Source organism: Hordeum vulgare, chromosome 7H, assembly GCF_904849725.1.
Source record: "Hordeum vulgare subsp. vulgare chromosome 7H, MorexV3_pseudomolecules_assembly, whole genome shotgun sequence".
Lineage (NCBI taxonomy): Eukaryota > Viridiplantae > Streptophyta > Magnoliopsida > Poales > Poaceae > Hordeum > Hordeum vulgare.
In genome coordinates, this window is record NC_058524.1 from 31,574,981 (window position 1) to 31,638,058 (window position 63,078).

The following is a 63,078-nucleotide window of genomic DNA, read 5'->3' on the forward strand; positions in this document are numbered from 1 at the left end:
CATACCTTGCAAAACTGGCAAGAACCCTTTCTTTGAGTTTTCCATATTGAACTTCTTCAATATCTTGTCAAGGTATGTACTTTGCGAAAGACCTATGAGGCGTCTCGATCTATCTCTATAGATCTTGATGCCTAATATGTATGCAGCTTCTCCAAGGTCCTTCATTGAAAAACTCTTGTTCAAATAGGCCTTTATGCTCTCCAACATCTCTATATTATTCCCCATCAATAATATGTCATCCACATATTGTACGAGGAAAGCTACAGAGCTCCCACTCACTTTCTTGTACAGACAGGCTTCTCCGTAAACCTGTATGAACCCAAACGCTTTAATCACCTCATTAAAGCGAATGTTCCAACTCCGAGATGCTTGCACCAGCCCATAGATGGAGCGCTGGAGCTTGCACACTTTGTTAGCACCCTTAGGATCGACAAAACCTTCTGGTTGCATCATATACAACTCTTCCTTAAGTTTCCCGTTAAGGAACGCTGTTTTGACGTCCATTTGCCAAATTTCATAATCATAAAAGGCGGCAATTGCTAACATGATTCGGACTGATTTCAGCTTCGCTACGGGAGAGAAAGTCTCTTCGTAGTCAACTCCTTGAATTTGTCGAAAACCCTTTGCGACAAGTCGAGCTTTATAAACGGTTACATTACCGTTTGCATCAGTCTTCTTCTTGAAGATCCATTTATTTTCTATGGCTCGCCGGTCATCGGGCAAGTCCACCAAAGTCCATACTTTGTTCTCATACATGGATCCTATCTCGGATTTCATGGCCTCAAGCCATTTGTTGGAATCCGGGCCCGCCATCGCTTCTTCATAGTTCGAAGGTTCACCGTTGTCTAACAACATGATTTCCATCACAGGGTTGTCGTACCACTCTGGTGCGGAGCGTACCCTTGTGGACCTTCGCGGTTCAGTAGTAACTTGATCCGAAGCTTCATGATCATCATCATTAACTTCCTCTTCATTCGGTGTAGGCGCCACAGGAACAACTTCCTGCGCTGCGCTACTTTCCTGTTCGAGAGGGGGTGTAATTAACTCATCAAGTTCTACCTTCCTCCCACTTACTTCTTTCGAGAGAAACTCTTTCTCTAGAAAGGATCCGTTCTTGGCAACAAAGGTTTTACCTTCGGATCTAAGATAGAAGGTATACACAATAGTTTCCTTAGGGTATCCTATGAATACGCATTTCTCCGCTTTGGGTTCGAGCTTTTCTGGTTGAAGTTTCTTCACATAAGCATCGCAGCCCCAAACTTTAAGAAACGACAACTTAGGTTTCTTGCCAAACCATAGTTCATACGGTGTCGTCTCAACGGATTTAGACGGTGCCCTATTTAAAGTGAATGCTGCAGTTTCTAATGCGTATCCCCAAAATGATAGCGGTAAGTCGGTGAGAGACATCATAGATCGTACCATATCTAATAAAGTGTGATTACGACGTTCAGACACTCCGTTGCGCTGTGGTGTGCCAGGCGGCATCAGTTGTGAAACGATTCCACACTTCCTTAGGTGTGTGCCAAACTCGTGACTCAAATATTCTCCTCCACGATCAGATCGTAGACATTTAATTTTTCTGTCACGTTGATTCTCAACCTCACTCTGAAATTCCTTGAACCTTTCAAACTTCTCAGATTTGTGCTTCATCAAGTAGATATACCCATACCTACTCAAATCATCGGTGAGAGTGAGAACATAACGATAACCACCGCGAGCTTCAACGTTCATTGGACCACACACATCAGTATATATTATTTCCAATAAGTCGGTTGCTCTCTCCATTATTCCTGAGAATGGAGTCTTAGTCATCTTGCCCATGAGGCACGGTTCGCATGTGTCAAATGATTCAAAGTCAAGAGACTCTAATAGTCCATCAGTATGGAGCTTCTTCATGCGCTTAACGCCGATATGACCAAGGCGGCAGTGCCACAAGTATGTGGGACTATCATTATCAACTTTGCATCTTTTGGTACTCACACTATGAATATGTGTAACATCACGATCGAGATTCATCAAGAATAAACCATTCACCAGCGGAGCATGACCATAAAACATATCACTCATATAAATAGAACAACCATTATTCTCTGACTTAAATGAGTAGCCGTCTCGCATTAAGCAAGACCCTGATACAATGTTCATGCTTAAAGCTGGTACTAAATAACAATTATTAAGGTTTAAAACTAATCCCGATGGTAGATGTAGAGGTAGCGTGCCGACGGTGATCACATCGACCTTTGAACCATTCCCGACGCGCATCGTCACCTCGTCCTTGGCCAGTCTCCGCTTATTCCGCAGTTCCTGCTTTGAGTTGCAAATGTGAGCAACAACACCGGTATCAAATACCCAGGAGCTACTATGAGCGTTGGTAAGGTACACATCAATAACATGTATATCACATATACCTTTAACGTTGCCGGCCTTCTTGTCCGCTAAGTATTTGGGGCAGTTCCGCTTCCAGTGACCCTTTCCCTTGCAATAGAAGCACTCAGTCTTAGGCTTGGGTCCGTTCTTTTTCTTCTTCCCGACATCTGGCTTACCGGGCGCGGCAATAGTTTTGCCATCTTTCTTGAAGTTCTTCTTACCCCTGCCTTTCTTGAAACTAGTGGTCTTGTTGACCATCAACACTTGATGCTCTTTCTTGATTTCTACTTCTACAGACTTGAGCATCGAGTACAACTCGGGAATGGTTTTCTCCATCCCTTGCATGTTGAAGTTAAGCACAAAGCCTTTGTAGCTTGGTGGGAGAGACTGGAGGATTCTGTCAATGATAGCATCATCCGGAAGTTCAACTCCAAGTGAAGTCAGACGATCGTGTAACCCAGACATTTTGAGTATGTGCTCACTGACAGAACTGTTCTCCTCCATCTTACAGCTGAAGAACTTGTCGGAGACTTCATATCTCTCGACACGGGCATGAGCTTGAAAGACTAGCTTCAGCTCCTGGAACATCTCATATGCCCCGTGTTGCTCAAAACGCCTTTGGAGCCCCGTTTCTAAACTGTATAACATGCCACACCTGACTAGAGAGTAGTCATCACTCCGCGCTTGCCAGACGTTCAGAATGTCCTGGGCTGCTGCGGGAGCGGGAGGGTCACCTAGCGGCGCATTAAGGACATAAGCCTTTTTAGCTGCTTCAAGGATGAGCTTCAGGTTACGAACCCAGTCCGCATAGTTGCTACCATCATCTTTCAGCTTATTTTTCTCTAGGAATGCGTTGAAGTTGAGGTTGACGTTGGACATCTACAATATTTATAAAGACAACTTTTAGACTAAGTTCATGACAATTAAGTTCATTTAATCAAATTAAGTATGAACTCCCACTTAAATCAACATCCCTCTAGTCATCTAAGTGATACATGATCCATGTTGACTAGCCCGTGTCCGATCATCACGTGAGACGGACTAGTCACCATGGTGAGCAACTTCATGCTGATCGTATTCAACCATACGACTCATGTTCGACCTTTCGGTCTCTTGTATTCGAGGTCATGTCTGTACATGCTAAGCTTGTCGAGTCAACCTAGGTGTTTCGCGTGTGTAAATCTGGCTTACACCCGTTGTATGCGAACGTTAGAATCTATCACACCCGATCATCACATGGTGCTTCGAGACAACGAACCTTCGCAACGGTGCGCACTTAGGGGAATACATTCTCGAAATTTTAAGAGGGATCATCTTATTATGCTACCGTCGTTTTAAGCAATAAGATGTAAAACATGATAAACATCACAATGCAATCATATAGTGACATGATATGGCCATTATCATCTTTGCTCTTTCGATCTCCATCTTCAGGCATCGCATGATCATCATCGTCACCGGCGTGACACCATGATCTCCATCATCATGATCTCCATCATCGTGTCTCCGTGAAGTCGTCACGCCAACTACTACTATCACTACTACTATGGCTAACCGTTAGCAATGAAGTAAAAGTAGTAAGCACATGGCGTTGCATCTCATACAATAAATTAAGACAACTCCTATGGCTCCTGCCGATTGTCATACTCATCGACATGCAAGTTGTGAAACCTATTACAATAACATGATCATCTCATACATCATACATGCAACATCACAACTTTGGCCATATCACATCACATGTCAAAACCCTGCAAAAACAAGTTAGACGTCCTCTAATTGTTGTTGCAAGTTTTACGTGGCTGATTTGGGTTTCTAGCAAGAACGCCTTCTTACCTACGTGACAGCCACAACGATGATATGCCAAAGCTATTTACCCTTCATAAGGACCCTTTTCATCAAATCCAATCCGACTAGAGTAGGAGAGACAGACACCCGCTAGCCACCTTTATGCACGATGTGCATGTCTGTCGGTGGAACCAGTCTCACGTAAGCGTACGTGTAAGGTCGGTCCGGGCCGCTTCATCCCACAATACCGCCGGAAAAGAATAAGACTAGTAACGGCAAGCAAATTGACAAACCATCGCCCACAACTTTTGTGTTCTACTCATGCATAGAATCTACGCATAGAAAACCTGGCTCTGATACCACTGCTGGGTAACGCAGCATAAATTCAAAATTTTCCTACGCATGTTCAGATCTTCCTATGGAGAGACCAGCAACGAGAGAGGGGTAAGAGCATCTTCGTACCTTTGAAGATTCCTAAGCGGAAGCGTTGCTAGAATGCGGTTGATGGAGTCGTACTCGCGACGATTCCGATCTAGTGTCGAACAACGGCACCTCCGCGTTCAACACACGTGCAGTCCGGTGACGTCTCCCGCACCTTGATCCAGCAAGGAGGAGGGAGATGTTGGGGAAGAAGTCCAGCAACACGACGGCGTGGTGTCGGTGGAGAGACGAGGTCTCCTGGCAGGGCTTCGCCAAGCGCCGGCAGAGAGGAGGAGGGAGAGGAGCAGGGCTGCGCCGAGAGAGAGATGAAACGGTGTCCTCCAAAGGCCAAAAGTGCCCACTATATATAGGGGAAGGGGAGAGGGGGTGCCACCCCTAGGGTTCCCACCCTAGGGGGTGCGGTAGCCCTCCCAGATGGGTGGTGCGGCGGCCAGAGGGGAAGGAGGGGGTGGCGCACCCACTGGTGGGCCTTAGGGCCACCTGGCCTAGGGTTTGCCCCCCCTTTTTCTTTCCCTTGTGCCATGGGCTGAGTGGGGAGGCGCACCAGCCCACCTAGGGGCTGGTTCCCACCCCCACTTGGCCCACCTTACCTCCCGGGGTCGTTGCTCCCCTTCGGTGGTCCCCCGGGGCCACCTCCGGTGGTCCCGGTACGTTATCGGTGATGCCCGAAACACTTCCGGTGTCCGAAACCATCCGTCCTATATATCAATCTTTACCTCCGGACTATTCCGGAGCTCCTCGTGACGTCCGGGATCTCATCCGAGACACCTAACAACTTTCGGTAACCTCGTATAACAATTCCCTATAACCCTAGCGTCATCGAACCTTAAGTGTGTAGACCCTACGGGTTCAGGAGACAGGCAGACATGACCGAGACACCTCTCTGGCCAATAACCATCAGCGGGGTCTGGATACCCATGGTGGCTCCCACTTGATCCACGATGATCTCATCAGATGAACCACAATGTCAAGGATTCAATCAATCCCGTATACGATTCCCTTTGTCTGTCGGTATAGAACTTGCCCGAGATTCGATCGTCGGTATACCTATACCTTGTTCAATCTCGTTACCGGTAAGTCTCTTTACTCGTTCCGTAGCACGTCATCGTGTGACTAACTCCTTAGTAACATTGAGCTCATGATGATGTTCTACCGAGTGGGCCCAGAGATACCTCTCCGTCACACGGAGTGACAAATCCCGATCTCGATTCGTGCCAACCCAACAGACACTTTCGGAGGTACCCGTAGTGCACCTTTATAGTCACCCAGTTACGTTGTGACGTTTGATACACCCAAAGCACTCCTACGGTATCCGGGAGTTGCACAATCTCACGGTCGAAGGAAAAGATACTTGACATTAGAAAAGCATTAGCATAAGAACAATACGATCTAGTGCTAGGCTTAGGATTGGGTCTTGTCCATCACATCATTCTCCCAATGATGTGATCCCGTTATCAATGACATCTAATGTCCATGACCAGGAAACCATGATCATCTATTGACTAACGAGCTAGCCAACTAGAGGCTTACTAGGGACACATTGTGATCTATATATTCACACATGTATTACTGTTTCCTGTTAATACAATTATAGCATGAACAATAGACGATTATCATGAACAAGGAAATATGATAATAACCATTTTATTATTGCCTCTAGGGCATATTTCCAACAGTCCTTGGGTAGGACCTATAGGGCAGGCTTATGACCCTACCCTAGGACTATAACCCCATCAAGCAGTATCCCCGCTTAGTACAAGTGAAGGCTAGCAAAAGACTGGGAAGCGACCTACTAGAGAGCGACAACAGTCATCAAGATGCATTGAGATTAACTAGCATTGAGTGCAAGCATGAGTAGGACATAAATCACCATGAACATGAACATCATAGAGGCTATGTTGATTTTGTTTCAACTACATGCGTGAACATGCGCCAAGTCAAGCCACTTGAATCATTCAAAGGAGGATACCATCCTATCATACTACATCATAGTCATCTCAACATTCATGTTGGCATCCAAGACAACCCATTATAAGCTCCTAGCTAAATAAGCATGGCATCAGCAACTATGATCTCCAAGTTGTCATTGCAAACATGTTTCTCTCACAACAAAGCTGAATCAGGCATGATGAGCTAGTTATAATTACAAAAACAAAATAGATCGAGTTCATACAAGCTTTTCCAAGCTCAGTCACTTCATCATATATCGTCATTATTGCCTTTCACTTGCACGAACGAACGATGTGAACAATAATAAGAGTGCTCGTGCATTGGACTACGATGGAATCTGCAGGCAAACACAAAGGAGAAGACAAAGTAACATGGCTCTTTGAAAGCTAAACAGGTATGCATGCAAGAGCCACTAAACATTATAACCAATATCTTCTGCCTTGACCCAAAGAAAAATAAAACTATCTACACGAGAAAGCTCCCAACAAGCAAAAGAAGAAAAATAAAATCTTTTTGGGTTTTCTCAAACTAGACAGACACACGAAAAGAAAACGAGAAAAAGAAAATAAAATAACATGGACGATACAGTGGCAAAGTGTGGACACCGGCTAACAAAGTGAACGCATAATCAAGAATGTAAAGTCGGTGAGAATACGTACTCCCCCAAGCTTAGGCTTCTGGACTAACTTGGTCTACTCCCAAGGAGGGAAATAACCAGCTCCGGGGTACTCCGGAGTGGACTGAGGATGCCACTGCTTTGTGAGCTCCTCTGGCTCCCACTGATAAACTGGCGTCTGTTACTCGACTGGCGGCTCGGGCACGGGCACCTGTGGTTGGGCTAAACCCCAATATGCGTAGATGTCCGAGGGCATAATAGTGTACCTGCCTGCATGAAGATTGAACAAAGAAGGAGCAGGCAAAGTAATAGCCTCACAAGTACCCTGACTAAATACCTGGTTATAAATCATCCTTCCACCTATATCTCTATCAAGAAAGTCATGGCGAACCATGCTATATTAATCTAGATATCTCTCGGGAAGAAGAATCTCTTCTTCCTCCTCTAGTCTAATGGGTATCTCAAAGTGTCTGGCAAGATGGGTAGCATAGATACCTCCATAGACAACACCTTTAGAACGGTTCAGGTTCAACCGTTGAGCTATTATAGCGCCCAACCTATAAGTTTTATAGTTATAAAGGGCTTCGCGCAAGACCGCAAGATCTGGAGAACTAAGTGACCCAGCTTTCCCACGACCAATCAAACATTTTCACACAAATAGTGAGAAGTACCGAAGCACGGGAAAATGAATGCTAGCGGCTCTAGCACAAGACACTCCTCTCTCCTCTCCTACAACAATTGTACCGATAAAAGCTTCCAAGTCCCGTGGACGAGGTTCATGAATATCCCCAACATAAAGTAATTTGCAAACATTGCAAAATTCCTGGAGTGACATGCGTTGGGGGACATCATAAAGTTTAAACTCAACCATAGGAGGATTCTTCCTCGAATAGAAGTTAAATCTTTCTATGAAGATATTAGTGAGGAGGAGGTATTGCGGACACTTATCTTCAACGAAGGCGGTAAGGCCTGCGTTCTCCACCAAGTGATAAAAGTCCTAATAAATTCCAGCGGAGCGTAAGAACGCATCGCTTGGCCATTCGCACGCGCGAACTTCTGCGACTCGAGGGACCGGATACTTGGCCTTCTTCTCACTCCCATCATCCTTGGGGTCACGGCTTGATGAGCCTCTCAAGAACCTCCTCATCTTTTCCCTTTTCTATCTCTGAAAATTTCTGAAATTTTTAGTGACTCTAAGGAAAAGTGAATAAGGCTCAACGAAACTCGTAGCAACTACTCCAACAAGTGCCTAGAGACCAAAATTACGCATCAAAACTACTTGGGACCAGCTAGAATCAGCATACAAAGCTCAAGAACATGGTCAGCAAGGCAGCAAAAATACACGGAGTATAAGGCACTAGAGCAAAAACTAATTGGACCAATGGAGGAGTCACTTACCAAGGAGTAATTTCCCCAAAACAGTTCGGAGAACGGTGATTTGAGCAAAGAGATCGAAAATCCCAACAAGAGGAGCAAGAACACGGGTTTGAGCTGCGAAACGATTTTTTCTGGAGGAAGGAGAAGCGGATGAGAGCAAGAATGAGTGGAGGGGGTGCATGTGGGCCCCACAAGCCTGGGTGGCGCAGCCAGGGGGTGTCCGCGCCCCTAGGGCTTGTGGCCCACTGGTGTGGGCCCCAGACAGACTCTTTGTCCCAGTATTTTTCAAAAATTCCAGAAAAAATCATACTAGATTTTCACAGTGTTTGGAGAACTTTTATTTTTGGGGTACTTTTCTACCGGACACTAAAACAGAAAATAGGAAAAACTAAACTAAATCTATCATTTTTCTTCTAAGCAACCTAAAGTGAAAGCTTGGAACAGAGGTTTGTGACTCCTTGATTCATCCATCTCATGGTCATTGAAAGAAATCCGTCAATGGGGTTGATCAAATCCCCTCATCAAAACTTTCTCGAATCGTAAAAGAGAACGAAGAATTTTAGAATAGTCACTAGGTCACCTCAATGGGGATGTGTATATCCGCAACAAGCAAATCATACTTCATCTTGACACGAGGGATAGGGCATTCAAAGCTCCCAATAAGAATCGATTAAGTCTTTTCGATAGCATTGATGCAATGTACTCGATATTGTTTCTTCGGAAAGTGCACCGTATGCTCATTACCGTTGACATGAAAAGTGGCATTGCCTTTGTTGCAATCTATAACAGCCCCTGCAGTGTTTAAAAAGGGTCTTCCGAGGATGACAGCCATGACATCGTCCTCGGGAATATCCAAGATAACAAAGTCTGTTAAGATAGTGACATTAGCAACCATAACACACACATCCTCGCAAATGCCGATAGGGAAAGCAGTTGATTTGTCAGCCATTTGCAGAGAGATTTCAGTGGGTGTCAACTTATCTAGTTCAAGTCTACGATAGAGAGAGAGGCATAACACTAACACCGGCTCCAAGGTCGCACAACGCAGTTCTAATGTAGTTGCCTTTAATGGAGCAAGGTATAGTGGGCACACCGGGATCACCTAGTTTCTTAGGAGTTCCACCCTTGAAAGTGTAATTAGCAAGCATGGCAGAAATCTCAACCTCAGGTATCCTCCTCTTATTAGTCACAATATCTTTCATGTACTTAGCATACGGAGACATCTTGAGCATATCCGTCAAACGCATCTGCAGAAAGACAGGTCTGATCATCTCAACGAAGCGCTCAAAATCCTCATCATCATTTTTCTTGGATGGTTTGGGAGAAAATGGCATAGGTTTCTGAACCCATGGTTCCCTTTCTTTACCATGCTTCCTAGCAGCAAAGTCATTCTTATCCTATCTCTTAGTCTTAGGCTGTGGGTTATCAAGATCAACACTAGGATCAATCTCCACATCCTTTTCATTGCTAGGCTGAGCAGCTTCATGAACATCACTATTGATATTATCATTAGGCTCATGTTCATCACCAGATTGTGTTTCAGCATCAGAGATAGAGGCATCGTTTGGACTCTCAGGTGTAGCAGCAACAGGGTTGCTAGTGCTAACTCCTTGAGAATCTTGTTCAATTCTCTTCGGATGACCCTCAGGATACAGAGGTTCCTGGGTCATTCTACCGCCTTTGGTGACGACTCTGACAGAATTGTCATTCAACTCATTGAGCAAGTCATTCTGAGCTTTAAGTACTTGTTCTACCTGAGTAGTAACCATAGAGGCATGTTTACTCAGAAGCTTAAGATCGTTGACGTTTTTGTCCACACAAGCACTTAAATGACTAAGCATACGAGCATTCTTTTCCAATTGTCTGCTAACATAATCATTGTAACTTTGTTGTTTGGCAACAAAGTTATCAAATTCATCCAGGCATAGGCTAGCAGGTTTATCAAAAGGAATATCACTCTCATCAAACCTACGCATAGAATTTACTTCTACTACCTGTATCGGGTTATCGAGACCATGGATCTCTTTGATAGGTGGTAGATTTTTGACATCTTCAGATTTAATGCCTTTCTCTCGCATAGATTTCTTAGCTTCTTGCATATCTTCAGGACTGAGGAATAGAATACCTCTTTTCTTTGGGTTGGCTTAGGAGGTGGTTCGGGAATAGTCCAAGCATTCTCATTGCACAAGATGTTATTCAACAGAATCTCAACTTGTTCTACAGTTCGTTCCCTAAAAACTCTACCGGCACAACTATCTAAGTGGTCTTTGGAAGCATCGGTAAGTCCATTATAGAAGATATCAAGTATCTCATTCTTCTCAAGAGGGTGATCAGGCAAAGCATTCAGTAGCTGGATAAGCCTCCCCCAAGCTTGTGGGAGACTCTCTTCTTCAGCTTGAGCAAAGTTGTATATTTCCTGCAAGGCAGCTTGCTTCTTATGGGCAGGGAAATATTTTTCAGAGAAGTAGTAGACCATATCCTTGGGGCCACGCACACATCCAAGAGAAAGAGAAGTGAACCATGTCTTAGCATCATCCTTTAGCAAGAAAGGAAACAACTTGAGCATATAGTAGTGGCGGATCTTTTCCTCACTAGTGAATAGGGTGGCTATATCGTGCAGTTTGGTAAGATGGGCTACAACCGTTTCAGACTCGTAACCATGAAAAGGATCAGATTCGACCAGAGTGATTAACTCAGGGTCGACAGAGAATTCATAATCCTTATCGGTCACAAAGATAGGCGAAGTAGCAAACTTCGGGTTGTATTTCATCCTAGCGTTCAAAGATTTTTTCTTTCCACTTGCGCAGAAGTTTCTCAACATCATAGCTATCCTTACACGCAAGAAAGTCCTCAGCTATCTCTCCCTGCATAACCTAGCGCGTATCAGGCATAACAGGCAATTCAGGCATAGTAGCGGGTTCTACTTCAATAGTATCAGCAGTTTCAGAAGTATCATCACATCTAGCAGCAACTCTAGAAATATGTGCATCAAGGGCACCTAGTGGCAAAGCAGTATCACGCATAGCATCATCAGGCATAGCAGTTTTCGAGGGTAGAGTATTCAATCCAAAATTTTCGAGGGTAGAGTATTCAATCCAAAAAATTTGGTTCACACAAGGGAAGCGAAAGAATATTCTCAAGTATTAGCAGCTGAATTCGTCAGATTCAACCACACCTGAAAGATTAGTGTGTGCAAGCAAAGTATCAGTAGCAAAGTAGTATGATAGCAACGGTGCCAGAAACAATCTGTTGACAGCAGACTATTCCTAACTGTTGTATCAATGGCGCCAGTAAAAAGCACGTTGACGAGGGACTATTCTTCCCCAGCAATTGCTCCAGAAAATGTCTTGCAACAAGTAGCAGCGAAGTAGCAAAGAATAGCAGTAGCAGCAGCAGCAGAGTAACAGCAGTAGCAACAGTAGTAGCAAAGTGACAACAATAGCAGCAAAGTGGCCCAATCCCTTTTGTAGCAAGGGACAAGCCTAGACAAAGTAACGTAGCGAGGACCAGAAGTAAAAGACTCGTAGGCAGTGGATCGGTGATGGATGAGTATGACGGATGTGATTCATCATGTAACAGCTATAACACGGAGAGATATGTAACTAGCTCCCGTTCGTCAATCTAATGTAGGCATGTATTCCGTATGTAGTCATACGTGCTTAGGGAAAAGAACTTGCATGACATCTATTGTCCATCCCTCCCGTGGAAGCGGGGTCCTAATGGAAACTATGGGATATTAAGATTCTCCTTTTAATAAAGAACCGGACCAACGCATTAACACGTGGTGAATGCATGAACTCCTCATACTATTGTCATCTCCGGGAGTGGTTCCGGCTATTGTCACTCCGGGGTTGCCGGGTCATAACACATAGTAGGTGACTACAACTTGCAAGATAGGATCTAAAACACACATATATTGGCGACAACATAATAGGTTCAGATCTGAAATCATGGCACTCGGGCCCTAGTGACAAGCATTAAGCATAGCCAACTAGTAGCAACATCAATCTAGAACATAGTGGATACTAGGGATCAATCCCCGTCAAAAACTAACTCGATTACATGATAGATCTCATCCAACTCATCACCGTCCAGCAAGCCTACGATGAGATTACTCACGAACGATGACGAGCATCATGGAATTGTCGATGGAGAAAGGTTGATGATGACGACGGCGACGATTTCCCCTCTCCGGAGCCCGAAACGGACTCCAGATCTGCCCTCCAGATGAAGAACAGGATGTGGCGGCGCCTCCATATCGCAAAACGCGATGAAACCTTCTCTCTGATTTTTTTTCCAGGCGAAACGGAAGATATAGAGCTGAGATTGGGGGCAGTGGTGCCACGTGGGCCCCACAAGCCTGCACGGCGCGACCATAGGGGTGGTCGCGGCCTGTGGGCTTGTGGCTCACTGGCACGCCCCCTCTGGTGGATCTTTGCACAGGTATTTTTCTTTTATTCCAGAAAAAATCTCCGTAAATTTTCAGGACATTCCGAGAACTTTTATTTCTGCACAAAAACAACACCATGGCAATTCTGCTGAAAACAGCGTCAGTCCGGGTTAGTTCCATTCAAATCAGGCAAATTAGAGTCCAAAACAAGGGCAAAAGAGTTCGGAAAAGTAGATACGATGGATACGTATCATCCCTCTTCATGTAAACTTACAAAATAAGAGAGAAAAGGCATAAGAATTGTACCGTGAAGTGAAATAACAGCCCAATAAGCGATAAATATCAACATGAAAACATGATGCAAAATGGACGTATCAATGCACAAGTAGTATCTCTACTTAGTGCGGGAGGTTTGGATAATATGAGGTGGAAGCAATCGTCACATGCTAAGGGATCTCTAATCATATAACATTGTTCGGAACCAAGCAAACACACTTCATTATGTTGTCTTCCGTGTCCAACATCTACTTCTAGGCATGTAATAGTTTAGTGAGTGTTCACAATCATAAATGGTGTCAGAGATGATATATTTATATGTGAACCTCTCCTTCTTTATCACTTCCTATTAATTGCAACAATGACCAAGATCTACGTTTGTCTACCCTCAACAAGTTTCAATCAACATTCTTTTTATATGTGAAGCCATCACTTCCCATAAGATCATTACATGATCTTTCATGCTTTTGTTCTTTTCTCACTCTATTGATCATGGCAAGAGGCAAAGCCCTCAACTAAGACACTCTTTATTATAAGGCTCGCGAGCTCGAATACATCGGAGGTGACACAAAGCAAAACTCAAGACTAAAAGACTAAGACTTTTATTCTACTAGAGAAAGATAAAACTGAAAAGGAAAACTAAAACAAAGGTAAAGGCAAAAGATGTGATGGTGATACGATACCGGGGCAACTCCCCCAAGCTTGGCACAAGCCAAGGGGATTGCCCATACCCATTCTCAGTTGTCTTCCTTTGGTGGTGATGGTGGTGGAGTTGTTGCAATCTTTGATTCCAAGAGGGCCATTAATCTTTGATTTATACCTTGGAGATATGTGATATGTTTCTCCAGCAAAACAACTTCACGAGTGACATAAGTATTGCGAGCACGAGTTGTTTCACAAAACCTCAAGAGTTCAATCAAGGATGGAGACAGTATGTGGAGGTAGGGTTGGAGGAAATCCACTTCTTCATCTTCTTCCTTGTTGAGCACAGATTGCACTTCGTCCCACGCCTGATTCTTCTCCTTAGTTTTGCCCTTGGTTTCTTTAGGTAGCCTTTCCTTAGCCTCCATGACCTCAATCCTTTTCAGATCAGCACTTACTTCTCCATAAACTTGAGAGAGATTGTTCTCAGCCACAGATTCCTGAGACGACATCTTGCTCTAAATCTGCGACAGAAAACAGGCTCGAAATGAAAACAGAGGAAATATGTGTGATACGAGGGTCAGACCAAACGGGAGAATATATAATGATTTTTTCCAGACCAGAAGGAGTGCTCCACACAAAAACGGAGTCCAGGAGGCGCACGAGGTGGCCACAAGCCCCGCAGGCGCGACCAGGGGGTGGGCTCGCGCCTGCCAGGCTTGTCACCTTCCTCGCGCACTTTCCGGACTACTTCTAATTTTTGTATTTTTTCAAATATTCCAAAACGGAGAAAAATTGCTACTGGAAAAGTTTTGGAGTCTGATTACTTACCGAAACACATACCTCTTCGTTTTCGGAGTCTGAAACACGCTAATAAATATCCCTTAGGTATTCTTCCGGAGTTATGGTATTGATAATATTGCTTTCAACATTTATGGGAGTACCTGAGATATAATGCTTGATTCTCTGCCCATTTACCACTCTCGGACAATTACCTTCCGTGTTGTTGATCTTGATAGAACCAAAACGATATACTTCCTCAATAACATAGGGACCTTCCCATTTAGAGAGAAGCTTGCCTACAAAGAATCTTAAACGAGAGTTATATAGCAAGACATAATCACCTACATTGAACTCACGCTTTTGTAACCTCTTATCATGCCACCTCTCAACCTTTTCTTTGAACAACTTGGCATTCTCATATGCCTGAGTTCTCCATTCATCAAGCGAGCTAGTGTCAAATAACCTCTTCTCACCGGCAAGTTTGAAATCAAAGTTGAGCTCTTTGATTGCCCAATAAGCTTTATGCTCTATCTCAAGAGGTAAATGACATGCTTTGCCGTACACCATTTTGTATGGAGACATGCCCATGAGATTCTTATAGGCAGTTCTATAAGCCCACAGTGCATCATCGAGCTTCTTAGACCAATTCTTTCTAGACCTGTTGACAGTCTTTTGCATAATTAGTTTAATTTCTCTATTGCTTAGCTCTACTTGACCACTGGACTGAGGGTGATAGGGAGACGCAATTCTATGGTTGACATCGTACTTAGCAAGTGTTTTACGGAAAGAACCATGAATGAAGTGTGAACCACCATCAGCCATTAGATATCTAGGGAAAATAACTTCTTTAAGCATCCTGATAGAGGTGTTGTGATCAGCACTACTAGTGGGGATAACTTCTACCCACTTAGTGACATAATCAACAGCAACTAGGATATGAGTATACCCATTGGATTTTGGAAAAGGTCCCATATAATCAAAACCCCAAACATCAAATGGCTCAATGACAAGTGAATAGTTCATAGGCATTTCCTGACGTTTGCTAATATTACCTATTCTTTGACATTCGTCACAAGACAAGACAAACTTACGGGCATCCTTGAAGAGAGTGGGCCAATAGAAACCTGATTGCAATACCATGTGTGCAGTTCTATCTCCCGCATGGTGTCCTCCGTAGGCCTCGGAGTGACACTTCCGTAGGATCTGTCCCTGTTCATGTTCAGGTACAAAACGTCTAATAACACCATCTACTCCTTCCTTATAAAGGTGAGGATCATCCCAGAAGTAATGTCTCAAGTCAAAGAAGAATTTCTTCTTTTGCTGGTACGTAAAACTAGGTGGTATATATTTGCCAACGATATAGTTTGCATAATCAGCATACCACGGTGCACTACGTGAAGCATTGATGACATTCAGTTGCTCATCGGGAAAGCTATCATCAATAGGTTGTGGGTCATAAAGAATGTTCTCCAACCTAGACAAGTTATCTGCTACGGGGTTATCAGCACCCTTTCTGTCGACAACGTGCAAATCAAACTCTTGTAGCAAGAGAACCCATTTGATAAGTCTAGGTTTAGCATCTTTCTTCTCCGTAAGGTACTTAATAGCAGCATGATCAGTGTGAATAGTGACTTTGGAATCAACTATGTAAGACCTGAACTTTTCACATGCAAACACGACTGCTAAAAATTCATTTTCCGTAGTAGCATAGTTTCTTTGGGCACTGTCTAGAGTTTTACTAGCATAGTGAATAACATTCAACTTCTTATCAACTCTTTGCCCTCGAATAGCACCAACAGCATAATCACTAGCATCACACATGATTTCAAAAGGTAAATTCCAATCAGGTGGTTGAACAATAGGTGCAGTAATCAAATCCCTCTTAAGTATTTCGAAAGCTTCCTCACAGTCATCGTCAAAAACAAAAGGAATATCCTTTTCCAAGAGATTGGTAAGAGGCCTAGAAATCTTAGAGAAGTCTTTAATGAACCTTCTATAGAAACCAGCATGACCAAGGAAACTTCTTATACCTTTGATATCTGTGGGGTATGGCATTTTCTCGATTGGATCAACCTTAGCCTTATCGACTTCAATACCTCTTTCAGATATTTTATGTCCTAATACGATGCCTTCATTAACCATAAAGTGGCACTTCTCCCAATTCAAGACAATATTGGTATCTTTACATCTCTGCAAGACTCGATCAAGGTTGCTGAGGCAATCATCAAAAGAAGACCTGTAGATGGAGAAGTCATCCATGAAAACCTCAACAATCTTTTCACAAAAGTCAGAGAATATAGCCATCATACACCTTTGAAAGGTGGCAGGTGCATTATATAAGCCAAAAGGCATACGTCTATAAGCAAAGGTACCGAAAGGGCAGGTGAAAGTGGTTTTCTCCTGATCAGATTGTGCAACTGGTATTTGGGAGAAACCAGAATAACCGTCTAGAAAGAAGAAGTGTGTGTGTTTAGACACTCTTTCTAGCATTTGGTCGATAAAAGGCAAAGGGTGATGATCTTTCCTAGTGGCTTTATTCAATTTCCTAAAATCGATCACCATCATATAGCCAGTAATAATCCTCTGTGGGATCAATTCATCCTTATCATTAGGGACAACGGTAATGCCTCCCTTCTTAGGGACGCAATGCACCGGACTCACTCAATCGCTATAAGCAACAGGATAGATAATACCTGCTTCCAGGAGCTTTAGTATTTCTTTTCTTACTACCTCTTTCATCTTAGGACTTAATCTCCTTTGATGATCAGCAACTGGTTTGAAATCGGGATCGGTTTTAATCTTGTGCTGGCATAGAGTGGGACTAATGCCCTTAAGATCATTAAGAGTATATCCAATAGCAACACGGTGCTTCCTCAGAGTTCTTAGTAACTTCTTTTCTTCATGCTCTGAGAGGCTAGCACTAATAATGACAGGATATATCTCCTTTTCATCTAGATAAGCATACTTAAGAGTATAAGGCAACTGTTTAAGCTCGAACACGGGATCACCCTTTGGTGGGGGTGGATCCCCAAGCAGTTCAACAGGCAGATTATTCTTAAGAATAGGATATTGTTCTAAGAGAACTCTATCTATCTCATCCCTTTCATCCATATGCGTATCATTTTCATGATCAAGCAAGTATTGCTCTAAGGGATCAGTAGGAGGCACGGCAATAGAAGCTAAGGCAATAGTTTCATCCTTACTGGGCAACTCTTTTTCATGAGGTTGTCTACCAAACTTGGAGAAATTGAACTCGTGTGACACACCTTCAAAGCCAACAGTGACAGTTTGCTTCTCACAATCAATATGAGCATTGACGGTATTGAGAAAATGTCTGCCAAATATGATGGGACAAAAGCTATCTTGTGCGGTAGCAAGAACGAGGAAATCGGTAGGATACTTCGTTTTACCACATAAGACTTCAACATCCCTAACAATTCCCACAGGGCAAATAGTATCTCTATTGGCAAGCTGAATAGTGACATCAATAGGCTCTATCTCAACAGGTGCAATCTCGTCTTTGATTTCATCATATAAGGATTGAGGTATTGCACTAACACTAGCACCCACGTCACATAAACCATGATAACAATGATCTCCTATCTTAACAGAAACAACAGGCGTGCCAACAACATGCCTATGTTTGTCTCTAGCGCGAGGTTTAGCAATTCTAGCAGCATCTTCACAGAAGTGAATATTATGTCCCTCAACATCGTCGGACAGAAGATCTTTGATGATAGCAATGCTAGGTTCAACTCTAATTTGCTCAGGGGGTGTAGGTGTTCTAGTGTAGCCTCTACGCATCATAGTTGAAGCTTTAGAATGATCCTTTATCCTAACAGTGAAAGGTGGTTTCTCAATGTAAGCACTGGGAACAACAGGATCATTATAGGCAATGACTCTCTCTTCAACTGGATTGGGTTTAACTACATTGACTTCTAAGGGAGGATGATATTTAAACCACTTCTCTTTGGGGAGATCAATATGAGCAGCAAAAGATTCACACAGTGAAGCTACTATCTCAGAGTCAAGTCCATACTTAGTGCTAAAGTCACAAAAAGTATTTGTTTCAACAAAGGATTTAACACAATCAAACTTGAAATTCATACCTGACTCCTTACCTTCTTCAAGCTCCCAATCTTCAGAGTTGCGTTTAATTCTCTCCAATAAATTCCATCTGAAGTCAATATCTCTCTTCATAAAATAACCGGTACAAGAAGTGTCAAGCATGGTGCGATCATCATGAGAAAGCCGAGCATAGAAGTTCTGAATGATAATTTCTCTCGAGAGCTCATGATTGGGGCATGAATATAGCATTGATTTAAGCCTCCCCCAAGCTTGAGCGATGCTTTCTCTGTCACGAGGCCAAAACTTATAAATACAATTCCGGTCACGATGTACTAAATGCATAGGATAAAACTTTTGATGAAATTCCAATTTCAATCGATTGTAGTCCCATGACCCAGTATCATCACATAGCCTATACCATGTCAACGCCTTATCCTTCAAAGATAAAGGAAATACCTTCTTCTTGACCTCATCCTCGGGCAAACCTGCAAGATTAAATAAACCACAAACTTCATCTACATAGATTAGACGCAAGTCTGGATGTGATGTTCCATCTCCTGTAAAAGGATTAGCCAGCAGTTTCTCAAGCATACCCGAAGGAAATTCAAAGCAAATATTTTCAGTAGGTGCAGGAGGTTGAGGAGCAACTCTCTGTGCTTCCGTTCGAGGTGAATATACCCCGAACAAGCCCCTCAAAGGATTAGTATCCATAGTGACAAGTGACAATAAATTTCAGCACACTATATGAATGTTTCCTTACCAAGTTCCACTTACCAAAGCCGCTTCACTCCCCGGCAACGGCGCCAGAAAAGAGTCTTGATGACCCACAAGTATAGGGGATCAATCTAGTCCTTTCGATAAGTAAGAGTGTCGAACCCAACGAGGAGCAGAAGGATCTGACAAGTGGTTTTCAGCAAGGTAAAATCTGCAAGCACTGAAATTGTCGGTAACAAGTGATTGTGTGGTGAGATGATTCATAGCAAGCAACAAGTAACAAAAGTAGCAACGGTGCAGCCAAGTGGCCCAATCCCTTTTGTAGCAAGGGACAAGCCTGGACAAAGTCTTATAGGAGGAAAAACGCTCCCGAGGACACACAGGAATTTCTGTCATGCTAGTTTTCATCATGTTCATATGATTCACGTTCATTACTTTGATAGTTTGATATGTGGGTGGACCGGCGCTTGGGTACTGCCCTTACTTGGGCAAGCATCCCACTTATGATTAACCCCTCTCGCAAGCATCCGCAACTACGAAAGAAGAATTAAGACAAAGTCTAACCATAGCATTAAACTAGTGGATCCAAATCGGCCCCTTACGAAGCAACGCATAAACTAGGGTTTAATCTTCTGTCACTCTAGCAACCCATCATCTACTTACTACTTCCCAATGCCTTCCTCTAGGCCCAAATAATGGTGAAGTGTTATGTAGCCGACGTTCACATAACACCACTAGAGGAAAAACAACATACAACACATCAAAATATTGAAGGAATACCAAATTCACATGACTACTATTAGCATGACTTATCCCATGTCCTCAGGAACAAAGGTAACTACTCACAAAGCATAATCATATTCATGACCAGAGAGGTAATGAGTAGCATCAAGGATCTGAACATAAACTCTTTCACCAAGTAATCCAACTAGCATCAACTACAAAGAGTAATCAACACTACTAGCAACCTTACAAGTACCAATCGGAGTCGCAAGACGGAGATTGGTTACAAGAGATGAACTAGGGTTTGGACATGAGATGGTGCTGATGAAGATGTTGATGGTGACGAGTCCCCTCCAATGAGAGGAGTGTTGGTGATGACGATGGCGACGATTTCCCCCTCCGGAAGGGAAGTTTCCCCGGCAGGATCGTCGTGCCGGAGCTCTAGATTGGTTCTTCTCAAGTTCCACCTCGTGGCGGCGGCGAATCCACGAAAAAGCTCCTCCTTGATTTTTTTCCCGAACGAAACCCTTCATATAGCAGAAGAGGGGGCCAGTGGGCCAGCAGGCTGCCCACAAGCCCCCTAAGCGCGGCCAGGGGGTGGCCGCGCCTAGCAGGCTTGTGGCCACCTGCTGGCGCCCCTCTGGTGCTTCTTCGGCCCAGTATTTTTTATAAATCCGGAAAAAAATCCTCGCTGATTTTTACGGCGTTTGGAGTTGCGCAGAATAGGTATCTCAACTTTGCTCATTTTTCAGGCCAGAATTCCAGCTGTCGGCATTCTCCCTCTTCATGTAAACCTTGCAAAATAAGAGAGAAAAGGCATAAGTATTGTACCGTGAAGTGAAATAACAGCCCAAGAAGCGATAAATATCAACATGAAAACATGATGCAAAATGGACGTATCAGTGCTTGTTAATGATTAATGCACTACCAACATTATGATCGATATGTAGTCTCGTGTGGAAGTAGAGAGAGCGATGGTGCACAAGGGAACTTAGCCGGGGATAGAGTTGACACGATTGTTTTACCCAGGTTCATGACCTGGTTGGGAATAAGCCATACATTTTCCTATCTAACTTTATTAGTTGATGATGATAGGATTACAATGGTGTAGAATTGGTATTTTGAGCTAGGTTACGTGGCTCTTCTCACTCAATGAGATGTCCCTCTGGCGAGGCCTTGTCCTTCCTTCATGTAGGTAGGCCAGCGTCGATAATCCAGTAGGTGCCTTTAGCAGGTACGATGCAAGTCATGTGATCTTGTGATTGAGGGCAAATATCTTCCGTAACCATAAGATCTCTAACATAGTGCGCCCGTCCTTATTCCCTTGGAGGGCCTACTCTGGTGTAGTGGGCCACAATACAAAGGGGTCTTATCACGTGAATGGGGTGTGGGCACACCCGCATGGTATCCTATTTCGACTAGGTACTTGGAGTCCCGAAAGTGGTCATGATAGATTCTAAAAAATCACACATGAATAAATAATGGAATTTAGTTAACCTATATTTCATTATCATCTACAGAACGCTCACCAAAGAGAGACTACCATCCCAAATAAACTTGCCACCACCCATCTTGTTTCTACATGATACACACTATTGGTTTGTGGTGTGGACTTTCTACTACAATTTGATTTTTTTAATTGATTTTTTTTTCTAATATTCAGTACTATCTCGAGCTCAGCGGATAATATTTATTTTAAATATTCATTAGTATCTCGAGCTCAATGTACTAGTAAATCAAGATAGCACTGAATATTAGAAAAAAAATAGACTACAACAAATTCTCAGAGCAATATTGTTGGGTCCTCTTGAAGCCATATTGGGTCCTCTTGAAGCTATTTATATTAAATAAATATTCTACAATTATATATACAATATTAAAATATAACAAATCCTATATAAATAACTAGGCAATCTCCGCTAATCTATTTTTTCTTACCATGCAAAGATGCCACCTTAAATATGCAAACCATGCATGAAACAATGCACTATCAAATGAAATACAATAACGCCATTTGTATTTTGAGCTTCATTTATCATATTGTTAAATCGAACATTCATGTTTCATAAAACTAAGCCTCATTAAAATAAACCGCAACAAATTCTTGGAGCAACACGTCGTGTATCATCGACAAGGGGCATGTGTACAAAGACTTTTCGGCTGTCATCGACAAGGCCAAGCCGGCTCCGACAGGGGAGTGACGACACGGGCTCGTCGACTGCGGTATCGGTCGTTCGGTGGTCTCTGACTCTCGATGTAATTTTTATTCTGTTTCAGATGCTTTGTATTTCTGTTGAACTTTAATAAAAGATCTGATCTTTTTTCAAAAAAAGAAAGCACAAAGTTTCCTGGATGGCAGAGTTTTGGTGGAGCCAAGAGAATATCCAACGGCCAATGCTACTCGGGTTCGCTCGTCACCGTCGGATTGCTCCATCCAGTCGTCGATATCCAAAGCTATTCATGCACAACTGTAATTGTGATGACGTAGAGAAGAAATCCTAAGCCATGAAATTTGGAAGAAAACAGTGTTTGAAAATTCAATAAATTTAAATGGGAGTGCTAATTTTCATCCGGATGAAAATTATTGACGTTCATCCGATTTGTCAGCCATTTGATCTGGTTCTGAGATTCGTTGTGAACTGTGCCGACAGGACTCGCATTATCGGGCGCGCTCTCTTCCTCGTGTGATCCGTTCTTTTTTTCTTTTTTTGAATTGTTTTCATTTTGACCCCTATAGCGGCCGGGTTCTCTTCCCCTTCCTCCTCGTTCCTTGTAATTTCTAACACACAACAGAACAGACTCGAGAGAGAGAGAGAAATCCATGGCGATTTGGTGGCTCCCTATCCGCTTGATTAGCTAGGATGGTGGTCAGGCGTCCGGCATTCTCCCTCTAGCGGGTTCACGCCCGTCCGGCTGCCCATCCCCGTCCCCTCCTCCGGCTCCCCCTCTGTCTGCCGCTGTTGTCTGTAGCATCTCGCGACCGCCGCACCAACGTCCGCCCTTCGTTTCTCCCCAACGACACATGTGGTCATCGTGATTCGGTATGTTTGTCTATTTTTGCCTGGATCCTCATGTGTATTGTTAGCTGTGTGTAGAAAATTATGGTCAGATCTATCCATTTTTGTCCGATGCGTGTGGTTCGCGTTCTTGTCTCGCATTGAGTTTCGTACCCGCAGCTAATTTTAGGGTTGTGCACCTATTGTCTTCTTTGATTTATTTGGTTGCTTGTATTCGGCCGATTTTATCTGTTGCTCCATGTTGCCCAGCTGGTCCTTGTTGCAAATCAGTAGCAGAACCAGCCACTCCATCCGCTAAGCCATATTTAGTGGCCTGTAGTAGCAACTTTTAATTATAGGTGTCACTCCCCTGCTGTTGTGATGTACAGTGGGTCAGCAAGTCAAACCTAGAGTTGAGTGTCTTCACGTTTGTTTGGTGCTTGTTGGTTGTAATAGAGTTCAGTGTTAATCCTGATAGATCCCGTGGATCTTAGGCTAGATGTGTTCGGATGGTGTGGTAGATTAATTACCTTATGATGAACTCGATGAGCTCCCTCCAGAGACCGTCGTGAGATGATGACGACGGTGGGGAAGGAGAGAGAGATGCGGTAGCGGCGGCGGTGGACTTCCCATCGCTTCAGTGCATCCCTCTAGATCGGATTAGGGTTGGAGAGTGGGGAACCAGTGGCGGCGGCGAACCTCGTAACATGTGCCATGGTCCCCTCCTCCTCTATATATAGCACTGCGCGACAGGGGCCCACCAGCCTTGCTTGGGCTGGACGCCCCCGATCAGGGCGTGAATCAAGGTCCAATGGGCCGTTGGGCCCATTGGGAAAGAGAACAACCTAACATTCTCCCCCTTGATCTCATCATATACTTTTAACTTTACCCGTTTCGTAACAGATCAATACATAGGGCATGTTTCATCGTCACGGCTCAATTGTCGATGGAATCAGACAGCCACAATGTACCTCTCTATTTTGAGACAGATTCTTTAACCTTGGGCCCTTTATTGTCCGGAAATATTAGACTATACCATAAAACCCATGTCGACTATGTGTTCTCCGAACACACTGGGCGGTAAGCCTTTGATAAGCAGATCTGCAAACACTTGTTTGTTGCTTTTATGCTTCAAGCATTTTTCCAAAATTCCGGACTTTCTCCTTCACAACACGTAACTCTTTGTCATTGTGTTTGGCATCAACACTTGACTCGTTGTGACAGGAGCGAAAGAATTTAAAATGGTTATCATTGTTGTCAACCATTATGAATTCCGGGTATAGGTAGCCATTAACCATTTCGCCTATCCCTCAGCCTCATATAAAGTTATAACATATCATTGCATCACATTGATGACAATCGTTTCACTCATTTGGAGATTTTCCACACAAAACTCCGAGTATGAAAGTTAGCGACAATTGTGGATTTCGCTATACATTTCACAAGTCATGCCTTTGTACTCACAATCTTTTGAGAGCACTTATTTCTTTCATCATGAGGCCGATATCTTTGACTCCATTCCATTGATTTATCTATGGACTGGACATTTGCCAAAACAACCCGGATATATACGTGAACTGTGTCAGGGTAATATCTTGAGCTTCCAACAACTGAAGCATATATCCGTTTACAATCTTTTCTTATTAACTTTTGGAACACCATAGTTTCCACTTCCATTACCCTTGACTATAAGAACAGGCGTAGGTTTTCTCGTATGCATACTTTAGAGATCTTTCTTAGCATGTCCATGCGACATTCCTAATACCCCCTTTTATTCTTTTGAACTTTGAGGACAAGAACTTCTTTTCTCCTCCTGCAGTAGATTGACATCACCACTAGCAAGTAGGACATCATCCACATGCATAGGAATTGGGAAACGAATTTCCCATTCTATAACTTTGCATGAATGCAATTGTCCTCTCATTTTCTTTGCATAAAATCTTTCAATTTAAGTCATGTTTTACGCATTTACATATTTCCTTTGGAGTCACATTTGCCTTGTAGACCCTTCATAAAGTCTATGTTAGTGAAATTCAAATGATGGAATTTCACTAACATAGACTTTATAGTAGTCACAAGCATCTGATTTTCACATTCCTAGAGACCATCAAAATCTCAGGTACTGGCACTTATTTCATATGGGGTAGTCGTTGCTCTGTCATTGCCAAGAGGCAATTAATTCTATAGTCACCCATTTCCAAAAGGCAATAGGTTTTACAGGGACTAGTATCACAAGATCCCTTGTAGAGCTAACAACAGGTGTTGTATAGGTCATACAACATGCTCCCCCAGATTACTCCATCTTCACTGAAGAAATGGCATATCTATAAACTTTCTTCTTTGTGGTACTTTAAGCACCATTGTTGTATTCCTTAGTCTGCTTTCGGAACTATAAAAGATCCGGAGATGCAACTATTTCTTTACTTTAAGGGTATCATAATGACGGTATTCTAATGACTGTCGTACTCCCCTTGACAATCACATTCTTTATTAATGGATCACTTTAGATGCATAATGTGCATCACATCATCTAAAGTACAGAGGATTCATGAAATACACTACAATGTATTTCATGTCTCTATCTCCCCCTCGAAATGCGGCAAGAACTTTTCTGCCACAATTTCGAAACCCATTCATAGTTCTTGTGAAATGAGGAAACTTCGATTATCTATCTCATTCATCTTATCACTTCATGTAAAATGAAGTTATAAGTTAACTAGTATGGGAGTACTTTTTCCTCATTTCATTTCAGAAACTCAACAGAGTTCTTTATAGTTGTCACTTTTGCAAGTCACACTTGCATATCATTCTTGTCTTTAGGTTTGTCTGTTACTTTTATCCTTTCTAAATTTAGTGATTGCATAATGACCGTTACACATAAGGTGTACGGTCAATAGTAGGAAAACTTAATAGCTACTCCATACTTTTCTCCCATAGTGGGACATTAACCGCATATGAGTCATCATAACTTTCTCCTGTCATACAGGATAAGGTCTTTACCAAAATTTCTCCCGCCATACACGAATTGTTGACATAATACAATGTCAACTTTACCCGGTTACGCAGGCATTCTTCCCAGACTTTTCCCGCCATGCGGGTAATTCCCTGTAAGGGACATAAATGCCATAATTGGCTCTTTTGACTACATCAAATCCAGAAATAAATCTGAATTATCTTTGACACACATGTTTGATCCGACGTTGGTCAAATTCAACATGCATGTTGCTTGTTTCATTTCAATCATGTTGACTGGAAAAAGGAGACTTCATCATAGAGAGTACATGAAAGACATTCGTCAATCAAGACTCTCAATGATTTATCTCTTTTCTTTTCTTGAATTAATATCCAAGAGTTCTTTTCTTGTGAAGCCATTCTTTAGAGAGAATTTATTCCCTCAAGTTATGACCTTTCTTTTCCATCTTTCGGGTCACTAGTACCCAAAACATTCGCTTTCATGAGTGAAAGCTTGAATAACTTTTAGTCTGAGAAAACTTAGCCAATAAACAACGGTAATGAGCATAAAAATAACCCTACGTTGGTCTGATTAAAATCATGCACATTAAACCTTTTAAAACTTTCTGGAATATTCTAAATCACCGTGGTGGCAGAATTAGAATAAAACATCATCCTTCTACATTAATTCCATATCACCGTTGGGCAGAAATGGAAATAATGCATATAACTCATAAACAATGTGATGATAGTATTCTTATTAAACAACTTTGCTAAGAAATAATCATCATCATCATTAACCATATGCGTTTCTTTATCTGTGCTCCGAAAATTGATCACTTTGATACAAAATTTATCAGAGATTTAAGCTTTAAACATAGGATGACTCATACAATTATAGTATTGTTATCATCAACGTTGGTCAGAAAATGACAATACCATATTTAACTTTAAAACAATCATCATTCTATTGTCATAGCGGAAACTGTTTGAATCTTATTTCACCCACAAGGAAAAAACTTTGCTAATAACAGTTCTTCCAATTAAATTTTCCCGTTGCTTCCAATTTAATTGGAGGACTAAACCTTTTTACTTTCCAGCGAAAATACGTGAATATAAAATTCATGCACCTTTACAGAAAAATATTCTGTTAAAATTAAAAATTCATGAACTTTATTTTTCTTTTATAAAATCCATGAACTTTTCTTTTTCTGAAAATATTTCTTTTATTTTCAGAACCTTTTATTTTTCTTTGCAGAAAAAACATGTTACTATTACAGAAAAATATTCTGTCATAATTAAAAATTCATGAACTTTATGAACTTTTCTTTTTCTGAAAATCTTTCTTTTATTTTCAGAACCTTTTATCCTTCTTTTCAGAAAAATATTGTCATATTTCTGTTGATTTAAACAGAAAAATAGCAACATTTTTATTTCCTGTTATCTAGACATAATTTCGTAAGAAAAATGTCTAGGAGGGCCTTTTATTTCTTTTCAATAACTTTTCATTTTTCTTTACAGAAAAATGTCTATTACTTGTCAGAAACTTTGAACATTTTTTTTTCTAATCATATTCCCGTGGGAAAAAAAAATTAGAAAAAAACTATTTTAAATTTGCCTAAAATAGACAGAAGTAAAAAAATTCCTTTTATAAAGGAAAATAGCCGGCATGGGCCGGCCTGTGGCCTAATCTGGGCCGGCTCCCTTCGGCCTGGCGCGTGGCGTGAGCCTGGTAGCCTGGCGCGGCCCCCTTCCCCTTTCAGCATGGCAGGCCCAGCCGGCTTAGGTCTTTGCCCTGGACCGTCGGATTAGATCTGACGGCCGGGCGCGTCTTTCGCTGGGATAAAAACTCTCTCCTCACCAGCGAAACCCTAACCACTTTCATTTCTCTCCCAACCCCGCCGCTCTCTTCTCCATGGTTTTTCCACGAGCGCGTCGCGGTAGCAGGGCCTTGCGCCAGCGGCTGCAGCCTCGACAGCCCCTCGGCCCTTTCCGTGCGGCCCCGTGACCCGCACAGCGCGCCGGCGCCTGGCCCCTGTTGGCCCTAGCGGTGGCTTGCTGCCCCATACGCCGGCCGTGGTGACGGAGCCTTACCCTCGCGCGGCGGCCACCACGCCCCGCCGAGGAGGCCGGATCTGGCCGCTGGCAGCGGCAACCGAAAGGTCCCGCGCCGCGTGCGCCTTGCTGCAGCTTCCTTTCCCATTGCACGTGGACGACGGGCCACCGGCGATGGGGCCGAAACCCCCTCCGCCACGCGCGCCAGCCTCTGCATTCCTCCCCCTTTTTCCTTGCTCGACCAGTCCCTTCTCCCCCATCTACTTCTCAGAGAGAGAAAGAGGACCGGCAGAGCAACAAATTGCGGCGCCGTGGTCTCCCCTTTCGCCGGTTGCGCGTTCCCTTGCGGTGAGCGCGCCGCCGTCGAGTGGGTTGGCCATGGTGCCTCTTTTCCTTTTCCTTTCCTTGCAGGGGTGTCCCGCAGCGGCATGATACAGTGGCTCCATCTTCGTTCCTTTGCCGGCGTGCGCGAGCACCTTCAAGGTGAACGCGCCACCGTCAAGGGTGCGGTGGTGGTGCCCTTGGCCCCTGTTGGGGTGTTAGCTTTTCCTTTGCTTTGCTTTCCCCGCTTTTTTTTGTTTGCTTTTTCGGATTCAATCCAACCTTTTCTTTGCCCCCGAAGGGGTAGATTCTTTGCCCCTATAAGGGGTGGTGTTCTTCTTCCCCACACCTCGGCTTGCCGATGCGTGTGGGGATCGAGCGGAACGGGCGCGGCCTTGCGGCGGCGCTACTTTGCCGATGAGGCTGTAGCCATCCTCGGTGCCTTGCCCTTTCTTGGGTTCATATCGGGGAGGGGAATGCTTTCTTATACATATTTAAACCGACAACACATGAAAAAACCTCGTGGCTCTGATACCATTGATAGATCTCGTGGATCTTAGGCTAGATGTGTTCGGATGATGTGATAGATTAATTACCTTGTGATGAACTCGATGAGCTCCCTCCAGAGACCGTCGTGAGGTGATGACGACGGTGGGGAAGGAGAGAGAGATGCGGTAGCGGCGGCGGTGGACTTCCCATCGCTTCAGTGCATCCCTCTAGATCGGATTAGGGTTAGAGAGTGGGGAACCAGTGGCGGCGGCGAACCTCGTAACCCGTGCCATGGTCCCCACCTCCTTTACATATAGCACCGCGCGACAGGGGCCCACCAGCCTTGCTTGGGCTGGACGCCCCCGATCAGGGCGTGAATCAAGGTCCAATGGGCCGTTGGGCCCATTGGGAAAGAGATCAACCTAACAAATCCTGCCTACATCAAGTGCTAGTAGGTGTTAATCCTGAAGGTAGCAAGTATTAAGGCTCAAGCGAACTGATTCTAACAACCTTAGGTTGGATTGGTATGTTTTTTATTTTCAGAGGGAATAATAATTGTGCATGCAGTTTTGTAGTGTTGTATAATTGATGTTCACGGATGCTTCATGTGGTTTTTGCTGTTAGATGCACTGCTCATCTTTTTAGGATTTACACTATGCGAGATTGCTGCATTGGGTTCCCCTCATTGGATTTACACTGTAATCCTTAGTGGATTTACATTGTATTTAGTAGATTCTACACTATAAATTCTTAGTAGTTTTACTGTAAATTTTTTTGGATATTGAAGGGTAATTCTTAGTGGATTTTTAGTTGTAATTCTTAGGAGATTTTTCACTGTAATTCTCAGTGGGGTTCCACTGCAACTTTCCTCTTTTTAGTTGAAATTCCAGTATGATTTACAGTGCAAATCTAGTTCCACTGATATCCTAAGTGTGTTTTATACTGTAGCTGATGAAATGTAGTTCTCAGTTGGTTTCCACTATAATTTTGTGATATTGTAATGCATTTCAGCAGTTATAGCATGACCATCCATTATACTACTTGATCCACTAGCACTGCCATGCTTCTACTAATAATCACAACCACCACCTTGAGAACTAAAGTGTTTATTACACTGTAATTTCAGTGTAGTTTTTATCATAATGTCATCAGTGTGCAACTTACAGTGGTTTCCTCCCAATTTTCTAGTGTTTTTAGTGTAACTTTATAGTGATTTTTTGGGAGCGTAATTCTTAGTGCATTTCTGCAATGTGTCTTAGTGGTTTTTTACGGTGTAATTCTTCGTGTATTCACACTGTAATTCTGAATGTTGAGATGCTTCTCTTATGGTTCCGACGAAGTAGTTATCTGAATTGGTGCAGGAGTGCATGCTGAATAACAAAACCCAAACACAAGGAATCCAACCATTGTCTGTAATGCTTTTGAGGGTGCTTGGAACACTTATCTGTTGTGGAGATTGAGCTTTGTAAGTCAAAGTTCTCTCTTTCTATCTTTTGTTTGTATTCATGCTTTTTCTATTATATTTTTACAGTGTAATTCTTAGTGGATCCACATCGTAATTTTGATAGTGATTTTACTGTGTAATTCTAGTTGGGTTTACAGTGTAATTCTTAGTGGATTCACACTGTAATTTTTATAGTGGTTTTACTATGTAATTCTAGTTGGGTTTACACCGTAACTCTTCGTGGATTTACTGTGTAATTTTATTTGGATTTCCACTGTAATTCTCAGTGTATTAACATAGTATTTTTCTTACTGGTTTTACTGTGTAATTCTGGTTGGGTTTACACTGTAGGTCTTGGTGAAGTCACATAGTAGTTTTGTTAGTGGTTTTACTGTGTAATTTTATTTGGATTTACACTGTAATTCTCAGTGTATTAACATAGTATTTTTCTTACTGGTTTTACTGTGTAATTCTGGTTGGGTTTACACTGTAGGTCTTGGTGAAGTCACATAGTAGTTTTGTTAGTGGTTTTACTGTGTAATTTTATTTGGATTTACACTGTAATTCTCAGTGTATTAACATAGTATTTTTCTTACTGGTTTTACTGTGTAATTCTAGTTGTGTTTACACTGTAAGTCTTGGTGGATTCACACTGTAATTCTTTAGTTGTTTTCCCATGTAAAACCTAGACCGTTGTACTAATTGATAGCTCTTTAGTTATTTTTGTTTCTTCAGTAAATTGGTTTTGGTATGTTTTGCCAAATTTTTTAGTTCCAACACAGATTAATAATTTCAGCAGTTTTTGGCATGCGTATGTGACTCCTATGATGCATAGAAAAGGATTGATTTCGAAGAGCTTGATGTGCTATACCCGGCAGTTCCTAAGCAAGATAATGGGTATTATTTTTTTTTGCTTTTATTATTTTATTTATTTTTATATAGGCCAGATGAAAGCTTCTTTTCTTATTTGTGTTTTCTGTAACTTTTCAGCTATGATTGTGGTGTCTCCACATTAAAGTATATGGAGACATTCACACCAAGAACCCAGATTGCAAACTTTTTATCTAGTGCAGACATTTTAAATCTTATGATCAAATATGCATATGAGATGTTTTACAGCCCCTTGAACAGCTGCGACAAATCTCTTCTCACTAATTTCTTTCTTCATGTATGTTCTTATTTTCCTTCTCATATGCTATATTTCATCTCCTCATTTTTAGTTTTATTTTTTCTTTTACTAATCTGGGTTTCTTTGAATTTTTTTGTAGAGAGGCAATGCCAGCTAATGTTTAGCATGTGCGTAGTCCTAGCTGAACTGTTTTTTTACACTTAATATCTGTGCTCAAAGCAGCTGGCTTTAGGTGTTTTTTTTTTCTGTCTGGACATGCAGTACCTGTTGTCATTTTGATTTCCTACTTTAGGTGTTTTTCTATCCGGGTTGAAAAAGTTGTGGACCCGTTTAAAAACATGACACAGGAAACAGGAAAGGGGACAAGTGTCATGCTTTTATTGAATGCAAATTTTGGATGAATGAAAGCTAATTGCATTTCATCCGGATGTAAAACAGACACTCCCAATTAAAAACAAGTGCCTTCACCCTCACTGCCAATCATGGTTGCCAATCAAGACTTGAGCAGTCCTTATCCACGGCTGCCTGCCAACGCAGCATGCCATCAGAGATCAGACCAGACGAGCACGAGACCCCCCGTGGGGAAAAACGCTCTGGAGATCGCTCGAGCTTCCGTGCGGGAGTGTTCCTCCGTCAGGCGTCAGCGTACAGTACACAGAGAGAGAGAGAGAGAGGCATCACGCGCTCTGACGCAGACTGCTCGCTCCACTCCCCACCGGCCCATCCATCCATCCATCCATCCATCGCCGCCGTCCGCCGGAGATGCTCGGTCGGCTGGCCGCGCGGCGGCCCCGCCCAGGCAGCGCCCGCGCCGCAGCAGCCTACCGCTCCTCGGCCTCGGTCCTGCCCGACGCGCTCGACCGGAGCTCCGACGCCTACGCGCGCAACGCCGCCGCCGTCGGCGGCCTCCTCTCCGACCTGCGGTCCCGCGTCTCCCAGGTTCGTGCGCGCCGCCGGTCTCTCTCTCCCTTCCTTGACCCGACCCCTTCCTCTCCTTGACGAAACGGGAGGCGCTGCAGGTGCTGGGCGGCGGAGGCGCGGGGGCGGTGAAGCGGAACGAAGGGCGGGGCAAGCTGCTCCCCAGGGACCGCATCGACCGCCTGCTCGACCCCGGGGCCTCCTTCCTCGAGCTCTCTCAGGTCACCCATCGTTCTCGGTCACAGTGTCCCCTTCTCTGAAGTAAATTGTACTGTACTAGGGAGTAGTAGTATGTTTATCTGCTTATCCTAGTTATTATCGCTGGTTTCGCAACTGGACTAGGAGCTCATCAAACTTAGCAGCAGTCAATCACTATGTGTCAATCAACCAGTGCCGTATTATACGGCTCATAAATCTTTTTCTGCCAAGATAATAAAGTAGGGAACACATCCACACTTGAAGTTGAAATCGGAATAGTGCATTATTGCCCATGCCTCCTGATTTCCACCTCCTTAGGTTTGTGCTGAAACAACCGCGGAAGCTTTACTAGCTGCCATTTTGATTTCCGAATAAATGGGACTGGATTTTTCACCATGCACCTCGAAAGTGTTAAGTTTCTTAGTTGCCATTTTTATGTGAGGACAATGGGACCGAATTTTTCATCATGCGGCTTTAAAAAGTACATACCCGTTTCGCTAATTTTTAGATTTTTTTTTCTCAAACACGCAGCTCTAGTTTTTTGTATGCTTCCTGATTTTCTAAATACCTTCCTAATTTAGTTGAGTAGCATGGATTTGACGTATGCACTAGTATACCAGAAAAGACACTGGATGCAAGTCTCAGACTCTCAATAAGATATGTGATTCCGTGACACAATTCATGGGAACACCATTGTTTTCCAACCCATATCGGTATCCTGCAGCCAACTTTCCCTTACTATTCAGAAATGCCAATATCTGGTAGGATGGCTCAGTAGAAGCAAATGTTTTCATATTTGTCCATCTTGTTGTGGACTATGAGCTGCTGATGGTACTTTTCACAATAAAGCTTGCAGGATCTGATGTTTATGAGGAAGCATTACCATCAGCTGGAATAATTACTGGCATAGGACCTGTTCATGGACGACTATGTATGTTTGTGGCCAATGACCCAACTACAAAGGGGGGTACATACTATCCTATCACTGTCAAAAAGCATCTGCGGGCGCAGGAAATAGCTTCTGAATGTAAATTGCCGTGCATATATCTTGTTGACAGTGGAGGTGCTAATCTCCCAAAGCAGGCAGAAGTTTTTCCTGACCGTGATAATTTTGGTCGAATATTCTACAATCAGGCTAAGATGTCTGCAGATGGTATTCCTCAGATTGCAGTAGTTTTAGGTTCTTGTACTGCTGGCGGGGCTTATATTCCTGCAATGGCTGATGAAAGTATAATAGTCAAGGGAAATGGAACAATATTTCTAGCTGGTCCACCCCTTGTAAAGGTTAGTATTTTCTGCCCACAATCTTGACAAATATCTAAATTACATGTCCAAGTCTAAATGGCCAATTCTGCAGGCTGCTACAGGGGAGGAGATATCTGCTGAGGACCTTGGTGGAGCATCAGTGCATTGTAAAATATCAGGAGTCTCTGATCATTTTGCACAAGGTATATTTTAATATAAATTCCTTTATAATATGACCCGATTACTGCTCTTTTAGATATAACGAATGGAGGATCGTCTGCTTAATTTCTTAAAACATGCATTTCCGGCAAGCTTCTAGCGTAAAAGTTCTGCTTCTTTCTGTCATTATTTCGTTTTCCATGTTCTACATCCACGGTGGTACATGTCCAGCTTGGTGGTTCCGAAAAAGGAAGTATTAACAGGTACCTTATTAGATGTCGTCTCTGAGCATTTTATGGAGATTGGAGAGTACTGTTTGTTTCTGCCCTGATATATTTGATCATGCAAATGGTTTCCAGACCCTTGTTTGTTTCTGCCCTGATATATTTGATCATGCAAATAGTTTCCAAACCCTGATACTTTTCATTTTATTGTCACTCATTGGATGTTTCTATCTTAAACCATAGATGACCCTCTTATGTATCAATATTTTTTTCTATACATATTAGTTGGATGTTGTTGTGACATCTTAGACATCTTTTGCACTGTAAATTGCAATAGATGAACGGCATGGTCTTGCGCTGGGAAGGAACATTGTGAAGAACCTCCATTTGGCTGCTAAAGAAACAAATATACACAATTCTGCTTGTGATTACCAAGAACCATTGTATGATGTACAGGAACTTCGCTCAATTGCACCAGCTGATACGAAGCAATCTTTTGATATTCGCTCAATAATAGCTCGTATAGTCGACGGAAGTGAATTTGATGAATTCAAACAATTGTATGGAACAGTAAGGATTTCTCTTATGCTTGATTATCCTTTGGATTCTGTATTGTGCGTTGCGCAACTCAAATCTGTTTCATTTTGCATTTATGCAGACACTAGTGACTGGTTTTGCAAGGATATGCGGGCAGCCAGTTGGAATTATTGGAAACAATGGCATTTTATTTACCGAGTCAGCACTAAAGGGTACCCACTTCATTGAGTTGTGTGCTCAACGCAATATTCCTTTGATATTCCTTCAAAATATTTCTGGATTCATGGTATGGCATTTTCTTTACTTTTCAGTTCATTCTTTCATTTCAATTCATGTTCAAAATATTGTCCTTTCCCGCCTCCTGTTCATCTACAAAACTTTGTATTTCCATTCTTTCAATGGAAAGTGGTTTAGCCCAGTTAATAATAATAATAATAATAATAATTCATGTTCATAAATAAAGTGACCTAATTGAGATCGCGAACGTCCCTCACCTCACAAGTTGGCTTTTGGCGGTGAAAAGACCCTTTATGACCCAACAGTGGCGGCTACACACAGTTTGTGATGTCAACTAAGAATTCTAACAGTTGACATCACAAGGTCATAAGTCATACAATCATCAAGAGTTTGATTGGTTGACATCACAAGGTCATAAGTCTAGCATTGCCACTGCACAGAGACCGCCCATCTACAGTAAAGGGGCAGATTGGGGGCACAAATTAGTGAAGGGGCAGATTGTTGAAATAGTCCGACATTGGTTGTACAAGGGAAAGACCCCTAAGAACTCTAATCTCACAAGCTAGCTTCTGGGGATGAGAAAATCTTTTACAGTACAACAATATGAACTACATACATACTAATGTTGGTGGATACTAAAGTTTGAACATAACAGTTGGTTTTATTTTGGAGTACGAGCCTTCTAACCTTTTGCAGTGACAATGTTTAATAGGTTGGGTCGAAATCTGAAGCAAGTGGGATTGCGAAAGCTGGAGCAAAAATGGTTATGGCAGTTTCCTGTTCAAAGGTCAGACATTTCTATTGTTTCCCATTCTTGTTCTTAGTAAAGTAGCGGCCTAGTCTTGCTTTCTTCCACATTTACGCAGCATGCCACATGACATGGCATGAGTAGAGCAGAGTAGCACTTTTGTCTATTTGTCGTCTGTTCCTTTTTCTCTCCTTCGCCTTTTGGTTTTTTATATGTTCTCGTTGGGTTTCATATCTAGCCTACCCCAACTTGCTTGGGACAAAATGCTATTATGGAATCTATAGCTAGTCCTGTATTTTTATCTACATCTAAAATTCTATAAAATTGTATGAATAGCATGACCCTATATATCTATATTTCTGCACAGGTTCCTAAAATTACCATAATTGTTGGTGGGAGTTTTGGTGCTGGGAATTATGGAATGTGTGGACGTGCATACAGCCCGAATTTTTTGTTCATGTGGCCAACTGCTAGGATATCTGTTATGGGTGGTATTCAGGTAAGACCTTTGGACCCGTCATTGGCTACAAATTGTCTTACTCCCTCCGTCCCAAAATAACTGTCTCAACTTTGTACTAGCTCTAGTACAAAATTGTACTAAGCTTAAGACACTTATTTTGGGACGGAGGGAGTACTATTTTACTAGTATCATTACCTGGTGAAGGATGTCACAAATATAACTCTTGGTACCAATTCCCTTGAAGGCTAGGAACATAGGTTATTTGGCAGCAATTGGTAGTCTAAAATTTAAGGATCTCTGGTGTTACTCAGCTGCAAATAACAGTAACCAGCATGCTACACTTTGTTGTCGAAACTTTGTGCACGGTTGTTGGAAACTTTTTTGTGAGGCGCAACCAGGCAAAACAAAAGCAGAACGGTGAAATACCACTATGAGAGCAAAGCATGCTCTCAACATCAAAAGACTATTTAGTTTCTTGTGTCTCCTAGGCATGTGCATTGGACATTGAGACGGAAACTGCGGTAGCATATACGATCATGTTCTTGTATATGTGAACACCTTTGCACTGGTTTCTTATGGATACGTGAAGCCTCAAACAAGAGCCAACGCTACCACTGGTCTTAGCATATCTTTCTCTTGGATCTTTTCAGGCAGCTGGCGTTCTTGCCCAAATAGAGAAGAACAACAGGAAAAGGCAAGGAATGGAGGTATAGTGCATCGTTTATTGGATTCAGTAAACATAAGACAAATACTGGTAGAAGATGAGACCTTTCTTTGTTATGCAGTGGACCAAGGATGACGAAGAAGCCTTCAAAGCCAAAGTCGTCGAGGCTTATGACAAGGAAGGAAGCCCGTATTACTCGACCGCTAGGCTTTGGGACGACGGGATCATAGACCCTGCAGATACTAGACGGGTTCTGAGCCTTTGCCTCTCTGCTTCGGCCAAGCCGGTTCCAGAAGACACGAAATACGGCGTGTTCAGAATGTAAAATCATGCATGTATAGTGCACATCCCTGTAAAATAAAACTCGCTTCGATGCTTCCAATATATGTGTTGAAATGAAGCGCTTATTCTAAGTTTGTTTCTCGGAAATTTCGCAGGCCCTGCTGTGTTGATTTTGTCCATGTTCCTTTCTAGTGCTTGGAAGGGGCTAAAAAGCGTCTTCCTCAAAAACGAACTTTAATTGTGTTGTGTGAAAAGAAACCGACGCCTGTAGATGCTGGTTACCATGTGTGCGCGGCGGGAGCGGGGCCGGCAGGGGCGAGCGCGGGGGCCGGTAGGGGCGAGCGCGGGGGCGGCGGGAGCGGGGCCGGCAGGGGCGAGCGCGGGGGCGGCCGGGGCGTGCGTGGCGGCGGCGGGGGCCTCCATGGCGGCGAGTCGGGTGCGAGGAGGCGGCGGCTGGAGACGGAAGCGGGATGAAAATCCCTCCCGCGCTGGAGAGGAAGTTGAGTGCGGGTCGGGCACAGTTTCTCCCCCCAACCCTCACTTCTACAGGCTGCGATGGCGTTTGCGGGTTGGACCTTTAAATTTTTTTACGGGTTTAAGGGTTCTAGTCTACGTCGTTTTGTCGACGAAAACTGTAAAAAAGCGGTTATTTTTAAGAATTTGAGGTTTTGAGGGTTCTACTAGACTTGCTCTTAGCTAGTAGGTAAATGGGTGCAGTGGGGTTTCCCATTAGTCGAGGGTGAGGGCATGACTTGCGGCCCGTATGCTAGCACTACCTGAGGAGAGAGGGCTTCTCCTTGGATTGTGGCCCCTTACGGTGCGGTTATTTCGGAACACTCCTCTTTCTGAATGAGGGGTTTGACGCGGGCTCTGCCGTTACCACCACTGACCCCAAGGAGGGCCTTGCCAGGCCGCCATAATCGCACCGAGGAAGTGGGGTGGAGAGACCCGTTATGTTGGGCATCTGACCCCCTCGTCACAGGATCTTGCAAGAGGCGAGAAAGCCATGACCATATCAATAGAAGTTGAATCTTGATAGAGGCCAAGAAGATACATTTGCAACATCGACGCAATGCAGAGTCATTGTTTTCAAAACTCTTTTATCAATTGGCACAATTGGTCAATAGAATCCAATTTCTTTTGTTTGCTCAATACACTTATTTTTAGATTTTAGAACATTGTTGCATATGTTCGTTGTAGGCATTTGAAAGTATATGGATTTATTATGAAATGCAATGCACCTATGGGATGAATTTGGATGTGTATATCATATATCATGAATGTGTGATGGATGTTTGATATGAGTTTGTCGTGAAATTGTATTTGGAACGGAAGGCTGACTGCAAAAAAAGGAGTTAAATTTTAGCCTTGAAAGATCGATATAGGCGATTCTGAAGAAGAAACCGCTTTTCGACACTTAAGTATTGAAGGCGGTTATGCAGAAAACCATCTGTGATACTTAAGTTTTGGCGTTGTTTTCCTCTATAAGCCGTTTTCCTCGATAAATTATTTCGTCAGTTTTTGAACCACCTCTAATAACAGAAGTATTTCACTGTTACTCTATCATGTTCGAGTAGCAATGTCCAAAAACATGCAATGTGTTTCAATACAAGTGCTTCAATATAGTAGTTAGTAGTTGATACCCCCAATGTTAAGAGAGCCATCCAGGTGCTTCAGTTAGGGCATATTTGGTTGGCCTCCACACTTGGCCACACTTCTGTGCCATAAGTGTGGCCACACTTTTGTGCCATAAGTGTGGCATGCCATAGTTTTTGTGGTGGGCAAATTAGTCGTCACGCTTATATCAAAACATGACTAGCGACTAAGTCTACAACAAATAGGGTATGTGAGTTAAAAGTGTGGCATGCCACAACTATGGCTGCAACCAAACGTTTGCCTAGCACAAAACTGTGACAAAAGTGTGGATGGCAACCAAACATCCCAGGGCAGCTTATGAAACTGTGGATGTCAACCAAACATGCCCAAATTTTTTGGCACAAAACTGCAACCAAACTAGGGTTGTTAGGGTGTTCTCTTCCCATGCAAGCTAAGGGGCTATTCGGCCTAAGCTCGTCGAGGTTGAGGAGATCTCGTCCAGGCTACCAAATAGTGAAAAGTGGGTCGAACAGGAAACATACAAGGAACATGTAGGCTTGTGCAGGCTATCAAACATACCCTAAGACTCATGGCAGCATATGAACGAAGTTGTTGAGCGAAGGGATAATAGGGGTGTGGAGATGGTGGGGTTATTATCCAACCGTCCACTGAAAGTATCACCCACTCAAGCATTTGTTGATCGCGAGTTTCCACTCCCACCCATCTTTACCGAAATTGATAGTGATCCCCCCACAACAAAGATTATTGTGCATGATATGTGGGAGAACCACGTCACCAATTTTATCATGGTCACTACTGGTGAACTCTCGGATGTCATCCTTGCCGAGGTTGAATAGGGTATGTCGGAGAAGACTACCATCGCATCCTCGCATTGTTCTTATCACATCGAAGATAATTTGACGAGGTTGATCTATCACTTTCGTAGCAATGGTTGATTGCATAACTATGAATTAACTTTTTTGCGGTGAAATGTTGTATTACTCATCGCCAAAGTTCATACAATCAATCACAACTAGCTCCAAAGCATCTAGAGTGCCTGAGCCTAACCAAGTCATGGTTCTACTCTCTAGACTCGCAAATTTTGCTATGCTATAAAGTAACCTTATTTTGGCTATGATTAACATGAATAATACTCCCTCCGTTCCTAGATATAAGATCTTTTAGAGATTTTACTATAGACTAGATACGGTGTAAAATGAGTGAATCTACATCTTAAAATATGACTACATACATCTGTATGTACTCCCTCCGTTCCTAAATATAAGTCTTTTAAGCGATTTCACTAAGGGTCTACATACCGAGCAAAATGATTGAATCTATACTCTAAAGTATGTCTATATACATCCGTATGTAGTTCACTAGTGAAATCTCTACAAAAACTTATATTTAGGAACGGAGGGAGTAGTTTATAGTGAAATCTCTAAAAGGTTTTATATTTAGAAACAGAGGGAGTACATGTTTTACGAAGAGACATGTGATATCTAATATCCTTAATGAGCGACGAGTAGACCGATCTATCAACCTCAGTGGCTTGGATCAATTTCACATCTTGATCTCCATTGGAAGCTCACTTATTTGGATGGAGAAAGACAATCCTCCCACGAAAGCACGCAATTCAGCTTGAAATGCTTCTCGACAATAAAACTATGAATTGACTTAAACAGCTCACGTGCATGGACTAGCAGGCAATGAAACCAATTTTCCAAGAATGTTGGTGGGGCACCCATTTAAATAGTATTCACATCTTTCAAATGTGTGAATCCCTCATATTTATGTTTAAATTTGATCACCAATTTGACTAATGAAATATGAGTTCTATGAAGAGTGCATTTTTACCATGTATGTTGCGGATACGGATAAAAATGATAGGTGGGCTCAAAGAACCAATAGAGAAAGCCAAAGAAAAACAACTATTATCTATGTTGATATATTTTTTTTGAAATGACACATTAGATTTCAAACTCTAACTGTCCACCTAAGTTAAGTTAGTTATAGAAGGATCTAGCATGCTTTAGGATGGGATAAGTTGATATTTGAAGTTAGCTTTCATACATCAAAATGATTTAACGTCTCGAGTGGAAAGTTACGCAATTTTCAAGTAAGTATTTTAACAATTAATTACAACGCGAGGCTCTACAAGTTTGCTCATGCTACAACTTACGTACTTCCTTCGTTTTTAAGTATAAGTTTTTTAAAAGGTTTTTACTATATAACTACGTACGAATGTATATAGACATGCTTTAGATTATAAATTCGTTCATTTTACTTTATACGTTGTCTTCTAATGAAATATCTAAAAAGACTTATACTCCTACCGTTCCTAAATATAAGTCTTTCTAGAGGTTTTACTAGTGGACTACATACGGATGTATATAGACATATTTTAAAACGTAGATTCAATCATTTTGTTCCGTACGTAGTTTTTTAATGAAATATCTAAAAAGACTTATATTTAGGAACGGAAGAAGTATAACTCATGAATTAATCATGGAAAAATCTAACTAACATCGCCGCATCTCGGTATTACCGTGCGACCGCTCCGCAAGCATGCAATATGTTCTCTTCATAATGCATGCATGCATGCAATGATTCATCTCTAAATGACCGAAATTTAAAAACTTTTATCTCTTAAACCGTTAATTCGATCGATGATCCGTTTTTGTTGTCAACTTTGTTTCGACGAAATCTTCAAAACTAGATCCCATGTCGATATGTTTTGACAACTTTTTTTTACTCGTATTTACCACATTTATTTCACTTATTTGTCATATTAGTAAATACTTACTTGTCTGATAAAAAATAACTTAATCGTCATATTTTTTTGAAAATTGCATATAAATATGACATCTCAACGTAATCATACTAACAAATACAAACAACTTTTTATAGGCGGTTACGCGCGAAAATATGACAACTCAACATATTTAAAACCGATGACCATAAGAAATCTTTTTTGATCATCATTTGTAATATGTCAACTCGGCATTGTTAAACTAACAAGCACACAAAATAGTTTTCTGACAAAGTTATATGTAAATACGACAAGTTAGCATATTTAAATTGACAAACACAACCTATTACATGCTTTTTTATATCATGCATAATAAAAACTGCTACAAGGCTTTATACGAAACAATATTAAAAAGTGGCAATCAAGTTATTTTTCTCTCACAAGTAAGTGGTTAATAATATAGCAAGTGAGGTCAAAAAAATGTGGCAAGTATGAATCGAAAATAATAATTGTCAGAACATGTCGACATGGGATCTAGTTTTCAAGAACTCGTCGCGAGAAAGTCAATGATGAAAACAGATCATCGATTGACTTAACGGTTTTGTAGATAAAACTTTTTGAATTTCAAACATCAAAGAGAATTGTTGCGTTGTATGCTTTTTTTCTTACGCTACCAGCCTGCCATTGCATGTTGCTCTTTTTGTACTTCTTGCAATGAATGCGTGCACAGAATTTATGTTCATGCATGTGGCTACTTTTCGTGACAATTAGACATGCATGTGGCTACTTTTCGTGGCAATTAGGCATGCATATGGCTACTTTTCATAGCAATTAGGCAATTAGACGTGGTACATCCGGAAGACGTAGATGCGGCGCCGCTGTGTAGTCCTGTCCATTAATCATTGGTTTTAGGGTCATTAATCATTGGTTTTAGGGTGCGTAGTATAAGTACTCCTCGATTTTAGGGTGGATAGTATAAGTACTCCTCGGCTGTTCCACACGTTCTTGATTAAATTAACGGTCGGAGCTCAACAAAAAAAGAGAAAAAAATGGCAATTTGACAATTGGAGGGCAGATTCATTACCCTTCGCTGCGCTGGCTGCCCCGTCTCCCCTCCAGCGAGAAGAGCATCCATCCATGGCGCCGGGGGTGGAGGAGGCGGAGGGGGCTGGCAGGAGAGGTGTCCCTTCCCTGCTCGGCGAGGGCGGAACCGGGCAGGAGGAGCACATCGCCTCCGACGTCACCCAGGCAAACCTCTTCCTCCTCTCGGAGCAGATTCACGGAGATTGAGTCGCATTGGGATTTAGGGGAAGGCTCGTCTCATGTGGAGCGGTCGGTTTGCTTCAGCTGATAGGGTGGACGCCGCTGATCGAGCTGAGGCGGATCGCCGGGAAGGACGGGGTGGGTGCCCGCATCGTCGGCAAGATCGAGGCCTACCAGCCCCTCTGCTCCGTCAAGGACCGCAGCGCTCTCAGGTACTGGTAGCCCGTTCTGATTAGGCTCGTTCTTTTAACAAATCTTGGGATGGGATTAGATTGGAGAGCTAGTTTGGTTTGCGCCATTTGAGCAAATGTGGTGGATGATACTGTTGAACTGAACCCTTAACCTTCAGCAAACCACCCTTTCTACTGTTTGGTTGTGTGAACTTCATTACAGTTGGGATGGTTCATCTGTTTTTGTTTGGTTGTTGGGACTTGGGACTAGTGGTAGCAGTAAGAAGACTTTTTTTATTTACAAGAAATTAGTAACTTCAGCTTCTGATGAGGTATATATAATCTTGCTGTTCAGCTGTTGCTAGAACACCAAAACACATGGTAAGTACAGGAATTATGAACTTCTGATGTGTCTGCTTCTTTATGCATGTATCCTTCAGGATGATAGAAGACGCCGAAGAGAAAGGGCTGATTTCACCTGGTGTCACGACTCTAGTCGAGCCGACGAGTGGTAATTTGGGGCTAGGACTGGTGCTCATTGCTCTGAGGAAAGGGTACAGGTTTGTCGCGGTGATGCCGGGCCAGTACTCGCTGGATAAGCAGATCTTGTTGAGATACATGGGCGCTGAGTTGTTCATAACCGGTAAGACTAAAATAGATTGCATATTAGTTGATCCCTGTCTCAGAAGAAGAAGAAAAACACAGAAGCTTACTTGCTTGCCTAGTTCTGATTTTCCTTGTGTAGCGTTCTTTACAATGGCCAGTTACTGTGATTTGTATTGGTGACTTGCTCCATTTGGTGTGACTAAATTGGCAGATCCAGCACTTGGGTTTCCGGGACAAGTCGAAAAGGTCGAACAGCTCAAGAAAGAATTGCCCAATGTACATGTTCTTGATCAGTTCTCGAATCCAGCAAACCCCGAGGCACACATTCGATGGACTGGTATACTGTCTCAAGATGACTTGACACATAATGTTCATAAGGAAGGAGACCTATTGTTGTAAGTTAGTAGCTTTTAAAGACGTGCCCAATTTCAGGACCTGAGATTTGGAAGGATACTGCTGGAAAGGTGGATATATTTGTTGCGGGTTCAGGCTCAGGAGGCACAGTATCTGGTGTTGGGAAGTATTTGAAAATGCAAAATCCAAATGTGAAGATCATTTGTGTTGAGCCTGCAGAGAGCCCAGTTATTTCAGGTAATATCATCAACATAGGACTACATGCCCCACGTCCCTTGGAAATCATCTGTAGTGAATATTAGGACCAGATAAATATTTTGTAGTGTTTCTATGCTTCAAAGAGTTAAACTACCAGAACACTGTATGGAAAAATAATTTGGCATCTAATCTTTGCTACAAAATGAAATACTGCTCCCTTCACAGTTGTAACTCTGCTTGTCGTTTACTTGTCAGTCCATTAGTTTCACTCACCATCTTTTTTCAGATAAGTGTCAATAAATCATGCTTCGTCTTATCTATATGAATGGAACCTGTGGTGGTCCAGATAATTATATGGCTCCATTTGCTTCAGATTGCATGGTGCCAGTTACTAAAATCGCCCGAACAACACCAAAATAGTACCTTGGGTGACAGTGACACTGACACTATTGCCTTGCTCGTTGTCATTGTTCAGGTGGGGAGCGAGGCAAACATAAAATCCAGGGAATAGGACCGGGATTCGTGCCTGAAATCTTGGACGCCTCGGTCATCGACGAGGTGCTTACCGTGACCACTGAGGAAGCAATGGCGAACGCAAGGAGGTTGGCAATGGAAGAGGGCCTGCTTGTGGGCATATCTTCTGGGGCAAACTTGGCGGCTTGCTTGAAGGTTCTTACATCACCGAGAACCAGTCCGGGGCAAACTTTCTTTGAGTTTGAGTTATCTTAAGATTTCACTTCCTGATCTTTCGTAACCCTTTTAGGTCGCGGAGAGAGAAGAGAACAAGGGGAAGATGATTGTGACCATGTTCCCGAGCGGGGGCGAGAGATACATGAACTCTGACCTCTTTGCAGCTGTAAGGGAGGAGTGTATTGCCATGACCTTCTGATCTCACATGCTACAAATTCAAAAGAGTTGTGTGTAAAAGGTGAATGCAGCTGGTTACCATATTGTGTTGCATGACCTTGCTACGGATTTCATCTACAAGGGATCATGAAGTGTTGTTGGTCATTGAGCGAATGTATTACCAGATCATCTTATGCCACAACGGCACCAAAACAGAACATCTATGTTATGAATTTAGTATACCAGTTGTTTTTTTGGTGTACAAAGAAAACTTATCTATGCAGAGGCCGGGGACTTTCCTCCTTTTCAAAAAAAAAAAACTTATCTTTATTTTTCTCTTTGAAAATGAAAATATATTGTTTCTGGCCTGTGGCCTTTGCATCATAGATGCACACATCCAATGTTTGTTACATTGTCATAGGCCAGGATAACAAGTTGAACATCGTCACTGACCGTGAAAATTCAGAGAGCACCCCCCTCCCCCCCCCCCCAATAAACATATTTTTTGCTTTCGTGAATCCAAAGAAACAAGTTCACAGCTGGGTCTCCCATCCTTAAATTTGAGTAACACAGTAGGAAGAGGCACGCCATAGCAAGTGAAGACAAATATTAGATTTGGCGGCATGGAGACTGAAAAGAACGAAAACAAAACAAATAAAAATTCATATATATATTGGTAATAAAGTGAAATTCATCACCCTGCAAAAAACTCATCGGGATTACATAGGATTGATCACAATCATGTTGGCAGCTCATCTGATCTTTGTATTGAACAACATGACAGAGGTGATGTCATATAACTATTGTTATGGACCCATAGTGCAAGGAGGACTACTCACACATGGTCATGGGACTAGCAAGATTGATGAAGAAGGCGTTCGTGATGGTCCTCCGATAGAGTACCAAAAAAATGACTCAAGATTAAATCGCCTCGAAAAATTAGCAGCACTTGTCTCTAAGGGTTTTAGGACTATATAAAGACATCAGGACGAAGAGGGGGGCTATGGTGCCCTCACCCCGCGTGCCATACCCTTTGGGCATGTGGGGGCTATGGACCCCTGGTTGTTGCCCTCTAGTACGTTTGGCCCATCCTTCCTTCTAACTAAAAACTTTACGAAATATTTTTTATTCATGGGAAATACTTTTTCTTATTGCACAAAAAACACCAGAAAACAACAGGTAACACTTAGCATCAAACTAATATGTTAGTCCAAAAAAGATTAAAAAATGTTAAACCACATATAAATTATACAAATACCATGAACATAACTAAAATTATAGATATGTTTGAGACATATCGGGGTCGATCTCCCTCTTCCTTGGCATTCTCCCCTTGCAAGGAGGGATGTGTCCTCTCTAGTTTTCGTATCGATGGAGGTTGGTTGGAGAGCGAGAGCCTCTCCCCTATATTAGATTGTAACTCTTCGGGAGTCCTCTCTAGTTAGTTTCTGGATCCCGTGCACATTTTAATTGATTCATGGAGTAACTCCAAGAAATAAAAAATTATGGGTGATGCACACATGAGTGACAAGGTGCCCTCCAAAGGTCACTTCTGGAAACAAAATCTAGAGGGCCGGTGTAGGGAGGCTGGATGTGCCAACCCTTCCCCCCAACTCCCCGTTCTTGCAGCTTCTTGATCCCTCCTACGAGTCCTCCATGGATTTCTTAGATTTTTATGTTGTTCTGAAAATAACTAGAACCAACACGAAAGAAAATTGCCTTCTGGCTTTTTATTAGTACTCCCTCCGTCCGAAAAAGATTGTCCGCAACTTAGTTCATTTCTGACTTTGCAAAAAAAAAACTTCTGATCTTGAATCTCCTACTAATCCCCCCTCGCTTATGCTTCTTCCTGCTTCGCCCATGGCTAGATCAAGCAGTCTTCGTAGCCACCTTCGGCAGCTGTTGTAGCGACCGCGCTTCCCACCTGCGCTACCGCCCACCTACGGTTGTGTCAGGCCGTAAAACAGAGTCCCATGTTCCCGCATGTCGGGTGAAGCTGGGAAGGACGATATCGCATCCAACGGCTCACATCTGAAGATACCGGTTCGTCGGGCTGCCTCGACAGTTGATTACTTTCTGGCACAGCTATGAGCGTGCCTTTCTTTCCTGCTCTGCTTTACTTTGTAATGGCTATAAAGCCAGCACCCTCTCTTTCTTTTGGGACTATGATTATTATGTATCGGGTGTAAACCCTAGCCACCGGTGGCAAGGTGAACCACTTTCCCTTTGTGAGTTATAAACCCTAACTTGAATCCCCCCAAATCTCCTGAATTTGTGTGATCTAGTGTTCATAAACTTCCCAAACGTAGTCAGTTCCTGACAATTGGTATCATAGGCCCAGTCTTTCCTCGGCTGGTGGAGTGGGCGAGACGAAGAGGTTGGTCGATGCTGTAAAATCCCTCTCCGGATCCCAAATAGGCGACGAAGTAGTGGGTGGCGGTCGGAGTGGCACAATTCGAGTGCAATCAGAGCTTTTGCCTGGTTGCCAGAGCTCATTTCTCGAGTGGTAAAACCCCAGGGTCGAAGATCTGTCCGTGTACCATCGGAGGCGGGCGCTGGCGGCGGTATCAGCGGTGGCGACAAGGTACAATCCCTACCCTCCCTCCCGAGTGGTTGTGGTGATTCTGGCTGGACAAGATGGCAGAGGTTGGGGACTCGATTACAACAGTTGAACTATAGCTGGAATCCCTCGAACTCGACATCAAGACCTTACAACGAGAGAGAGAGAGGAAGATCGGAAGGAGTTCCAGCAGTTTCAGGCTATGGTCAACAAGAATTTTGTGACGATGTAGAAAATCTTTGACAAGATTCACGATAATTTTAGGCGCTTGTTGCTCGATCCAGAGCCGGAACCAACAGAGGAAGGCGATATGCTGTCTGCCCAAGGCATTGCTCATGGCAAAGATAACCCAAATGTTTCCCCTCGTGTGGCTCCACGGAGCCCCAAACAGGTAGCAACACCTACACCCCCATCAGTGACAATGCCCGACAAAGCTACACAGCAAGCAACAGGCGCTGCTGTCTAGAGAGACCGAAATGGTAAAGAACTAAACTTAGATGGCACACCCAAGGTCCCTTACAGACATCCGAATTTTGGACAGAACAAAGGAGAACAAACATGAATTACCATAGCACAACAGCTTGTGGTAGTGTCGGATAACCTACCAGAAGTGGAGGGATATGATAACAGTTACAAGAGAAGATTGAACACTCCAATGGATGCCAGAAGGGGCCCTTTGTTAGTGAAACCAGCTAAATTGAACATATCAGAATTTGGAACAATACTTTTCACCTCCTAGAACACCTATTGAGCACAAGTACCACGTGTGGTAGTTCCAACCAGACCTTATTTTCCTCAGACCAGAAGACAAGTAAACTTTGATCAGCCTAATCCACCTGGGAATAGCACTGTACCTAATAGAAATATTGTTATTCAGCAAGCTAAGCAAAACCAAGTATGCTACAAGTGTAGAGAACCATGGGTACCAGGACATAGGCAGGTGTGTAGAATGAGCCAAAAAGCACAAATTCAAGCCTTACAAGCTCAGGAAGCAGAGCAGTGTGATGTGATTTATGTAACAGACTTTGAGGACCCTGATTTGGAACAACAGGAACCACCCCCAGAGGAGACATTGTTGTAGGTGTCATTGCATGATGCTAATGGTCTCAGTACTGCTAGAAATACATTCATATTGTTAGTAAAGATTGGGGAAATTACTGCTACTGCTCTAGTGGATAGTGGAAGCACTCCTACCTTTGTGTCCCCTGAGATGGCTAGCAAAATGCCAATTGCACCTGTGGCAAGCACTAGAGTGAAGGTAGTAGTGGCAAGTGGGGAGATCTTGTGGAATGAATTCACATTCAAGAATTGTCCATATGAGATTGAGGGCAATAAGTTCTGTGACACTTTTAGAGTTCTCAAATTGACTGGCTATGATATGATTTTGGGAGTGGATTGGCTAAAGAAATATAGCCCAGTTCAGATGGATTTTGTTAAAATGGAACTGACAATTTCCACTAGCCAGGGTCAAATGATAACATTTCTTGATGAAATTGTCCCCTTAAATACTGTTCCTGAAACCAAAGAGAATACAGAAAAACTCCTAGAACAAGATGTGTGTGAATTTTTCTTGTTCACTACTTGTCGAACTGACTTTATTGTTACAACAAAAGAAGTGCCACCTGAATTACAACCCCTCCTACAACAGTATGAACAGTTGTTCCAAGAGCCAAGTGGGTTACCTCCTAGTAGACCTTGTGATCACAGGATTCCATTGATGGAGGGAGCAAAACTAGTGAACCAAAGACCATATAGAGTGCCCCATCACCAAAAGGAGATATTGGAAAAGATTATCTTAGACTTATTAAAGAAAGGAATAATAAGACCTAGTACTAGTCCATTTTCCTCCCTGCTTTGCTAGTGAAGAAGAAAGATGGATCATGGCGGTTCTGCACTGACTACCAAAAGTTGAATGCTATCAATGTGAAAATAAGTACCCAATACCAGTAATTGAAGACTTACTGGATCAGCTGAAAGGAGCAAAGTATTTCTCTAAGATTGATCTGAGGAATGGTTATCATCAGATAAGAATGGCTGAAGAAGATATACCAAAAACTGCTTTCTCCACACATATGGGCTTATTTGAGTACTTGGTGATGTCCTTTGGTCTCACTAATGGCCCCCAACTTTCCAATTACTGATGAATCTATTGTTTGGCCTCCTCAAATTTGTGGTAGTATTCTTTGATGATATCTTGGTTTTCAGTGTCTCTATAGAGGAACATCACGACCATCTGACACAGGTCTTTGATATTCTTCAAGAGCACAAGTTATATGCAAAACTGGATAAGTGCGCTTTTGGTCAAAAAGAAGTAGAATACTTGGGTCACGTCATTAATGAGGAAGGGGTGTCCACAGACCCTTGCAAAATCAAAGCTATACAGGAGTGGCATGTGCCTGTTAATGTCACTGAACTCAGAAGTTTCCTAGGTTTAAGTGGGTATTATAGAAGGTTTATTCAGGGTATGGAATTATTTGCATGCCCTTGTTTGATTGCTTGAAGAAAGATGCATTTGATTGGCAAGAGGACCAACAAAAAGCCTTTCTGGCCCTGAAGCACAAACTTTCTAGCACCCCTGTATTAGCACTACCTGATTTTACAAAACCATCTATCCTGGAAACTGATGCTAGTGGATATGGCCTAGGGGTTGTACTAATGCAAGAGGACGGGCCCATTTCTTACTTGAGTAAAACCATTGGCCCAAAAGCTGCATCCATGTCAACTTATGAAAAGGAGGCAATGGCAATTATTGAGGCAGTGACAAAATGGAAACATTACTTCCTAGCAACTGCTTTAGTGATCAAAACGGATCAGGAAAGCCGCAAGTATATCCAAGAGCAAAAAATCACCAAAGGAATTCAGCATAAGTTGCTACTCAAACTCCTAGGATATAATTTCACAATTGAATACAAAAGGGCAAAGAAAATAGAGCTGTTGATGCACTATCAAGGGTTAAACACAAATTCTCTTCACTAAAAGCTAGTGCTGCTACACCTACTTGGGTCAAAGAAGTGATCAAGAATTATGACGCACATGACAAGATCAAAGAATTAGTAGTTGCTTCTGTGGTGGATAAAGGAAGCACTAGTGCTCATTCTTTTAGAAATGGGATACTCAGATACATAAACAAAATAGTAGTGGGCACAACAACTGATCTAAGAGAAGATATCCTGAAGGTGTTTCATAACTCAGAGCTAGGGGGCATTCTGGAGAAAGGGCTACATATCATAGAGTGAAGCTAGTCTTTCACTGTCAGGGCCTAAAACAAGATGTGATTGTCTTTGTTAGAAAAGGCCCAGTCTGTCAACTTAATAAAATTGAGCATTCCCCCTACCCTGGTTTGTTGGAACCCCTCCCACTTCCTGATTTTGGGCTCATATCAGTATGGATTTTGTTGAGGGATTGCCTGTTTCTGAGAACAAGGACTTGATTCTAGTGGTAGTGGACAGATTTACTAAATATGCTCATTTTATAGCTATGAAACACCCGATCACAGTACAATCTGTGGCCAGGGCTTTCTCTGACAATGAATTTAAGTTACATGGGATGCCTTTGGTCATTGTTACACACAGGGACATAATCTTTACAAGTAACTTGTGGCAACAACTGGTCAAATCTATGATGGTTAAGCTGCATATGAGCAAAAGCTATCATCCTCAATCTGATGGTCAGACTGAGAGAGTCAAGCAGTGCCTGGAAAAATACTTGAGATGCATGTGTTTTCAGTAGCCTAAGAACTGGCATGGATGGTTAGCCTTAGCAGAGTGGTGGTACAATACTTGTTTCCATACATCACTGCAAATGACTCTATTTCAGGCTCTGTATGGCTTCCCTCCTCCGATGGTGGCTGAATCAGCCCTGTCGGACACTATTTGGTAAGAGAGTAATAACTTGCTGCAAAACAGAGAGCTGGCAGTGGAGGTGATTAAGCAGAATTTAAGCAAGGCACGAGCTAGGATGAAGTATTATGCTGATCAAAAGAGGAAAGAGAGAGAGTTCCAAATGGGAGATATGGTGTACTTGAAATTACAGTCATACAGACACACATATCTCAGTTTACACACGCACCTAAAGCTGCATTCCAAGTATTATGGTCCCTTCAGGGTGTTACAAAGGATCGGAAAACATGCTTACAAATTACTGCTACCAGAGGGTTGCCAGCTCCACAACGCATTCCATGTCAGCCAAATCAAGAAGCATATTGGTCCAACAGTTGTCCCATCTTCACAGTTACCAGTCGTGGGCATCGATGGCACTATCAAAATGAAGCCAGAAGTTGTCCTTGACAGAAAGTTGATCCCTCTTTCCTCTGAAGGTTAATACACTGTGAATGCTTAATCGGACTACACACTACTGATAAACTCCATCTTGCTTAATGTTTGACAACTTCTTAATGTTTGACAACTTCTCAAGTTTGATTAAATGATGTCATCATTTGTTCAGTTAAGTGTATAAGTTGATCCAATCTTCAATTAAGTGTATAAATTGAGATACTGCAAATTGTTGTAAATTTGGAGTAATTGAAGTGTCTAGTGTTCAGAATTCGGTACTCCAAATGTTATCTCAAATATTGGCAGCAGTTTTTCTTTGCTCATTATACAAACATAATGGTCCATTTACAGTACTTGATGCATCAAAATACAGTCAAATGATATTATATCAAGGCTGGTACATGACGCATCCAATTGAATGGACTGATGTGTGACAGGATAACTCAACACGGAAAGATAAAGTAAATAGAATTTGTACTAAGCGTTTATACTTTTGTGTTGTAGTGTTTTTGTTGTACTATTTGAGTGTATGTAATTCATAAAAGATGCACTTGTGTTCTGCTAAACTTAAACCATATTTTATTTTAAAAAATACATTAACATTTTGAGACATTGTCCCTTAACAAAATATTTATGATGAATCCGTTTAATGTAAAACAAATTAAATAAATAAACGGGTGATGGTGTGACTCTGAGGATTAATTTTGACACTTTCATGAGTATAGTGTATGTGTGTTCTTTGTATATTAGTATCCTCTTAAAAAGTGTAATGTGGTTTCTAGTGAATGATTACGAAAGCACACTAATAGAAACATCCAGAATACAACTTTCTTATGAGGAGCTTGTCATCGATTGTTAATGTGCTCCTTTACCCATTTTTGTGTCATCATATATGTCTTGCAAGTTACCATGAGTTAATATCCAGTTGACACTATGTGCTTGGCCTATAGTTGGATTCAAATGTCATCATTTATAACAATCAACAGTGAATATTAAAATATTGTAGATTCTTCAACTATGCATACGTATGATTTGATACTGGAATGCACTTGGTCTCATTTAGTGTGTACAAGTGCTCATAAGAGTTACTCAAATATAATTCATCTTAAGTACCTACACAAAATTAAACATATTGAACTAGTTAAGAGGGCCCTCGTAAAGGATCACATATAATCGACCAGAGGGGAATGATAGAAGATTTAAGCACTTTCTGAGTGGAGTTCACAAAAGTAACTGGATAAACAACTACTCCCTCTGCAGTACAAAGTCATACTAAGTGCGCCACGATGAATCGGAGGGAGTACATGGCCCATTGAAGAATGAAGACATGTACATTAGCAAACAACAATGAAGAAGTAGACCCATTCAACATGTCTAACGAGAGAAACCTTACTTCTCGATCAGGTTGTACATATCAAGTAATTCCCCATCGTGAGATCCATGATCAAAAACTGCAACATCTCTGGCATATTGATTGATGAAGGATTGAAGGTTGCTCTCTCAACACCATCTTCCCAAATAGACCAGACTGGCTACAGATTGTGAGGACGTTCCTCAACGGGGCGTGCATAGGTCTTTGGACGCTCCAGTTAGTGGGTGTGTGGCTATAGTTGCGCCGAAATAAGTACCTTCACTATAGAAAATTGTCTTAAGTGAAAAGATAGCCACACAGACTCACCCTTTTGAAAGGGTTTGATGAGAGTAAAGCCCGTGTTTTATACTAGAAGTGGTTCGAAGGTTAGGGATGGTTGTACCGGGAGATTTTTGGAGGATATCTGGCTGGTACACACACCCTGACTTTATAGTACCCGAACCTCGCCACAGGCACATCATAATCGATGGAAACGTCGGCTCCCACTGAACAAACATCACCAAAATGATTGAAATAAATCCAGAAAAATGCGAGCACATGTGTCAAGTATAGAACTTGAACCTCGATGGATTGATTCCACTACAAAGAACTTAGCCATATGAGTTACGCTTGATGAAATCAGCTTTCTAAGAGCATCTTCAACAACATACAAAGAATGCAACCGTGACAAAAAAATGTTTCTTTTTGCCAAAAACGTATCTAACAGCGGACCAAACAAAACTTGCATGGTCACCATTTTTGTTTATTCAGACCAAAATATTACTATACGAGTGGTTGGTCTCCACTGCTACAAGACCTAAAATGACATTGTGGTAGTAGGACCCCAACCGCTCGATCGCCTCCCGTTGTGGCCATCGCCCGTCACAAGATTGCCATAGAAGGCATACCCGACGCGATGCCACCGGCCTTCCCGATGTGACCACCGGCCTCATAGTCATGCCTTCCACCGCCGGAGGTAAGAGGTCGAAGGTTGTCCACTTCATATAGCTTGCGATGCACCATCGCCGCCAATGCTTGCTCGTAGGCGAAGAAGCAATCGTGGGATCCATGGGTCGGGGCTGCACCCCGCGCGAACAAGGCAACTACAGCGTCTACGCCCCCGCTATCGGCGATCCCTCCCATCGCGGCATCGGCTCTTCGAACACCGCCTAGGGGCTCGTTACCGCCCCTCCCACCGTTGAATGAGGACGATCCGGCGTCACCCGGTGCCACAACGGTCGGCTTCTCTAGTGTTTTTGGTGAAATGACCCCGGACAGTAAGAAATTTTTGGTTTTAATTTTTTTCCACTGATTTTCATGTGTTTTTTCATTGTGTATGCAACTATGATGCGATGTTGCGAAGTTTTAATTACCATGTCATAGTTTGTATGGATAGCAATTATGGAGTACTAGGAAAGAAGAAAGTACTCAAAGTTTTAATTTTCTGGACACCTCGTTCTCCAACTTGTTGGTCTGCCGTTGGGATGCTCTAAGAGCAAGTACAATAGTGGGCTTATAGCCCGCTTGCATGGCATTTTTGCCTATGTGAAGAAGAGAGATGTAAAAAAATAAGGTGAGTGGGTTCTTATGCAAGAGCCTAGCTATATACACATTCCTAGGCAAATACAATTAATGTGAAGAAAGAGATAGAGAGAAAATGAAGAAAACTACTAATGTAATAGCCAACCTTATAGCCTACATTGTTTGTTGTATAGATGCATATAGATGATGGTTATAGATGACATAAGAGCATGGTTAATAGTATAGCCAACTGTTGGCTATAAGCAGTCTTATAGCTCATCTTATACCTAGCTTGTACAATAGTTAACTATAAAAGAGTACTACTTTTATCATATACTCCCTCCGTCCGGAAATACTTGTCCTAAAAATAGATATAATGGATGTATCTATAACTAAAATAAGTCTAGATACATTCATCTTTAGGACAAGTATTTCCGGACGGAGGGAGTATGACCCATCTTTCATTCTCACAAAGCACCTAAGAGCACGTGCTAGAGCTGGCTCTTCACGAAGAGCCCGTTTTCCTTCTCCCTCCTCTTCTCTCTCATCCAACTCAGCAAAAATATAGTATTTTAATCCTTACAGCCTGCTGACTGTACCTTATTATAGTTGCTCTAACAGTTTCATACAGTCTTTAGCTGGCTATATTATTAACATGCTTTAAGCACCTGGGTGAGACGCCGGTTTAAAAAAAAGAATCACTTTGATCGATGGTAAGCAGCAAATAAACTCTCCCTCTCCAAACTGCCGACGAATGGGACATGGCAAAAAACAAGAAGGAAAAACCATTCAAGCATTTGTCTTAAGCACCTCCCTTATAATTTATACACGCTCTGAGATGAGATTGCGACCCCGTACCTGTTGCAATCGCAAAGCTCGAAACTGTGGACGGAAAAACCCTCGTTCTCCGGCGAACAGTCCAGTGGATAGGATTGGGTTTCTACGCAATTGCAAGGGGGTGCGAAATGGCGGCAAAAAAAAAGACACGTTCTTGATCCTTAAATTAATAGCCATTGGGTCGGAGCGGACCGGAGACTCGGCTGCGCAGCTACCAAAGCTCCGAAGAAAGAAGAAAAATACTCCCTAGCTTGTCCCCTTCTCGATCCTAGCTTGCTGCCTTGTCAGTCTTTCTCCCGCGAGAAGCCAAGAAGCCGGCAGGGGAGCGCCGGCCGTCGGGCAACAGCTTCACCCATGGCGACGGGGGAGGGGGCGGACGGGACTGGCAGGAGGGGAGTCCCTTCCCTGCTCGCCGACGGCGGGACTGGCAGGAGGGGAGTCCCTTCCCTGCTCGCCGACGGCGGGACTGGCAGGAGGGGAGTCCCTTCCCTGCTCGCCGACGGCGGGACCGGGCAGGAGGAGCACATCGCCTCCGACGTCACCCAGGCAAGCCTCGACCCCTTCCCCTGTATATCGACTCTGACAGAGATTGAGGTGGGTTTGGAACTTTGGATTTAGGAGAGGCTCATGGGGAGCGATTGATTTTCTTCAGCTTATAGGGTGGACGCCGCTGATCGAGCTGAAGCGGATCGCCGGGAAGGACGGGGTGGGTGCCCGCATCGTCGGCAAGATCGAGGCCTGTCAGCCCCTCTGCTCCGTCAAGGACCGCAGCGCTCTCAGGTACTGTACTGTTAAGTGTTAACTCGTTCTGATCAGGCTAGTTTCTTTTCACAAATCCTGGGATGGTATCAGGTTAGAGAGCTGCTGGTTTCATTTGTGCTAGTAGTTGGGCAATTTGTGAAAAGTCAACGGGGGCTAAAAGGAGCTAAATTCACACTTAGGCTAGGATTAACGCTTTATGCATCATTTTCATTGTTTGGTCGTAGGGATTGGTGTCATAAGGTGGTGGTTTCAAGTACTATATCTTCTTGCACTTCCCAGAATTGATTTTGCAACTGCTGGGAAATTGCGAGCTTATGTTGTGCTATTTCTTCATGTTTTCTTCAGGATGATTGAGGATGCTGAAGAGAATGGGCTGATTTCACCCGGTGTCACGACTCTAGTCGAGGCGACCAGCGGCAATTTGGGCCTAGGATTGGTCCTGGTTGCTCTTAGCAAAGGGTACAGGTTCGTTGCGGTGATGCCGGGCCAATACTCGCTTGATAAGCAGATCTTGTTGAGATACATGGGCGCTGAGTTGTTCATAACCGGTAAGTTCCAGATAGATAGCATCATCTTAGTTGCTTCCTGCCTCAAGGAAGAATAGATGTTTATTTATTTGCTTAGGTCTGGTTTTCCTTGCAGTCAGTGTGATTTGCATTTGTAATTAACCTTGTTCCCTTTGTGTGACCACATGACAGATCCAGCGCTTGGGTTTCCGGGATTAGTTGACAAGGTCGAACAGCTCAAGAAAGAATTACCGAACGTACATGTTCTTGATCAGTTCTCGAATCCAGCAAATCCTGATGCACACATCAGATGGACTGGTACTGTCCAAGATGACTTGACCTATGATATTCAAAGGAAGGAGTACTTTCTTTTGATCTGTTTTTGCAAGTTACTTCTTTAAAAAGATGTATGCTGTTTTCAGGACCTGAGATTTGGAAGGATACTGCTGGCAAGGTGGACATATTTGTTGCCGGTTCAGGCTCAGGAGGCACTGTATGTGGTGTCGGAAAGTATCTGAAGATGCAAAATCCAAATGTGAAGATCATTTGTGTGGAACCTGCAGAAAGTCCAGTTATTTCAGGTAAAAAAAATCTGATGTTGAAATTAAAAAATCAAAACTGATGGAGTGCTTACCATATATCCCTTGGAAATCATCAGTAATGGCTAATGAAGGCCAGATAAATATTTTCTAGTGCTTCTATATGCTTCATAGAGAATGTGCAAACTGTTTTGGCATCTAATATTTGTTCCTAATGCAGTTGTAACTCTGCTTGCTGTTTAGTTGTCAGTCCATTAGTTCCAATCGTCGTCGTCATTTTTTTTAGAAAAATGTTCCACTTGTCATCTCGAAAGGATGCTTCCATTTTTAGGCAGCAAATAATTGTCAATATATCGTGCTTTTACTGTATCTTCATGATTGATTGAAACCTGCAGTCCAGATAATTCTGTGGCTACATGGTTGCTTCAGATTGTGTGGTACCAGTCCCCTAAAACCCCTGGAACGTCAGCAAAATAGTACGGTAGTGACAGTGACACTCTGTTGCCTTACGTGTTGGTATTGTTCAGGTGGAGAGCCAGGAAAACATAAAATCCAGGGAATAGGACCAGGATTCTTACCTAGGATCTTGGACACCTCGATCTTTGACGAAACGGTCACCGTGACCACTCAGGACGCAATGACGAATGCCAGGAGGTTGGCAATGGAAGAAGGCCTTCTTGTGGGCATATCTTCTGGGGCAAACCTGGCAGCTTGCTTGAAGGTTCAGATCTCATATCTAATTTGATTTTTTCTGTATGAATGGAAAATCTAGAAACCTGGTTTGCATTTAAAGAAGAAAAAAAATGAGTTACTAACTTTGTTTTCAGTTTTGTCATACATTCCTTCTTTGATACTCCCTCCGTAAAGAAATATAAGAGCTCTTATATTTCTCTTATATTTCTTTACGGAGGGAGTATTTAACAACTCTTCCAATTGAAATGTATGAATGTATCTTCAGGTTGCGGCGAGAGAAGAGAACAAGGGGAAGATGATTGTGACCATTTTCCCGAGTGGGGGCGAGAGATACATGAACTCTGACCTCTTTGCAGCTGTAAGAGAGGAGTGTATTGCCATGACCTTTTAATCTCACGTCTTATAAACTCGGAACAGTTGTATGTGAAGGGTATATGTAGTCGGTTACCTTAATGTGTTGCAGTGGACAGCATTCCTACGGAGTTTATCTACAAGGGATCATGCATTGTTATTAATCATTGAATGAGTGCCCATGAATGTGTTTCTTCCTCTGATTCACATTACTTGTCTTAGATTTGTCTAGATATATCTAACACAATAACATGTCTAGATACATCCATATTTAGACAAAACTAAGACAAGTAAGTACCCCCTCTATAAAAAAATATAAGAGTGTTTACACAGGAAGTAATAGATAATCATGCCACAATGGCATTAATAAAGAACATTTTTTTAATAAAGGGTGATTATATTACTCCATACTGTAGGATAAAGGGGATACAAAGCATAATTAGCATACATCCAACCTCTCCATTAATAGGATATACATAACCAACACAAACTCATACACAAGAACGAAAGCAAAAAAACACCAGCAATAAATAGGTCATATGGGACCGCAAAGCATGCCTAAGACGAGGAGTGGAGGGCCTATCCGTAGACTATACGCCATCCGTGTAGGATAAAAACAGGGACTATCCGTAGACTATGTCGTCATCCGTGTGGGATAAAAACATCTACAACGTGATTTGGTGGCATGATTTGGTGCTACAATATTATGAATGTTTCTTCGCCAAATACCATCTTCGATCATGATGGACCTACACAAAGGATATTAACGGTAGCCTCGTACCCGAATGAACTAAATATTGCTTCAATCCGCTAAACTTATCTTCGTAACTACGCACAACAAGAGTATATGAAAGTCTAAAATGTTCCTTGTCGCTTACAATTTGACTAGTCATTAGGACTAGAGACCGAATCACTCTGACCAACAGAACATTTGGTAGTCAATGATATGGAATATCTCAATTTATTTTCTTCAGACTAAAATATCACAAAAAAATGAGTCTACAAGAGCATCTTCAACCAGACCCGTTGTCCACCTTATTTGCAATTGTGCATACACATAACAATACTTGCTGACGACTCTTTGAATGGTGTGCCATCCATAGAGTAGCAACTTCGCACCGCGGTCATGTATCACTTCCATGTTGTAGGGCATGTAGTGCTTATGCTCATGGAACCAAACATAAACACGTGCCCAAAAATGTTGTGGCATTTTGCTTCATCCTTGAAATTCCACACTTATGCCCAACCATCCCTCACGCAACAGTTGTGCGTGGTGTCTGACATGGACGACATTGGCAGGGGGCAGAGGATACCTGGTCGGGGACGGGTCCGAGTTGGAACAACAACTTATTCCAAGGTGGGCAGTCGCGTGAGTGGGGTGGCGAAGGTTGGCCAAGGGCTGAGCGGCGGTGGAGGTGGTACAAAGGCGGAGCTCTTAGCGCCTGTGATGAATATGCAGCACGAAGTATTTATAACTAATTATCTCGGCAGTTCCGAGTATTCTATTTTTTTCAAATATTTCATGAAAATTCTGAATATATTTTTAAAATTTGGTACGAAATATTAAAAACCGAACAAGTTTTGAAAAAATTAAGGCAAATTATTGGATTTGTAACCAAAAAATTAAAATGGGGATACTGTATGAATTTGTGATTATTTTTTTAAACAGGAACATTTATTAAATTTCAAACCGTTTTTTACAAACATGAATAAGATTTTAAAATATGTGAAGATTTTTTGAATGTGTGATCAAATTTTAAACACATGAATTTTTTAGTTAGTGAACACTCTAACAAAAAACAAATTTTTGCATCTGTGAAATGATTTCGAAACTATGGAAAAAATAGGGAAGTGCGAACATTTTCTTAACTTACCAACAAAAAATTAAAACATGAACATTTCTTGACCTTATTTACATTTTTTGAAAAGGCTAACATTTTTTAGAACATTAAGAAACTTTTCGAAATTCCAAACAAAATTATAAAACATGATCATTTTTTAATTTGTGAACAATTTTTTCAGCTGGAACATTTTTTGGAACTCCTAAAAAATTGAACATTTTTTAAACGGAAACATTTTTTTAAGCTGCAAATAAATTTTAAGTGACCTTCCAAACAATTTTTGAAAAACACAAACATTTTTTCTCCTGCAAAAGGGGAAACATGAACATTTTCAAATTTTGTGGACTAGTTTTGAAAGCAAGAACATTTTTTGAAATTCCAAACAATTGATTAAAGAGTTGTGAACATTTTAAAGAAAAATATACCAAACATAATTTAGAAAAAATGAATTTTAAAAACTGCAAACAATTTTTGAGAAGTGAACATTTATTGAACTTGTGAAAAATGGACATTTTGCGAATAATTGTTGAAACATGAATTATTTTAAAATTTTGTGAACAATTGTTTATAACAGAAACATTTTTAGAAATTCTGAACATTTATTGAAAAGTACAAAGATGTTTTGAAAATCCTGGACAACAAAATAATAAAACACAATAATTTATAAAAAATTGAAAAGAAAGGGAAGAAAGAAAATTAAAATTGAAATGAAAGAAGAGAAAACAAAAGAAAAAAAATAGAAACAGAAGAAAAAATAGAAAAAAGAAAAATGAGAGAAAAGAAAAAAAAGAAAAAATAAAGAACAAAGAAAAGCACTGGTGCAGATAGGGATGGCACCCACAGGATATGGATATGGGTGGAGCCACCCCATACTCTTACCCGCCCCCCTGAGCTTACCCATCACCCTTACTCATACCCGTCAATGGGTACTATCTTTTCCCATACCCTTTACCCGACAGGGTAGACGGGTAACCGCGGGTAAAATTACCTATGTTTACAAATCAACAAGTTGAACAATTTATAGTCATAAACAACAACATATAATCATAGTTTACAAAAATAGATTATAACAACAACATATACTTATAAACAACATCATATAGTCATAAACAACAACACATAGTCATACATTTTCATTTCACAAACTCTTGGCATAGTGTAGATTGTAGAGATAATATTGATTTTACAAAGAATTTATATGGGTACATGGGTATGTGGGTATGGGTTATATGATCCCATATCCGTACCCGCTCTATTCGATGGGTTTCAGATTTCCTATTCATATACCCATGGATAATTTTTGTCCCATACCCTTACCCTAATAGGGTTTTTACGCGCATGTTACGTGGGTAATGGGTACCCATTGCCATCCCTAGGTGCAGGAACCTTCTAGCAGTTTCCCAAAATTAGAAAACCAGCTTCAAAGCCAGGGACGTTGAAATGCTTAAACGGGTCAGCCGAGATGGAACGACCGCTCGATCTCCTCTGTGCGAAGCAGTGAAAGTTCAATGCAGAATGCGTCAAATAGGTATTTCCCAGAGGAAAAAGGTTGCCGGTGTGTCTTTTGGGTGGGCTAGGGGTTCGGGGGGCTCGGATGCAAAAGCCGCAAATGTACCCTCCGTTTGTGGGATTTTGGGCGTCTGAACTGGTCCGGATAATTTTGTTGACCATCGTTGGATGACAAAAAGTCTAAACTGTCCAATCCAAATATTTAGAGACGATTTGGTGATCCACGTTGAAGTCGCACTTAGAGCATGAACATCAGGGGCTACTACTATTACAAGGTTATCTTTGTGTGTTTTTTTTTCAACATTTGTCAACAAATATTCCCTCCGTCTCAAAATTCTTGTCATAGTTTTATCTAAATATGGATGCATCTAGTCACGATTTAGCGCTAGATACATCCGTATCTAGCCATATCTAGACAAATCTTAGAAAAGAATTTTGGGACGAAGAAAGTAACAAAGAACATCGAATGAACAACACTTGTCATTCCTATATATATTTTTTTTCCATGACGAAGCATGAAACACTTAACTCCTGATACATACAAATGTTCGCGTCTTCTAAGTGGCGTAAATTTTGTAAACCAGAAAAAGAACCCATTTTGCCAGATTATCAAATCCAAGGAATTTTGTATCTCTGGCGAAATGTATCTCTGGATTTTGGCGAAATGTATCTCTGGATACTTTTCAGGGTCCCGACGATTTGCGGGAATCTTCAAAACACAGGGATATAAATAGTACAAAATTGAAGTTGCATGTCATGTTGCCAGATTATCAAATCCAAGGAATTTTGTGTGTTCGATGCTACAAAAAATATTGCACAAAGAGTTTTGAGTGGACAATTTCCCCCTCTTCAAGATAGGACATTCTAAAAATTTCCAAAAATATAAGAGCAACTCCAACCGCGCTATCTAAATGGACTCACAATTTGTCCGTCTTTTATCTGTTTGGGTCTGCATGTTTGCCCTCGCGCCGATCCATTTTTCGTCTGCACGGGCAGCAAACATGCATTTTGCTTTGAATTTGAACATTATTTTTATTTCATGAAATGCGTAATGCATATTTTTTTTACCAATTCCTCGCTATGAATATAAGACCAAAGAAAACAAAAAACACAAATAGATATTTTAAAAGATGTCCAACTTTCTTAATTGCTCCTATTAGTTAGACTAAGATCTTCATGTCTTCGTTGCTGGTCTGTGGATTCTTGAGCATAACATCTTTTTTCTTCGATGCTAAAGAATTTGACGTTGCTTCCCTATTGGTCTTTTTTTTTGTCTCATCTGTACCTTCAATTATAGATATAAATGCACGAAATCTAGCAAAATTCATGAAATCAATAGAGCGATGTATTATTCTTCCC

The 63,078-nt window shown here is 42.1% G+C and overlaps 3 protein-coding genes across 4 annotated transcripts; all 3 read left to right on the forward strand.

The window, feature by feature from the left end:
- Positions 1 to 32,066: 32,066 nt before the first annotated feature.
- Positions 32,067 to 37,340, forward strand: LOC123408126 (methylcrotonoyl-CoA carboxylase beta chain, mitochondrial). The gene is made up of 10 exons (XM_045101314.1): positions 32,067 to 32,460; positions 32,541 to 32,660; positions 33,487 to 33,921; positions 33,995 to 34,085; positions 34,603 to 34,835; positions 34,924 to 35,088; positions 35,752 to 35,826; positions 36,155 to 36,286; positions 36,898 to 36,954; positions 37,033 to 37,340. Exons 1-10 carry the CDS (start codon positions 32,284 to 32,286, stop codon positions 37,234 to 37,236), a joined length of 1,689 nt encoding a protein of 562 aa, XP_044957249.1. The 5' UTR covers positions 32,067 to 32,283; the 3' UTR covers positions 37,237 to 37,340.
- A 5,204-nt stretch (positions 37,341 to 42,544) lies between these two features.
- LOC123407876 (cysteine synthase-like) lies at positions 42,545 to 45,240 on the forward strand. Its single transcript, XM_045101114.1, has 7 exons — positions 42,545 to 42,789; positions 42,889 to 43,016; positions 43,415 to 43,617; positions 43,792 to 43,917; positions 44,013 to 44,171; positions 44,608 to 44,801; positions 44,896 to 45,240. The coding sequence occupies exons 1-7, from the start codon at positions 42,679 to 42,681 to the stop codon at positions 45,019 to 45,021; spliced, it is 1,047 nt and encodes a 348-aa protein (XP_044957049.1). The 5' UTR covers positions 42,545 to 42,678; the 3' UTR covers positions 45,022 to 45,240.
- A 10,301-nt stretch (positions 45,241 to 55,541) lies between these two features.
- On the forward strand, positions 55,542 to 58,555 carry LOC123407877 (cysteine synthase-like). Of its 2 annotated transcripts, XM_045101116.1 has the most exons (8): positions 55,542 to 55,907; positions 55,950 to 56,064; positions 56,171 to 56,298; positions 56,626 to 56,828; positions 56,979 to 57,104; positions 57,209 to 57,367; positions 57,853 to 58,046; positions 58,284 to 58,555. In XM_045101116.1, exons 1-8 carry the CDS (start codon positions 55,873 to 55,875, stop codon positions 58,407 to 58,409), a joined length of 1,086 nt encoding a protein of 361 aa, XP_044957051.1. In that variant the 5' UTR covers positions 55,542 to 55,872; the 3' UTR covers positions 58,410 to 58,555. The 2 variants fall into 2 exon arrangements, with proteins under 2 accessions (XP_044957051.1, XP_044957050.1); XM_045101115.1 differs by having other exon boundaries at positions 55,542 to 56,064.
- Positions 58,556 to 63,078: the final 4,523 nt, after the last annotated feature.

Bases quoted from the DNA above. Each gene is read 5' to 3' on its own strand.
- LOC123408126 (XM_045101314.1), top strand. From the start codon at position 32,284: ATGCTCGGTCGGCTGGCCGCGCGGCGGCCCCGCCCAGGCAGCGCCCGC. The intron at 32,461-32,540 runs GTTCGTGCGCGC...GAGGCGCTGCAG, and splicing joins TGCGGTCCCGCGTCTCCCAG to GTGCTGGGCGGCGGAGGCGC. The intron at 34,836-34,923 runs GTAAGGATTTCT...GCATTTATGCAG, and splicing joins TCAAACAATTGTATGGAACA to ACACTAGTGACTGGTTTTGC.
- LOC123407876 (XM_045101114.1), top strand. From the start codon at position 42,679: ATGGCGCCGGGGGTGGAGGAGGCGGAGGGGGCTGGCAGGAGAGGTGTC. The intron at 43,618-43,791 runs GTAAGACTAAAA...CTAAATTGGCAG, and splicing joins CGCTGAGTTGTTCATAACCG to ATCCAGCACTTGGGTTTCCG. The intron at 44,172-44,607 runs GTAATATCATCA...GTCATTGTTCAG, and splicing joins AGAGAGCCCAGTTATTTCAG to GTGGGGAGCGAGGCAAACAT.
- LOC123407877 (XM_045101115.1), top strand. From the start codon at position 55,873: ATGGCGACGGGGGAGGGGGCGGACGGGACTGGCAGGAGGGGAGTCCCT. The intron at 56,829-56,978 runs GTAAGTTCCAGA...ACCACATGACAG, and splicing joins CGCTGAGTTGTTCATAACCG to ATCCAGCGCTTGGGTTTCCG. The intron at 58,047-58,283 runs GTTCAGATCTCA...ATGTATCTTCAG, and splicing joins ACCTGGCAGCTTGCTTGAAG to GTTGCGGCGAGAGAAGAGAA.